This window comes from Phalangium opilio, unplaced genomic scaffold (assembly GCF_054372755.1).
Source record: "Phalangium opilio isolate 3A_F unplaced genomic scaffold, DU_Popi_V2 ptg000054l_1, whole genome shotgun sequence".
Lineage (NCBI taxonomy): Eukaryota > Metazoa > Arthropoda > Arachnida > Opiliones > Phalangiidae > Phalangium > Phalangium opilio.
In genome coordinates this window covers 3377091-3449179 of record NW_028324173.1, presented here as the reverse complement: position 1 = coordinate 3449179, position 72089 = coordinate 3377091, and the positions used below count along the sequence as shown (strand labels likewise).

Below are 72089 nucleotides of genomic sequence, written 5' to 3'. Positions count from 1 at the left end.
AAATCCGTGACAACGATTTCTTATTGGAAATTGAATTTTAACAGTTTTTTGGATGAATATCGTTATATTTGCTTGAATTAAAGCAAAAAGTACAAAAATAATGGTTTCAGTGGTTATATTTTAAAATAGTGAAAAAATTCTCAAAATGTGCTTCTCTGGCCGAGAAACGTCGATTTTGAAAATGTTATTAAAAATAAAGGTACATTTTTATTTATTGATCAATCGATATGAAATCACCTTTAAAGAGTATTTTATAGGTAAATAAGCTGAATTCGGTCAAAAATTTGTCCAGAAAAAAATGCATTCAAAAGTGTACCGAAAAAATCGCTTGTTTTTTTCTTCAAGATACAAAATCCGTGACAACGATTTCTTATTGGAAATTGAATTTTAACAGTTTTTTGGATGAATATCGTTATATTTGCTTGAATTAAAGCAAAAACTACAAAAATAGTGGTTTCAGTGGTTATATTTTAAAATAGTGAAAAAATTCTCAAAATGTGCTTCTCTGGCCGAGAAACGTCGATTTTGAAAATGTTATTAAAAATGAAGGTACATTTTTACTTATTGATCAATCGATATGAAATCACCTTTAATGAGTATTTTATAGGTAAATAAGCTGAATTCGGTCAAAAATTTGTCCAGAAAAAAATTCGTTAAAAAGTGTACCGAAAAAATCGCATGTTTTTTTTCTTCAAGATACAAAATCCGTGACATCGATTTCTTATTGGAAATTGAATTTTAACAGTTTTTTGGATGAATATCGTTATATTTGCTTGAATTAAAGCAAAAAGTACAAAAATAGTGAAAAAATTCTCAAAATGTGCTTCTCTGGCCGAGAAACGTCGATTTTGAAAATGTTATTAAATATAAAGGTACATTTTTATTTATTGATCAATCGATATGAAATCACCTTTAATGAGTATTTTATAGGTATTAAAGCTGAATTCGGTCAAAAATTTGTCCAGAAAAAAATTCATTAAAAAGTGTACCGAAAAAATCGCATGTTTTTTTTCTTCAAGATACAAAATCCGTGACAACGATTTCTTATTGGAAATTGAATTTTAACAGTTTTTTGGATGAATATCGTTATATTTGCTTGAATTAAAGCAAAAAGTACAAAAATAATGGTTTCAGTGGTTATATTTTAAAATAGTGAAAAAATTCTCAAAATGTGCTTCTCTGGCCGAGAAACGTCGATTTTGAAAATGTTATTAAAAATAAAGGTACATTTTTATTTATTGATCAATCGATATGAAATCACCTTTAAAGAGTATTTTATAGGTAAATAAGCTGAATTCGGTCAAAAATTTGTCCAGAAAAAAATGCATTCAAAAGTGTACCGAAAAAATCGCTTGTTTTTTTCTTCAAGATACAAAATCCGTGACAACGATTTCTTATTGGAAATTGAATTTTAACAGTTTTTTGGATGAATATCGTTATATTTGCTTGAATTAAAGCAAAAACTACAAAAATAGTGGTTTCAGTGGTTATATTTTAAAATAGTGAAAAAATTCTCAAAATGTGCTTCTCTGGCCGAGAAACGTCGATTTTGAAAATGTTATTAAAAATAAAGGTACATTTTTACTTATTGATCAATCGATATGAAATCACCTTTAATGAGTATTTTATAGGTAAATAAGCTGAATTCGGTCAAAAATTTGTCCAGAAAAAAATTCGTTAAAAAGTGTACCGAAAAAATCGCATGTTTTTTTTCTTCAAGATACAAAATCCGTGACATCGATTTCTTATTGGAAATTGAATTTTAACAGTTTTTTGGATGAATATCGTTATATTTGCTTGAATTAAAGCAAAAAGTACAAAAATAGTGAAAAAATTCTCAAAATGTGCTTCTCTGGCCGAGAAACGTCGATTTTGAAAATGTTATTAAATATAAAGGTACATTTTTATTTATTGATCAATCGATATGAAATCACCTTTAATGAGTATTTTATAGGTATTAAAGCTGAATTCGGTCAAAAATTTGTCCAGAAAAAAATTCATTAAAAAGTGTACCGAAAAAATCGCATGTTTTTTTTCTTCAAGATACAAAATCCGTGACAACGATTTCTTATTGGAAATTGAATTTTAACAGTTTTTTGGATGAATATCGTTATATTTGCTTGAATTAAAGCAAAAAGTACAAAAATAATGGTTTCAGTGGTTATATTTTAAAATAGTGAAAAAATTCTCAAAATGTGCTTCTCTGGCCGAGAAACGTCGATTTTGAAAATGTTATTAAAAATAAAGGTACATTTTTATTTATTGATCAATCGATATGAAATCACCTTTAAAGAGTATTTTATAGGTAAATAAGCTGAATTCGGTCAAAAATTTGTCCAGAAAAAAATGCATTCAAAAGTGTACCGAAAAAATCGCTTGTTTTTTTCTTCAAGATACAAAATCCGTGACAACGATTTCTTATTGGAAATTGAATTTTAACAGTTTTTTGGATGAATATCGTTATATTTGCTTGAATTAAAGCAAAAACTACAAAAATAGTGGTTTCAGTGGTTATATTTTAAAATAGTGAAAAAATTCTCAAAATGTGCTTCTCTGGCCGAGAAACGTCGATTTTGAAAATGTTATTAAAAATAAAGGTACATTTTTACTTATTGATCAATCGATATGAAATCACCTTTAATGAGTATTTTATAGGTAAATAAGCTGAATTCGGTCAAAAATTTGTCCAGAAAAAAATTCGTTAAAAAGTGTACCGAAAAAATCGCATGTTTTTTTTCTTCAAGATACAAAATCCGTGACATCGATTTCTTATTGGAAATTGAATTTTAACAGTTTTTTGGATGAATATCGTTATATTTGCTTGAATTAAAGCAAAAAGTACAAAAAAAATGGTTTCAGTGGTTATATTTGAAAATAGTGAAAAAATTCTCAAAATGTGCTTCACTGGCCGAGAAACGTCGATTTTGAAAATGTTATTAAAAATCAAGGTTCAATTTTATTTATTGATCAATCGAGATGAAATCACTTTTAATGAGTATTTTATAGGTAATAAAGCTGAATTCGGTCCAAAATTTGTCCAGAAAAAAATGCATTCAAAAGTGTACCGAAAAAATCGCTAGTTTTTTTCTTCAAGATACAAAATCCGTGACAACGATTTCTTATTGGAAATTGAATTTTAACAGTTTTTTGGATGAATATCGTTATATTTGATTGAATTAAAGCAAAAAATACAAAAATAATGGTTTCAATGGTTATATTTTAAAATAGTGAAAAAATTCTCAAAATGTTTTTCTCCGGCCGAGAAACGTCGATTTTGAAAATGTTATTAAAAATCGAGGTTCATTTTTATTTATTGATCAATCGAGATGAAATCACTTTTGATGAGTATTTTATAGATAATTTAGCTGAATTCGGTCAAAAATTTGTCCAGAAAACAATTCCTTAAAAAGTGTACCGAAAAAATCGCTTGTTTTTTTCTTCAAGATACAAAATCCGTGACAACGATTTCTTATTGGAAATTGAATTTTAACAGTTTTTTGGATGAATATCGTTATATTTGCTTGAATTAAAGCAAAAAGTACAAAAAAATGGTTTCAGTGGTTATATTTGAAAATAGTGAAAAAATTCTCAAAATGTGCTTCTCTGGCCGAGAAACGTCGATTTTGAAAATGTTATTAAAAATAAAGGTACATTTTTATTTATTGATCAATCGATATGAAATCACCTTTAATGAGTATTTTATAGGTAAATAAGCTGAATTCGGTCCAAAATTTGTCCAGAAAAAAATTCATTAAAAAGTGTACCGAAAAAATCGCATGTTTTTCTTCTTCAAGATACAAAATCCGTGACAACGATTTCTTATTGGAAATTGAATTTTAACAGTTTTTTGGATGAATATCGTTATATTTGCTTGAATTAAAGCAAAGAGTACAAAAAAATTGGTTTCAGTGGTTATATTTGAAAATAGTGAAAAAATTCTCAAAATGTGCTTCACTGGCCGAGAAACGTCGATTTTGAAAATGTTATTAAAAATCAAGGTTCAATTTTATTTATTGATCAATCGAGATGAAATCACTTTTAATGAGTATTTTATAGGTAATAAAGCTGAATTCGGTCCAAAATTTGTCCAGAAAAAAATGCATTCAAAAGTGTACCGAAAAAATCGCTAGTTTTTTTCTTCAAGATACAAAATCCGTGACAACGATTTCTTATTGGAAATTGAATTTTAACAGCTTTTTGGATGAATATCGTTATATTTGCTTGAATTAAAGCAAAAACTACAAAAATAGTGAAAAAATTCTCAAAATGTGCTTCTCTGGCCGAGAAACGTCGATTTTGAAAATGTTATTAAATATAAAGGTAAATTTTTATTTATTGATCAATCGATATGAAATCACCTTTAATGAGTATTTTATAGGTATTAAAGCTGAATTCGGTCAAAAATTTGTCCAGAAAAAAATTCATTAAAAAGTGTACCGAAAAAATCGCATGTTTTTTTTCTTCAAGATACAAAATCCGTGACAACGATTTCTTATTGGAAATTGAATTTTAACAGTTTTTTGGATGAATATCGTTATATTTGCTTGAATTAAAGCAAAAAGTACAAAAATAATGGTTTCAGTGGTTATATTTTAAAATAGTGAAAAAATTCTCAAAATGTGCTTCTCTGGCCGAGAAACGTCGATTTTGAAAATGTTATTAAAAATAAAGGTACATTTTTATTTATTGATCAATCGATATGAAATCACCTTTAAAGAGTATTTTATAGGTAAATAAGCTGAATTCGGTCAAAAATTTGTCCAGAAAAAAATGCATTCAAAAGTGTACCGAAAAAATCGCTTGTTTTTTTCTTCAAGATACAAAATCCGTGACAACGATTTCTTATTGGAAATTGAATTTTAACAGTTTTTTGGATGAATATCGTTATATTTGCTTGAATTAAAGCAAAAACTACAAAAATAGTGGTTTCAGTGGTTATATTTTAAAATAGTGAAAAAATTCTCAAAATGTGCTTCTCTGGCCGAGAAACGTCGATTTTGAAAATGTTATTAAAAATAAAGGTACATTTTTACTTATTGATCAATCGATATGAAATCACCTTTAATGAGTATTTTATAGGTAAATAAGCTGAATTCGGTCAAAAATTTGTCCAGAAAAAAATTCGTTAAAAAGTGTACCGAAAAAATCGCATGTTTTTTTTCTTCAAGATACAAAATCCGTGACATCGATTTCTTATTGGAAATTGAATTTTAACAGTTTTTTGGATGAATATCGTTATATTTGCTTGAATTAAAGCAAAAAGTACAAAAAAAATGGTTTCAGTGGTTATATTTGAAAATAGTGAAAAAATTCTCAAAATGTGCTTCACTGGCCGAGAAACGTCGATTTTGAAAATGTTATTAAAAATCAAGGTTCAATTTTATTTATTGATCAATCGAGATGAAATCACTTTTAATGAGTATTTTATAGGTAATAAAGCTGAATTCGGTCCAAAATTTGTCCAGAAAAAAATGCATTCAAAAGTGTACCGAAAAAATCGCTAGTTTTTTTCTTCAAGATACAAAATCCGTGACAACGATTTCTTATTGGAAATTGAATTTTAACAGTTTTTTGGATGAATATCGTTATATTTGATTGAATTAAAGCAAAAAATACAAAAATAATGGTTTCAATGGTTATATTTTAAAATAGTGAAAAAATTCTCAAAATGTTTTTCTCCGGCCGAGAAACGTCGATTTTGAAAATGTTATTAAAAATCGAGGTTCATTTTTATTTATTGATCAATCGAGATGAAATCACTTTTGATGAGTATTTTATAGATAATTTAGCTGAATTCGGTCAAAAATTTGTCCAGAAAAAAATTCCTTAAAAAGTGTACCGAAAAAATCGCTTGTTTTTTTCTTCAAGATACAAAATCCGTGACAACGATTTCTTATTGGAAATTGAATTTTAACAGTTTTTTGGATGAATATCGTTATATTTGCTTGAATTAAAGCAAAAAGTACAAAAAAATGGTTTCAGTGGTTATATTTGAAAATAGTGAAAAAATTCTCAAAATGTGCTTCTCTGGCCGAGAAACGTCGATTTTGAAAATGTTATTAAAAATAAAGGTACATTTTTATTTATTGATCAATCGATATGAAATCACCTTTAATGAGTATTTTATAGGTAAATAAGCTGAATTCGGTCCAAAATTTGTCCAGAAAAAAATTCATTAAAAAGTGTACCGAAAAAATTGCATGTTTTTCTTCTTCAAGATACAAAATCCGTGACAACGATTTCTTATTGGAAATTGAATTTTAACAGTTTTTTGGATGAATATCGTTATATTTGCTTGAATTAAAGCAAAAAGTACAAAAAAATTGGTTTCAGTGGTTATATTTGAAAATAGTGAAAAAATTCTCAAAATGTGCTTCACTGGCCGAGAAACGTCGATTTTGAAAATGTTATTAAAAATCAAGGTTCAATTTTATTTATTGATCAATCGAGATGAAATCACTTTTAATGAGTATTTTATAGGTAATAAAGCTGAATTCGGTCCAAAATTTGTCCAGAAAAAAATGCATTCAAAAGTGTACCGAAAAAATCGCTAGTTTTTTTCTTCAAGATACAAAATCCGTGACAACGATTTCTTATTGGAAATTGAATTTTAACAGTTTTTTGGATGAATATCGTTTTATTTGATTGAATTAAAGCAAAAAGTACAAAAATAATGGTTTCAGTGGTTATATTTTAAAATAGTGAAAAAAGTCTCAAAATGTGCTTCTCTTTCCGAGAAACGTCGATTTTGAAAATGTTATTAAAAATAAAGGTACATTTTTATTTATTGATCAATCGATATGAAATCACCTTTAATGAGTATTTTATAGGTAAATAAGCTGAATTCGGTCAAAAATTTGTCCAGAAAAAAATTCATTAAAAAGTGTACCGAAAAAATCGCATGTTTTTTTTCTTCAAGATACAAAATCCGTGACAACGATTTCTTATTGCAAATTGAATTTTAACAGTTTTTTGGATGAATATCGTTATATTTGCTTGAATTAAAGCAAAAAGTACAAAAATAATGGTTTCAGTGGTTATATTTTAAAATAGTGAAAAAATTCTCAAAATGTGCTTCTCTTTCCGAGAAACGTCGATTTTGAAAATGTTATTAAAAATAAAGGTACATTTTTATTTATTGATCAATCGATCGATATGAAATCACCTTTAATGAGTATTTTATAGGTAAATAAGCTGAATTCGGTCAAAAATTTGTCCAGAAAAAAATGCATTCAAAAGTGTACCGAAAAAATCGCTTGTTTTTTTCTTCAAGATACAAAATCCGTGACAACGATTTCTTATTGGAAATTGAATTTTAACAGTTTTTTGGATGAATATCGTTATATTTGCTTGAATTAAAGCAAAAACTACAAAAATAGTGGTTTCAGTGGTTATATTTTAAAATAGTGAAAAAATTCTCAAAATGTGCTTCTCTGGCCGAGAAACGTCGATTTTGAAAATGTTATTAAAAATAAAGGTACATTTTTATTTATTGATCAATCGATATGAAATCACCTTTAATGAGTATTTTATAGGTAAATAAGCTGAATTCGGTCAAAAATTTGTCCAGAAAAAAATGCATTCAAAAGTGTACCGAAAAAATCGCTTGTTTTTTTCTTCAAGATACAAAATCCGTGACAACGATTTCTTATTGGAAATTGAATTTTAACAGTTTTTTGGATGAATGTCGTTATATTTGCTTGAATTAAAGCAAAAACTACAAAATTAGTGGTTTCAGTGGTTATATTTTAAAATAGTGAAAAAATTCTCAAAATGTGCTTCTCTGGCCGAGAAACGTCGATTTTGAAAATGTTATTAAAAATAAAGGTACATTTTTATTTATTGATCAATCGATATGAAATCACCTTTAATGAGTATTTTATAGGTAAATAAGCTGAATTCGGTCAAATATTTGTCCAGAAAAAAATTCCTTAAAAAGTGTACCGAAAAAATCGCATGTTTTTTTTCTTCAAGATACAAAATCTGTGACAACGATTTCTTATTGGAAATTGAATTTCAACAGTTTTTTGGATGAATATCGTTATATTTGCTTGAATTAAAGCAAAAATTCCAAAAAAATGGTTTCAGTGGTTATATTTGAAAATAGTGAAAAAATTCTCAAAATGTGCTTCTCTGGCCGAGAGACGTCAATTTTGAAAATGTTATTAAAAATCGAGGTTCATTTTTATTTATTGATCAATCGAGATGAAATCACTTTTAATGAGTATTTTATAGGTAATTAAGCTGAATTCGGTCAAAAATTTGTCCAGAAAAAAATTCCTAAAAAAGTGTACCGAAAAAATCGCTAGTTTTTTTCTTCAAGATACAAAATCCGTGACAACGATTTCTTATTGGAAATTGAATTTTAACAGTTTTTTGGATGAATATCGTTTTATTTGATTGAATTAAAGCAAAAAGTACAAAAATAATGGTTTCAGTGGTTATATTTTAAAATAGTGAAAAAATTCTCAAAATGTGCTTCTCTGGCCGAGAAACGTCGATTTTGAAAATGTTATTAAATATAAAGGTACATTTTTATTTATTGATCAATCGATATGAAATCACCTTTAATGAGTATTTTATAGGTAATAAAGCTGAATTCGGTCAAAAATTTGTCCAGAAAAAAATTCATTAAAAAGTGTACCGAAAAAATCGCATGTTTTTTTTCTTCAAGATACAAAATCCGTGACAACGATTTCTTATTGGAAATTGAATTTTAACAGTTTTTTGGATGAATATTGTTATATTTGCTTGAATTAAAGCAAAAAGTACAAAAATAATGGTTTCAGTGGTTATATTTTAAAATAGTGAAAAAATTCTCAAAATGTGCTTCTCTGGCCGAGAAACGTCGATTTTGAAAATGTTATTAAAAATAAAGGTACATTTTTATTTATTGATCAATCGATATGAAATCACCTTTAAAGAGTATTTTATAGGTAAATAAGCTGAATTCGGTCAAAAATTTGTCCAGAAAAAAATGCATTCAAAAGTGTACCGAAAAAATCGCTTGTTTTTTTCTTCAAGATACAAAATCCGTGACAACGATTTCTTATTGGAAATTGAATTTTAACAGTTTTTTGGATGAATATCGTTATATTTGCTTGAATTAAAGCAAAAACTACAAAAATAGTGGTTTCAGTGGTTATATTTTAAAATAGTGAAAAAATTCTCAAAATGTGCTTCTCTGGCCGAGAAACGTCGATTTTGAAAATGTTATTAAAAATAAAGGTACATTTTTATTTATTGATCAATCGATATGAAATCACCTTTAATGAGTATTTTATAGGTAAATAAGCTGAATTCGGTCAAAACTTTGTCCAGAAAAAAAATTCATTAAAAAGTGTACCGAAAAAATCGCATGTTTTTTTTCTTCAAGATACAAAATCCGTGACAACGATTTCTTATTGCAAATTGAATTTTAACAGTTTTTTGGATGATTATCGTTATATTTGCTTGAATTAAAGCAAAAAGTACAAAAATAATGGTTTCAGTGGTTATATTTTAAAATAGTGAAAAAATTCTCAAAATGTGCTTCTCTTTCCGAGAAACGTCGATTTTGAAAATGTTATTAAAAATAAAGGTACATTTTTATTTATTGATCAATCGATATGAAATCACCTTTAATGAGTATTTTATAGGTAAATAAGCTGAATTCGGTCAAAAATTTGTCCAGAAAAAAATTCATTACAAAGTGTACCGAAAAAATCGCATGTTTTTTTTCTTCAAGATACAAAATCCGTGACAACGATTTCTTATTGCAAATTGAATTTTAACAGTTTTTTGGATGAATATCGTTATATTTGCTTGAATTAAAGCAAAAAGTACAAAAATAATGGTTTCAGTGGTTATATTTTAAAATAGTGAAAAAATTCTCAAAATGTGCTTCTCTTTCCGAGAAACGTCGATTTTGAAAATGTTATTAAAAATAAAGGTACATTTTTATTTATTGATCAATCGAGATGAAATCACTTTTAATGAGTATTTTATAGGTAATAAAGCTGAATTCGGTCCAAAATTTGTCCAGAAAAAAATGCATTCAAAAGTGTACCGAAAAAATCGCTAGTTTTTTTCTTCAAGATACAAAATCCGTGACAACGATTTCTTATTGGAAATTGAATTTTAACAGTTTTTTGGATGAATATCGTTTTATTTGATTGAATTAAAGCAAAAAGTACAAAAATAATGGTTTCAGTGGTTATATTTTAAAATAGTGAAAAAATTCTCAAAATGTGCTTCTCTGGCCGAGAAACGTCGATTTTGAAAATGTTATTAAATATAAAGGTACATTTTTATTTATTGATCAATCGATATGAAATCACCTTTAATGAGTATTTTATAGGTAATAAAGCTGAATTCGGTCAAAAATTTGTCCAGAAAAAAATTCATTAAAAAGTGTACCGAAAAAATCGCATGTTTTTTTTCTTCAAGATACAAAATCCGTGACAACGATTTCTTATTGGAAATTGAATTTTAACAGTTTTTTGGATGAATATCGTTATATTTGCTTGAATTAAAGCAAAAAGTACAAAAATAATGGTTTCAGTGGTTATATTTTAAAATAGTGAAAAAATTCTCAAAATGTGCTTCTCTGGCCGAGAAACGTCGATTTTGAAAATGTTATTAAAAATAAAGGTACATTTTTATTTATTGATCAATCGATATGAAATCACCTTTAAAGAGTATTTTATAGGTAAATAAGCTGAATTCGGTCAAAAATTTGTCCAGAAAAAAATGCATTCAAAAGTGTACCGAAAAAATCGCTTGTTTTTTTCTTCAAGATACAAAATCCGTGACAACGATTTCTTATTGGAAATTGAATTTTAACAGTTTTTTGGATGAATATCGTTATATTTGCTTGAATTAAAGCAAAAACTACAAAAATAGTGGTTTCAGTGGTTATATTTTAAAATAGTGAAAAAATTCTCAAAATGTGCTTCTCTGGCCGAGAAACGTCGATTTTGAAAATGTTATTAAAAATAAAGGTACATTTTTATTTATTGATCAATCGATATGAAATCACCTTTAATGAGTATTTTATAGGTAAATAAGCTGAATTCGGTCAAAACTTTGTCCAGAAAAAAAATGCATTCAAAAGTGTACCGAAAAAATCGCTTGTTTTTTTCTTCAAGATACAAAATCCGTGACAACGATTTCTTATTGGAAATTGAATTTTAACAGTTTTTTGGATGAATATCGTTATATTTGCTTGAATTAAAGCAAAAAGTACAAAAATAATGGTTTCAGTGGTTATATTTTAAAATAGTGAAAAAATTCTCAAAATGTGCTTCTCTTTCCGAGAAACGTCGATTTTGAAAATGTTATTAAAAATAAAGGTACATTTTTATTTATTGATCAATCGATATGAAATCACCTTTAATGAGTATTTTATAGGTAAATAAGCTGAATTCGGTCAAAAATTTGTCCAGAAAAAAATTCATTACAAAGTGTACCGAAAAAATCGCATGTTTTTTTTCTTCAAGATACAAAATCCGTGACAACGATTTCTTATTGCAAATTGAATTTTAACAGTTTTTTGGATGAATATCGTTATATTTGCTTGAATTAAAGCAAAAAGTACAAAAATAATGGTTTCAGTGGTTATATTTTAAAATAGTGAAAAAATTCTCAAAATGTGCTTCTCTTTCCGAGAAACGTCGATTTTGAAAATGTTATTAAAAATAAAGGTACATTTTTATTTATTGATCAATCGATATGAAATCACCTTTAATGAGTATTTTATAGGTAAATAAGCTGAATTCGGTCAAATATTTGTCCAGAAAAAAATTCCTTAAAAAGTGTACCGAAAAAATCGCATGTTTTTTTTCTTCAAGATACAAAATCCGTGACAACGATTTCTTATTGGAAATTGAATTTTAACAGTTTTTTGGATGAATATCGTTATATTTGCTTGAATTAAAGCAAAAAGTACAAAAATAATGGTTTCAGTGGTTATATTTTAAAATAGTGAAAACATTCTCAAAATGTGCTTCTCTGGCCGAGAAACGTCGATTTTGAAAATGTTATTAAAAATAAAGGTACATTTTTATTTATTGATCAAATGATATGAAATCACATTTAATGAGTATTTTATAGGTAAATAAGCTGAATTCGGTCAAAAATTTGTCCAGAAAAAAAATTCATTAAAAAGTGTACCGAAAAAATCGCATGTTTTTTTTCTTCAAGATACAAAATCTGTGACAACGATTTCTTATTGCAAATTGAATTTTAACAGTTTTTTGGATGAATATCGTTATATTTGCTTGAATTAAAGCAAAAAGTACAAAAATAATGGTTTCAGTGGTTATATTTTAAAATAGTGAAAAAATTCTCAAAATGTGCTTCTCTTTCCGAGAAACGTCGATTTTGAAAATGTTATTAAAAATAAAGGTACATTTTTATTTATTGATCAATCGATATGAAATCACCTTTAATGAGTATTTTATAGGTAAATAAGCTGAATTCGGTCAAAATTTGTCCAGAAAAAAATGCATTCAAAAGTGTACCGAAAAAATCGCTTGTTTTTTTCTTCAAGATACAAAATCCGTGACAACGATTTCTTATTGGAAATTGAATTTTAACAGTTTTTTGGATGAATGTCGTTATATTTGCTTGAATTAAAGCAAAAACTACAAAATTAGTGGTTTCAGTGGTTATATTTTAAAATAGTGAAAAAATTCTCAAAATGTGCTTCTCTGGCCGAGAAACGTCGATTTTGAAAATGTTATTAAAAATAAAGGTACATTTTTATTTATTGATCAATCGATATGAAATCACCTTTAATGAGTATTTTATAGGTAAATAAGCTGAATTCGGTCAAAAATTTGTCCAGAAAAAAATTCATTAAAAAGTGTACCGAAAAAATCGCATGTTTTTTTTCTTCAAGATACAAAATCCGTGACAACGATTTCTTATTGCAAATTGAATTTTAACAGTTTTTTGAATGAATATCGTTATATTTGCTTGAATTAAAGCAAAAAGTACAAAAATAATGGTTTCAGTGGTTATATTTTAAAATAGTGAAAAAATTCTCAAAATGTGCTTCTCTGGCCGAGAAACGTCGATTTTGAAAATGTTATTAAAAATAAAGGTACATTTTTATTTATTGATCAATCGATATGAAATCACCTTTAAAGAGTATTTTATAGGTAAATAAGCTGAATTCGGTCAAAAATTTGTCCAGAAAAAAATGCATTCAAAAGTGTACCGAAAAAATCGCTTGTTTTTTTCTTCAAGATACAAAATCCGTGACAACGATTTCTTATTGGAAATTGAATTTTAACAGTTTTTTGGATGAATATCGTTATATTTGCTTGAATTAAAGCAAAAACTACAAAAATAGTGGTTTCAGTGGTTATATTTTAAAATAGTGAAAAAATTCTCAAAATGTGCTTCTCTGGCCGAGAAACGTCGATTTTGAAAATGTTATTAAAAATAAAGGTACATTTTTATTTATTGATCAATCGATATGAAATCACCTTTAATGAGTATTTTATAGGTAAATAAGCTGAATTCGGTCAAAAATTTGTCCAGAAAAAAAATTCATTAAAAAGTGTACCGAAAAAATCGCATGTTTTTTTTCTTCAAGATACAAAATCCGTGACAACGATTTCTTATTGCAAATTGAATTTTAACAGTTTTTTGGATGATTATCGTTATATTTGCTTGAATTAAAGCAAAAAGTACAAAAATAATGGTTTCAGTGGTTATATTTTAAAATAGTGAAAAAATTCTCAAAATGTGCTTCTCTTTCCGAGAAACGTCGATTTTGAAAATGTTATTAAAAATAAAGGTACATTTTTATTTATTGATCAATCGATATGAAATCACCTTTAATGAGTATTTTATAGGTAAATAAGCTGAATTCGGTCAAAAATTTGTCCAGAAAAAAATTCATTAAAAAGTGTACCGAAAAAATCGCATGTTTTTTATCTTCAAGATACAAAATCCGTGACAACGATTTCTTATTGCAAATTGAATTTTAACAGTTTTTTGGATGAATATCGTTATATTTGCTTGAATTAAAGCAAAAAGTACAAAAATAATGGTTTCAGTGGTTATATTTTAAAATAGTGAAAAAATTCTCAAAATGTGCTTCTCTTTCCGAGAAACGTCGATTTTGAAAATGTTATTAAAAATAAAGGTACATTTTTATTTATTGATCAATCGATATGAAATCACCTTTAATGAGTATTTTATAGGTAAATAAGCTGAATTCGGTCAAAAATTTGTCCAGAAAAAAATGCATTCAAAAGTGTACCGAAAAAATCGCTTGTTTTTTTCTTCAAGATACAAAATTCGTGACAACGATTTCTTATTGGAAATTGAATTTTAACAGTTTTTTGGATGAATGTCGTTATATTTGCTTGAATTAAAGCAAAAACTACAAAATTAGTGGTTTCAGTGGTTATATTTTAAAATAGTGAAAAAATTCTCAAAATGTGCTTCTCTGGCCGAGAAACGTCGATTTTGAAAATGTTATTAAAAATAAAGGTACATTTTTATTTATTGATCAATCGATATGAAATCACCTTTAATGAGTATTTTATAGGTAAATAAGCTGAATTCGGTCAAATATTTGTCCAGAAAAAAATTCCTTAAAAAGTGTACCGAAAAAATCGCATGTTTTTTTTTTCAAGATACAAAATCCGTGACAACGATTTCTTATTGGAAATTGAATTTTAACAGTTTTTTGGATGAATATCGTTATATTTGCTTGAATTAAAGCAAAAAGTACAAAAATAATGGTTTCAGTGGTTATATTTTAAAATAGTGAAAAAATTCTCAAAATGTGCTTCTCTGGCCGAGAAACGTCGATTTTGAAAATGTTATTAAAAATAAAGGTACATTTTTATTTATTGATCAAATGATATGAAATCACATTTAATGAGTATTTTATAGGTAAATAAGCTGAATTCGGTCAAATATTTGTCCAGAAAAAAAATTCATTAAAAAGTGTACCGAAAAAATCGCATGTTTTTTTTCTTCAAGATACAAAATCTGTGACAACGATTTCTTATTGCAAATTGAATTTTAACAGTTTTTTGGATGAATATCGTTATATTTGCTTGAATTAAAGCAAAAAGTACAAAAATAATGGTTTCAGTGGTTATATTTTAAAATAGTGAAAAAATTCTCAAAATGTGCTTCTCTTTCCGAGAAACGTCGATTTTGAAAATGTTATTAAAAATAAAGGTACATTTTTATTTATTGATCAATCGATATGAAATCACCTTTAATGAGTATTTTATAGATAAATAAGCTGAATTCGGTCAAAAATTTGTCCAGAAAAAAATGCATTCAAAAGTGTACCGAAAAAATCGCTTGTTTTTTTCTTCAAGATACAAAATCCGTGACAACGATTTCTTATTGGAAATTGAATTTTAACAGTTTTTTGGATGAATATCGTTATATTTGCTTGAATTAAAGCAAAAAGTACAAATAATGGTTTCAGTGGTTATATTTGAAAATAGTGAAAAAATTCTCAAAATGTGCTTCTCTGGCCGAGAAACGTCGATTTTGAAAATGTTATTAAAAATAAAGGTACATTTTTATTTATTGATCAATCGATATGAAATCACCTTTAATGAGTATTTTATAGGTAAATAAGCTGAATTCGGTCAAAAATTTGTCCAGAAAAAAATGCATTCAAAAGTGTACCGAAAAAATCGCTTGTTTTTTTCTTCAAGATACAAAATCCGTGACAACGATTTCTTATTGGAAATTGAATTTTAACAGTTTTTTGGATGAATATCGTTATATTTGCTTGAATTAAAGCAAAAAGTACAAATAATGGTTTCAGTGGTTATATTTGAAAATAGTGAAAAAATTCTCAAAATGTGCTTCTCTGGCCGAGAAACGTCGATTTTGAAAATGTTATTAAAAATCGAGGTTCATTTTTATTTATTGATCAATCGAGATGAAATCACTTTTGATGAGTATTTTATAGATAATTTAGCTGAATTCGGTCAAAAATTTGTCCAGAAAAAAATTCCTTAAAAAGTGTACCGAAAAAATCGCATGTTTTTTTTCTTCAAGATACAAAATCCGTGACAACGATTTCTTATTGGAAATTGAATTTAAACAGTTTTTTGGATGAATATCGTTATATTTGCTTGAATTAAAGCAAAAACTACAAAAATAGTGGTTTCAGTGGTTATATTTTAAAATAGTGAAAAAATTCTCAAAATGTGCTTTTCTGGCCGAGAAACGTCGATTTTGAAAATGTTATTAAAAATAAAGGTACATTTTTATTTATTGATCAATCGATATGAAATCACCTTTAATGAGTATTTTATAGGTAAATAAGCTGAATTCGGTCAAAAATTTGTCCAGAAAAAAATGCATTCAAAAGTGTACCGAAAAAATCGCTTGTTTTTTTCTTCAAGATACAAAATCCGTGACAACGATTTCTTATTGGAAATTGAATTTTAACAGTTTTTTGGATGAATGTCGTTATATTTGCTTGAATTAAAGCAAAAACTACAAAATTAGTGGTTTCAGTGGTTATATTTTAAAATAGTGAAAAAATTCTCAAAATGTGCTTCTCTGGCCGAGAAACGTCGATTTTGAAAATGTTATTAAAAATAAAGTTACATTTTTATTTATTGATCAATCGATATGAAATCACCTTTAATGAGTATTTTATAGGTAAATAAGCTGAATTCGGTCAAAAATCTGTCCAGAAAAAAATGCATTCAAAAGTGTACCGAAAAAATCGCTTGTTTTTTTCTTCAAGATACAAAATCCGTGACAACGATTTCTTATTGGAAATTGAATTTTAACAGTTTTTTGGATGAATATCGTTATATTTGCTTGAATTAAAGCAAAAAGTACAAAAAAATGGTTTCAGTGGTTATATTTGAAAATAGTGAAAAAATTCTCAAAATGTGCTTCTCTGGCCGAGAAACGTCGATTTTGAAAATGTTATTAAAAATAAAGGTACATTTTTATTTATTGATCAATCGATATGAAATCACCTTTAATGAGTATTTTATAGGTAAATAAGCTGAATTCGGTCCAAAATTTGTCCAGAAAAAAATTCATTAAAAAGTGTACCGAAAAAATCGCATGTATTTCTTCTTCAAGATACAAAATCCGTGGAAACGATTTCTTATTGGAAATTGAATTTTAACAGTTTTTTGGATGAATATCGTTATATTTGATTGAATTAAAGCAAAAAATACAAAAATAATGGTTTCAATGGTTATATTTTAAAATAGTGAAAAAATTCTCAAAATGTTTTTCTCCGGCCGAGAAACGTCGATTTTGAAAATGTTATTAAAAATCGAGGTTCATTTTTATTTATTGATCAATCGAGATGAAATCACTTTTAATGAGTATTTTATAGGTAAATAAGCTGAATTCGGTCAAAAATTTGTCCAGAAAAAAATGCATTCAAAAGTGTACCGAAAAAATCGCATGTTTTTTTTTTCAAGATACAAAATCCGTGACAACGATTTCTTATTGGAAATTGAATTTTAACAGTTTTTTGGATGAATATCGTTATATTTGCTTGAATTAAAGCAAAAAGTACAAAAAAAATGGTTTCAGTGGTTATATTTGAAAATAGTGAAAAAATTCTCAAAATGTGCTTCACTGGCCGAGAAACGTCGATTTTGAAAATGTTATTAAAAATCAAGGTTCAATTTTATTTATTGATCAATCGAGATGAAATCACTTTTAATGAGTATTTTATAGGTAAATAAGCTGAATTCGGTCAAAAATTTGTCCAGAAAAAAATGCATTCAAAAGTGTACCGAAAAAATCGCTAGTTTTTTTCTTCAAGATACAAAATCCGTGACAACGATTTCTTATTGGAAATTGAATTTTAACAGTTTTTTGGATGAATATCGTTATATTTGATTGAATTAAAGCAAAAAATACAAAAATAATGGTTTCAATGGTTATATTTTAAAATAGTGAAAAAATTCTCAAAATGTGCTTCTCTGGCCGAGAAACGTCGATTTTGAAAATGTTATTAAAAATAAAGGTACATTTTTATTTATTGATCAATCGATATGAAATCACCTTTAATGAGTATTTTATAGGTAAATAAGCTGAATTCGGTCAAAAATTTGTCCAGAAAAAAATGCATTCAAAAGTGTACCGAAAAAATCGCTTGTTTTTTTCTTCAAGATACAAAATCCGTGACAACGATTTCTTATTGGAAATTGAATTTTAACAGTTTTTTGGATGAATATCGTTATATTTGCTTGAATTAAAGCAAAAAGTACAAATAATGGTTTCAGTGGTTATATTTGAAAATAGTGAAAAAATTCTCAAAATGTGCTTCTCTGGCCGAGAAACGTCGATTTTGAAAATGTTATTAAAAATCGAGGTTCATTTTTATTTATTGATCAATCGAGATGAAATCACTTTTGATGAGTATTTTATAGATAATTTAGCTGAATTCGGTCAAAAATTTGTCCAGAAAAAAATTCCTTAAAAAGTGTACCGAAAAAATCGCATGTTTTTTTTCTTCAAGATACAAAATCCGTGACAACGATTTCTTATTGGAAATTGAATTTAAACAGTTTTTTGGATGAATATCGTTATATTTGCTTGAATTAAAGCAAAAACTACAAAAATAGTGGTTTCAGTGGTTATATTTTAAAATAGTGAAAAAATTCTCAAAATGTGCTTTTCTGGCCGAGAAACGTCGATTTTGAAAATGTTATTAAAAATAAAGGTACATTTTTATTTATTGATCAATCGATATGAAATCACCTTTAATGAGTATTTTATAGGTAAATAAGCTGAATTCGGTCAAAAATTTGTCCAGAAAAAAATGCATTCAAAAGTGTACCGAAAAAATCGCTTGTTTTTTTCTTCAAGATACAAAATCCGTGACAACGATTTCTTATTGGAAATTGAATTTTAACAGTTTTTTGGATGAATGTCGTTATATTTGCTTGAATTAAAGCAAAAACTACAAAATTAGTGGTTTCAGTGGTTATATTTTAAAATAGTGAAAAAATTCTCAAAATGTGCTTCTCTGGCCGAGAAACGTCGATTTTGAAAATGTTATTAAAAATAAAGGTACATTTTTATTTATTGATCAATCGATATGAAATCACCTTTAATGAGTATTTTATAGGTAAATAAGCTGAATTCGGTCAAAAATTTGTCCAGAAAAAAATTCATTAAAAAGTGTACCGAAAAAATCGCATGTTTTTTTTCTTCAAGATACAAAATCCGTGACAACGATTTCTTATTGCAAATTGAATTTTAACAGTTTTTTGGATGAATATCGTTATATTTGCTTGAATTAAAGCAAAAAGTACAAAAATAATGGTTTCAGTGGTTATATTTTAAAATAGTGAAAAAATTCTCAAAATGTGCTTCTCTGGCCGAGAAACGTCGATTTTGAAAATGTTATTAAAAATAAAGTTACATTTTTATTTATTGATCAATCGATATGAAATCACCTTTAATGAGTATTTTATAGGTAAATAAGCTGAATTCGGTCAAAAATCTGTCCAGAAAAAAATGCATTCAAAAGTGTACCGAAAAAATCGCTTGTTTTTTTCTTCAAGATACAAAATCCGTGACAACGATTTCTTATTGGAAATTGAATTTTAACAGTTTTTTGGATGAATATCGTTATATTTGCTTGAATTAAAGCAAAAAGTACAAAAAAATGGTTTCAGTGGTTATTTTTGAAAATAGTGAAAAAATTCTCAAAATGTGCTTCTCTGGCCGAGAAACGTCGATTTTGAAAATGTTATTAAAAATAAAGGTACATTTTTATTTATTGATCAATCGATATGAAATCACCTTTAATGAGTATTTTATAGGTAAATAAGCTGAATTCGGTCCAAAATTTGTCCAGAAAAAAATTCATTAAAAAGTGTACCGAAAAAATCGCATGTATTTCTTCTTCAAGATACAAAATCCGTGGAAACGATTTCTTATTGGAAATTGAATTTTAACAGTTTTTTGGATGAATATCGTTATATTTGATTGAATTAAAGCAAAAAATACAAAAATAATGGTTTCAATGGTTATATTTTAAAATAGTGAAAAAATTCTCAAAATGTTTTTCTCCGGCCGAGAAACGTCGATTTTGAAAATGTTATTAAAAATCGAGGTTCATTTTTATTTATTGATCAATCGAGATGAAATCACTTTTAATGAGTATTTTATAGGTAAATAAGCTGAATTCGGTCAAAAATTTGTCCAGAAAAAAATGCATTCAAAAGTGTACCGAAAAAATCGCATGTTTTTTTTTTCAAGATACAAAATCCGTGACAACGATTTCTTATCGGAAATTGAATTTTAACAGTTTTTTGGATGAATATCGTTATATTTGCTTGAATTAAAGCAAAAAGTACAAAAAAAATGGTTTCAGTGGTTATATTTGAAAATAGTGAAAAAATTCTCAAAATGTGCTTCACTGGCCGAGAAACGTCGATTTTGAAAATGTTATTAAAAATCAAGGTTCAATTTTATTTATTGATCAATCGAGATGAAATCACTTTTAATGAGTATTTTATAGGTAAATAAGCTGAATTCGGTCAAAAATTTGTCCAGAAAAAAATGCATTCAAAAGTGTACCGAAAAAATCGCTAGTTTTTTTCTTCAAGATACAAAATCCGTGACAACGATTTCTTATTGGAAATTGAATTTTAACAGTTTTTTGGATGAATATCATTATATTTGATTGAATTAAAGCAAAAAATACAAAAATAATGGTTTCAATGGTTATATTTTAAAATAGTGAAAAAATTCTCAAAATGTGCTTCTCTGGCCGAGAAACGTCGATTTTGAAAATGTTATTAAAAATAAAGGTACATTTTTATTTATTGATCAATCGATATGAAATCACCTTTAATGAGTATTTTATAGGTAAATAAGCTGAATTCGGTCCAAAATTTGTCCAGAAAAAAATTCATTAAAAAGTGTACCGAAAAAATCGCATGTATTTCTTCTTCAAGATACAAAATCCGTGGAAACGATTTCTTATTGGAAATTGAATTTTAACAGTTTTTTGGATGAATATCGTTATATTTGCTTGAATTAAAGCAAAAAGTACAAAAAAAATGGTTTCAGTGGTTATATTTGAAAATAGTGAAAAAATTCTCAAAATGTGCTTCACTGGCCGAGAAACGTCGATTTTGAAAATGTTATTAAAAATCAAGGTTCAATTTTATTTATTGATCAATCGAGATGAAATCACTTTTAATGAGTATTTTATAGGTAATAAAGCTGAATTCGGTCCAAAATTTGTCCAGAAAAAAATGCATTCAAAAGTGTACCGAAAAAATCGCTAGTTTTTTTCTTCAAGATACAAAATCCGTGACAACGATTTCTTATTGGAAATTGAATTTTAACAGTTTTTTGGATGAATATCGTTATATTTGATTGAATTAAAGCAAAAAATACAAAAATAATGGTTTCAATGGTTATATTTTAAAATAGTGAAAAAATTCTCAAAATGTTTTTCTCCGGCCGAGAAACGTCGATTTTGAAAATGTTATTAAAAATCGAGGTTCATTTTTATTTATTGATCAATCGAGATGAAATCACTTTTAATGAGTATTTTATAGGTAAATAAGCTGAATTCGGTCAAAAATTTGTCCAGAAAAAAATTCATTAAAAAGTGTACCGAAAAAATCGCATGTTTTTTTTCTTCAAGATACAAAATCCGTGACAACGATTTCTTATTGCAAATTGAATTTTAACAGTTTTTTGGATGAATATCGTTATATTTGCTTGAATTAAAGCAAAAAGTACAAAAATAATGGTTTCAGTGGTTATATTTTAAATTAGTGAAAAAATTCTCAAAATGTGCTTCTCTGGCCGAGAAACGTCGATTTTGAAAATGTTATTAAAAATAAAGTTACATTTTTATTTATTGATCAATCGATATGAAATCACCTTTAATGAGTATTTTATAGGTAAATAAGCTGAATTCGGTCAAAAATTTGTCCAGAAAAAAATGCATTCAAAAGTGTACCGAAAAAATCGCTTGTTTTTTTCTTCAAGATACAAAATCCGTGACAACGATTTCTTATTGGAAATTGAATTTTAACAGTTTTTTGGATGAATATCGTTATATTTGCTTGAATTAAAGCAAAAAGTACAAATAATGGTTTCAGTGGTTATATTTGAAAATAGTGAAAAAATTCTCAAAATGTGCTTCTCTGGCCGAGAAACGTCGATTTTGAAAATGTTATTAAAAATCGAGGTTCATTTTTATTTATTGATCAATCGAGATGAAATCACTTTTGATGAGTATTTTATAGATAATTTAGCTGAATTCGGTCAAAAATTTGTCCAGAAAAAAATTCCTTAAAAAGTGTACCGAAAAAATCGCATGTTTTTTTTCTTCAAGATACAAAATCCGTGACAACGATTTCTTATTGGAAATTGAATTTAAACAGTTTTTTGGATGAATATCGTTATATTTGCTTGAATTAAAGCAAAAACTACAAAAATAGTGGTTTCAGTGTTTATATTTTAAAATAGTGAAAAAATTCTCAAAATGTGCTTTTCTGGCCGAGAAACGTCGATTTTGAAAATGTTATTAAAAATAAAGGTACATTTTTATTTATTGATCAATCGATATGAAATCACCTTTAATGAGTATTTTATAGGTAAATAAGCTGAATTCGGTCAAAAATTTGTCCAGAAAAAAATGCATTCAAAAGTGTACCGAAAAAATCGCTTGTTTTTTTCTTCAAGATACAAAATCCGTGACAACGATTTCTTATTGGAAATTGAATTTTAACAGTTTTTTGGATGAATATCGTTATATTTGCTGCGTGCCGTTGGCTTTTTCACTTTTTTTCCTCTTTTAAATTTTAATAGATATGAAAAAAGCAAACATGTTTTCATTTTGTTATTGTTTTAAAATGATGAAGGTTAATTTGTCTCACTTAATTTAAATTCGAATTATTAACTAGCACTCTCGGCAACGACCATATCACGCTGAATACACCGGTTCTCGTCCGTTCAGCGAAGTTAAGCAGCGTCGAGCGCAGTCAGTACTTGGGAGGGAGACCACTTAGGAACACTGCGTGCCGTTGGCTTTTTCACTTTTTTTTCCTCTTTTAAATTTTAATAGATATGAAAAAAGCAAACATGTTTTTTTTGATATTGTTTTAAAAAGATGAAGGTTAATTTGTCTCACTTAATTTAAATTCGAATTATTAACTAGCACTCTCGGCAACGGCCATATCACGCTGAAAACACCGGTTCAAGTCCGATCAACGAAGTTAAGCAGCGTCGAGCGCATACAGTACTTGGGTATACTGCGTGCCGATGGCTTTTTCACTTTTGTTTCCTCTTTCAAATTCCACCAGATATGAAAAAAGCAAACATATCTTCTTTTTGTTATTGTTTTATAAAGATGAAAGTTAATTAAATTCAAATTATTAACTAGCACTCTCGGCAACGGCCATATCACGCTGAATACACCGATTCTCGTCCGATCGCCGACGTTAGCAGCGTCGAGCGCAGTCAGTACTTGGGAATACTGCGTGCCGTTTGCTTTTTCACTTTTGTTTCCTCTTTCAAATTCCACCAGATATGAAAAAAGCAAACATATCTTTTTTGTTATTGTTTTATAATGATGAAAGTTAATTAAATTCAAATTATTAACTAGCATTTTCGGCAACGGCCATATCACGCTGAATACACCGGTTCTCGTCCGATAACCGTAGTTAAGCAGCGTCGAGCGCAGTCATTACTTGGGAGGGAGACCACTTAGGAACACTGCGTGCCGTTGGCTTTTTCACTTTTTTTTCCTCTTTTAAATTTTAATAGATATGTAAAAAGCAAACAGGTTTTCTTTTTGTTATTGTTCAAAAATGATGAAGGTTAATTTGTCTCACTTAATTTAAATTCGAATTATTAACTAGCACTCTCGGCAACGGCCATATCACGCTGAAAACACCGGTTCACGTCCGATCACCGAAGTTAAGCAGCGTCGGGCGCATACAGTACTTGGGAATACTGCGTTCCGTTTGTTTTTTCACTTTTGTTTCCTCTTTTAAATTCCACCAGATATGAAAAAAGCAAACATATCTTCTTTTTGTTATTGTTTTTTAAAAATGAAGGTTAATTAAATTCAAATTATTAACTAGCACTCTCGGCAACGGCCATATCACGCTGAATACACCGGTTCTCGTCCGATAACCGAAGTTAAGCCGCGTCGAGCGCAGTCAGTACTTGGGAGGGCGACCACTTAGGAACACTGCGTGCCGTTAGCTTTTTCACTTTTTTTCCTCTTTTAAATTCCAAAAGATATGAAAAAAGCAAACATATTTTCTTTTTGTTATTGTTTTAAAATGATGAAGGTTAATTTGTCTCACTTAATTTATATTCGAATTATTAACTAGCACTCTCGGCAACGGCCATATCACGCTGAAAACACCGGTTCACGTCCGATCACCGAAGTTAAGCAGCGTCGAGCGCATACAGTACTTGGGTATACTGCGTGCCGTTGGCTTTTTCACTTTTGTTTCCTCCTTTATATTCCACCAGATATGAAAAAAGCAAACATATCTTCTTTTTGTTATTGTTTTATAAAGATGAAGGTTAATTAAATTCAAATTATTAACTAGCACTCTCGGCAACGGCCATATCACGCTGAATACACCGGTTCTCGTCCGATAACCGAAGTTAAGCAGCGTCGAGCGCAGTCAGTACTTGGGAGGGCGACCACTTAGGAACACTGCGTGCCGTTGGCTTTTTCACTTTTTTTTCCTCTTTTAAATTTTAATAGATATGAAAAAAGCAAACATGTTTTCTTTTTGTTATTGTTTTAAAATGATGAAGGTTAATTTGTCTCACTTAATTTAAATTCGAATTATTAACTAGCACTCTCGGCAACGGCCATATCACGCTGAAAACACCGGTTCACTTCCGATCACCGAAGTTAAGCAGCGTCGAGCGCATACAGTACTTGGGAATACTGCGTGCCGTTTGCTTTTTCACTTTTGTTTCCTCTTTCAAATTCCACCAGATATGAAAAAAGCAAGCATATCTTCTTTTTGTTATTGTTTTATAAAGATGAAAGTTAATTAAATTCAAATTATTAACTAGCACTCTCGGCAACGGCCATATCACGCTGAAAACACCGATACTCGTCCGATAACCGAAGTTAAGCAGCGTCGAGCGCAGTCATTACTTGGGAGGGAGACCACTTAGGAACACTGCGTGCCGTTGGCTTTTTCACTTTTTTTCCTCTTTTAAATTTTAATAGATATGTAAAAAGCAAACAGGTTTTCTTTTTGTTATTGTTTTAAAATGATGAAGGTTAATTTGTCTCACTTAATTTAAATTCGAATTATTAACTAGCACTCTCGGCAACGGCCATATAACGCTGAAAACACTGGTTTACGTCCGATCACCGAAGTTAAGCAGCGTCGAGCGCATACAGTATTTGGGAATACTGCGTGCCGTTTGTTTTTTCACTTTTGTTTCCTCTTTCAAATTCCACCAGATATGAAAAAAGCAAACATATCTTTTTGTTATTGTTTTATAAAGATGAAAGTTAATTAAATTCAAATTATTAACTAGCACTCTCGGCAACGGCCATATCACGCTGAATACACCGGTTCTCGTCCGATAACCGAAGTTAATCGGCGTCGAGCGCAGTCACTACTTGGGAGAGAGACCACTTAGGAACACTGCGTGCCGTTGGCTTTTTCACTTTTTTTTCCTCTTTTAAATTTTAATAGATATGAAAAAAGCAAACATGTTTTCTTTTTGTTATTGTTTTAAAATGATGAAGGTTAATTTGTCTCACTTAATTTAAATTCGAATTATTAACTAGCACTCTCGGCAACGGCCATATCACGCTGAAAACACCGGTTCACGTCCGATCACCGAAGTTAAGCAGCGTCGAGCGCATACAGTACCTGGGAATACTGCGTGCCGTTTGTTTTTTCACTTTTGTTTCCTCTTTCAAATTCCACCAGATATGAAAAAAGCAAACATATCTTTTTGTTATTGTTTTATAAAGATGAAAGTTAATTAAATTCAAATTATTAACTAGCACTCTCGGCAACGGCCATATCACGCTGAAAACACCGGTTCACGTCCGATCACCGAAGTTAAGCAGCGTCGAGCGCATACAGTACTTGGGTATACTGCGTGCCGTTGGCTTTTTCACTTTTGTTTCCTCCTTTAAATTCCACCAGATATGAAAAAAGCAAACATATCTTCTTTTTGTTATTGTTTTATAAAGATGAAGGTTAATTAAATTCAAATTATTAACTAGCACTCTCGGCAACGGCCATATCACGCTGAATACACCGGTTCTCGTCCGATAACCGAAGTTAAGCAGCGTCGAGCGCAGTCAGTACTTGGGAGGGCGACCACTTAGGAACACTGCGTGCCGTTGGCTTTTTCACTTTTTTTTCCTCTTTTAAATTTTAATAGATATGAAAAAAGCAAACATGTTTTCTTTTTGTTATTGTTTTAAAATGATGAAGGTTAATTTGTCTCACTTAATTTAAATTCGAATTATTAACTAGCACTCTCGGCAACGGCCATATCACGCTGAAAACACCGGTTCACGTCCGATCACCGAAGTTAAGCAGCGTCGAGCGCATACAGTACTTGGGAATACTGCGTGCCGTTTGCTTTTTCACTTTTGTTTCCTCTTTCAAATTCCACCAGATATGAAAAAAGCAAGCATATCTTCTTTTTGTTATTGTTTTATAAAGATGAAAGTTAATTAAATTCAAATTATTAACTAGCACTCTCGGCAACGGCCATATCACGCTGAAAACACCGATACTCGTCCGATAACCGAAGTTAAGCAGCGTCGAGCGCAGTCATTACTTGGGAGGGAGACCACTTAGGAACACTGCGTGCCGTTGGCTTTTTCACTTTTTTTCCTCTTTTAAATTTTAATAGATATGTAAAAAGCAAACAGGTTTTCTTTTTGTTATTGTTTTAAAATGATGAAGGTTAATTTGTCTCACTTAATTTAAATTCGAATTATTAACTAGCACTCTCGGCAACGGCCATATAACGCTGAAAACACTGGTTTACGTCCGATCACCGAAGTTAAGCAGCGTCGAGCGCATACAGTATTTGGGAATACTGCGTGCCGTTTGTTTTTTCACTTTTGTTTCCTCTTTCAAATTCCACCAGATATGAAAAAAGCAAACATATCTTTTTGTTATTGTTTTATAAAGATGAAAGTTAATTAAATTCAAATTATTAACTAGCACTCTCGGCAACGGCCATATCACGCTGAATACACCGGTTCTCGTCCGATAACCGAAGTTAATCGGCGTCGAGCGCAGTCACTACTTGGGAGAGAGACCACTTAGGAACACTGCGTGCCGTTGGCTTTTTCACTTTTTTTTCCTCTTTTAAATTTTAATAGATATGAAAAAAGCAAACATGTTTTCTTTTTGTTATTGTTTTAAAATGATGAAGGTTAATTTGTCTCACTTAATTTAAATTCGAATTATTAACTAGCACTCTCGGCAACGGCCATATCACGCTGAAAACACCGGTTCACGTCCGATCACCGAAGTTAAGCAGCGTCGAGCGCATACAGTACTTGGGAATACTGCGTGCCGTTTGTTTTTTCACTTTTGTTTCCTCTTTCAAATTCCACCAGATATGAAAAAAGCAAACATATCTTTTTGTTATTGTTTTATAAAGATGAAAGTTAATTAAATTCAAATTATTAACTAGCACTCTCGGCAACGGCCATATCACGCTGAATACACCGGTTCTCGTCCGATAACCGAAGTTAAGCGGCGTCGAGCGCAGTCACTACTTGGGAGCGAGACCACTTAGGAACACTGCGTGCCGTTGGCTTTTTCACTTTTTTTTCCTCTTTTAAATTTTAATAGATATGAAAAAAGCAAACATGTTTTCTTTTTGTTATTGTTTTAAAATGATGAAGGTTAATTTGTCTCACTTAATTTAAATTCGAATTATAAACTAGCACTCTCGGCAACGGCCATATCACGCTGAAAACACCGGTTCACGTCCGATCACCGAAGTTAAGCAGCGTCGAGCGCATACATTACTTGGGAATACTGCGTGCCGTTGGCTTTTTCACTTTTGTTTCCTCCTTTAAATTCCACCAGATATGGAAAAAGCAAACATATCTTCTTTTTGTTATTGTTTTATTAAGCAATACGTGAACAAACAAACCCCTCCATAGAAAATGCATTAGACTTTATGTATGTTATAGTCCAATTTGTCCCCCATCTAATCATACTAAAAACATTGAGGTACGACAAACAGGGGCCGAGTAATTAAGCTAAACGTAAACAAACAACCCGTCCATAGCAAATGCATTACACTATACTTTGCAGGCCCATAACTCTGTGTCTACTAGAGATCCGGGGATGTTCTTAAGATATGTAATAGTCCAAATTGTCCCCCATCTAACCATACTAAAAACATTGAGCTAGGACAAACAGGGTCCGAGATATTAAGCAAAATGTTCGTCAACTTTGGTATCGTCTCACTTATTTTTATTATGTTACTTAGGATTTTTGCACTAAACTTTGGAGGCTCATAACTCTTGTTCTACAAGAGATACTGGGATCTCCTTTGGATATGTTATAGTACTCTTTGCTCCCCATACAAGGATACTTTAAACTTGAGGCTACCTCAATATCGTCGTCAACTTATTTTTGTCTCACTTATTGTTAGAAGGTTACTTTTGATTTTTGAAAATAAACTTTGGAGGCTTGTAACTCTGTTTCTACTGGAGATACGGGGATGTCCTTTGAGTATGTTATAGACCAATTTGTCCCTCATCTAGCCATACTAAGAATTAGGGCTACGACAAACAGTAGTCGAGTAATTAAGCTAATCGTAAACGAACAAACCCCTCCATAGGAAATACATTAGACTAAATTCTGGAGGCTCGTAACTCTGGTTCTACCAGAGATACGGGGATGTAAATAATGTGACCTTGACACAAATGTTCGGATAATTATAAAGGTCTTTGCATGTTCCAAGCAAAAAAAAAACTTCGCGGTTTCGAACCTGTGGCCTTCCGGGAGTGAGGCGGATGCGATAACAGCTACACTAAAGATATGTTATTATTTTTAATCGAAAGAACAGGGTCAAGTAATTAAGCAATACGTGAACAAACAAACCCCTCCATAGAAAATGCATTAGACTATACTTTGCAGGCTCGTAACTCTGTTTCTACTGGAGATTTGGGGATGTCCTTTGAGTATGTTATAGTCCAATTTGTCCCCCATCAAACCATACTAAAAACATTGAGGTACGACAAACAGGGGCCGAGTAATTAAGCTAAACGTAAACAAACAACCCGTCCATAGGAAATGCATTAGACTATATTTTGCAGGCCCATAACTCTGTGTCTACTAGAGATACGGGGATGTCCTTAGGAAATGTTATAGTCCAAATTGTCCCCCATCTAACCATACTAAAAACATTGAGCTACGACAAACAGGGGCCGAGATATTAAGCAAAATGTTCGTCAACTTTGGTATCGTCTCACTTATTTTTATTATGTTACTTATGATTTTTGCACTAAACTTAGGAGGCTCATAACTCTTGTTCTACAAGAGATACTGGGATCTCCTTTGGATATGTTATAGTAATCTTTGCTCCCCATACAAGGATACTTTAAACTTGAGGCCACCGCAATATCGTCGTCAACTTTCTTTTTGTCTCACTTATTGTTAGAAGGTTACTTTTGATTTTTGAAAATAAACTTTGCAGGCTCGTAACTCTGTTTCTACTGGAGATACGGGGATGTCCTTTGAGTATGTTATAGACCAATTTGTCCCCCATCTAGCCATACTAAGAATTAGGGCTACTACAAACAGTAGTCGAGTAATTAAGCTAATCGTAAACAAACAAACCCCTCCATAGGAAATACATTAGACTAAATTCTGGAGGCTCGTAACTCTGGTTCTACCAGAGATACGGGGATGTAAATAATGTGACCTTGACACAAATGTTCGGATAATTATAAAGGTCTTTGCATGTTCCAAGCAAAAAAAAAACTTCGCGGTTTCGAACTTGTGGCCTTCCGGGAGTGAGGCGGATGCGATAACCGCTACACTAAAGATATGTTATTATTTTAAATCGAAAGAACAGGGTCAAGTAATTAAGCAATACGTGAACCAACAAACCCCTCCATAGAAAATGCATTAGACTATACTTTGCAGGCTCGCAACTCTGTTTCTACTGGAGATTCGGGGATGTCCTTTGAGTATGTTATAGTCCAAATTGTCCCCCATCTAACCATACTAAAAACATTGAGCTACGACAAACAGGGGCCGAGATATTTAGCAAAATGTTCGTCAACTTTGGTATCGTCTCACTTATTTTTATTATGTTACTTATGATTTTTGCACTAAACTTTGGAGGCTCATAACTCTTGTTCTACAAGAGATACTGGGATCTCCTTTGGATATGTTATAGTACTCTTTGCTCCCCATACAAGGATACTTTAAACTTGAGGCTACCTCAAATTCGTCGTCAACTTATTTTTTGTCTCACTTATTGTTAGAAGGGTACTTTTGATTTTTGAAAATAAACTTTGCAGGCTCGTAACTCTGACACATATGTTCGGATAATTATAAAAAAAACTTCGCGGTTTCGAACCTGTGGCCTTCCGGGAGTGAGGCGGATGCGATAACCGCTACACTAAAGATATGTTATTATTTTTAATCGAAAGAACAGGGTCAAGTAATTAAGCAATACGTGAACAAACAAACCCCTCCATAGGAAATGCATTAGACTATATTTTGCAGGCCCATAACTCTGTGTCTACTAGAGATACGGGGATGTACTTAGGAAATGTTATAGTCCAAATTGTTCCCCATCTAACCATACTAAAAACATTGAGCTACGACAAACAGGGGCCGAGATATTAAGCAAAATGTTCGTCAACTTTGGTATCGTCTCACTTATTTTTATTATGTTACTTATGATTTTTGCACTAAACTTTGGAGGCTCATAACTCTTGTTCTACAAGAGATACTGGGATCTCCTTTGGATATGTTATAGTACTCTTTGCTCCCCATACAAGGATACTTTAAACTTGAGGCTACCGCAATATCGTCGTCAACTTACTTTTTGTCTCACTTATTGTTAGAAGGTTACTTTTGATTTTAGAAAATAAACTTTGCAGGCTCGTAACTCTGTTTCTACTGGAGATACGGGGATGTTTTTTGAGTATGTTATAGACCAATTTGTCCCCCATCTAGCCATACTAAGAATTAGGGCTACGACAAACAGTAGTCGAGTAATTAAGCTAATCGTAAACAAACAAACCCCTCCATAGGAAATATATTAGACTAAATTCTGGAGGCTCGTAACTCTGGTTCTACCAGAGATACGGGGATGTAAATAATATGACCTTGACACATATGTTCGGATAATTATAAAAAAAACTTCGCGGTTTCGAACCTGTGGCCTTCCGGGAGTGAGGCGGATGCGATAACAGCTACACTAAAGATATGTTATTATTTTTAATCGAAAGAACAGGGTCAAGTAATTAAGCAATACGTGAACAAACAAACCCCTCCATAGAAAATGCATTAGACTATACTTTGCAGGCTCGTAACTCTGTTTCTACTGGAGATTTGGGGATGTCCTTTGAGTATGTTATAGTCCAATTTGTCCCCCATCTAACCATACTAAAAACATTGAGGTACGACAAACAGGGGCCGAGTAATTAAGCTAAACGTAAACAAACAACCCGTCCATAGGAAATGCATTAGACTATATTTTGCAGGCCCATAACTCTGTGTCTACTAGAGATACGGGGATGTCCTTAGGAAATGTTATAGTCCAAATTGTCCCCCATCTAACCATACTAAAAACATTGAGCTACGACAAACAGGGGCCGAGATATTAAGCAAAATGTTCGTCAACTTTGGTATCGTCTCACTTATTTTTATTATGTTACTTATGATTTTTGCACTAAACTTAGGAGGCTCATAACTCTTGTTCTACAAGAGATACTGGGATCTCCTTTGGATATGTTATAGTAATCTTTGCTCCCCATACAAGGATACTTTAAACTTGAGGCCACCGCAATATCGTCGTCAACTTTCTTTTTGTCTCACTTATTGTTAGAAGGTTACTTTTGATTTTTGAAAATAAACTTTGCAGGCTCGTAACTCTGTTTCTACTGGAGATACGGGGATGTCCTTTGAGTATGTTATAGACCAATTTGTCCCCCATCTAGCCATACTAAGAATTAGGGCTACTACAAACAGTAGTCGAGTAATTAAGCTAATCGTAAACAAACAAACCCCTCCATAGGAAATACATTAGACTAAATTCTGGAGGCTCGTAACTCTGGTTCTACCAGAGATACGGGGATGTAAATAATGTGACCTTGACACAAATGTTCGGATAATTATAAAGGTCTTTGCATGTTCCAAGCAAAAAAAAAACTTCGCGGTTTCGAACTTGTGGCCTTCCGGGAGTGAGGCGGATGCGATAACCGCTACACTAAAGATATGTTATTATTTTAAATCGAAAGAACAGGGTCAAGTAATTAAGCAATACGTGAACAAACAAACCCCTCCATAGAAAATGCATTAGACTATACTTTGCAGGCTCGCAACTCTGTTTCTACTGGAGATTCGGGGATGTCCTTTGAGTATGTTATAGTCCAAATTGTCCCCCATCTAACCATACTAAAAACATTGAGCTACGACAAACAGGGGCCGAGATATTAAGCAAAATGTTCGTCAACTTTGGTATCGTCTCACTTATTTTTATTGTTACTTATGATTTTTGCACTAAACTTTGGAGGCTCATAACTCTTGTTCTACAAGAGATACTGGGATTTCCTTTGGATATGTTATAGTACTCTTTGCTCCCCATACAAGGATGATTTAAACTTGAGGCTACCTCAAATTCGTCGTCAACTTATTTTTTGTCTCACTTATTGTTAGAAGGTTACTTTTGATTTTTGAAAATAAACTTTGCAGGCTCGTAACTCTGACACATATGTTCGGATAATTATAAAAAAAACTTCGCGGCTTCGAACCTGTGGCCTTCCGGGAGTGAGGCGGATGCGATAACCGCTACACTAAAGATATGTTATTATTTTTAATCGAAAGAACAGGGTCAAGTAATTAAGCAATACGTGAACAAACAAACCCCTCCATAGGAAATGCATTAGACTATACTTTGCAGGCCCATTACTCTGTGTCTACTAGAGATACGGGGATGTCCTTAGGATATGTTATAGTCCAAATTGTCCCCCATCTAACCATACTAAAAACATTGAGCTACGACAAACAGGGGCCGAGATATTAAGCAAAATGTTCGTCAACTTTGGTATCGTCTCACTTATTTTTATTATGTTACTTATGATTTTTGCACTAAACTTTGGAGGCTCATAACTCTTGTTCTACAAGAGATACTGGGATCTCCTTTGGATATGTTATAGTACTCTTTGCTCCCCATACAAGGATACTTTAAACTTGAGGCTACCTCAAATTCGTCGTCAACTTATTTTTTGTCTCACTTATTGTTAGAAGGGTACTTTTGATTTTTGAAAATAAACTTTGCAGGCTCGTAACTCTGACACATATGTTCGGATAATTATAAAAAAACTTCGCGGTTTCGAACCTGTGGCCTTCCGGGAGTGAGGCGGATGCGATAACCGCTACACTAAAGATATGTTATTATTTTTAATCGAAAGAACAGGGTCAAGTAATTAAGCAATACGTGAACAAACAAACCCCTCCATAGGAAATGCATTAGACTATATTTTGCAGGCCCATAACTCTGTGTCTACTAGAGATACGGGGATGTACTTAGGAAATGTTATAGTCCAAATTGTTCCCCATCTAACCATACTAAAAACATTGAGCTACGACAAACAGGGGCCGAGATATTAAGCAAAATGTTCGTCAACTTTGGTATCGTCTCACTTATTTTTATTATGTTACTTATGATTTTTGCACTAAACTTTGGAGGCTCATAACTCTTGTTCTACAAGAGATACTGGGATCTCCTTTGGATATGTTATAGTACTCTTTGCTCCCCATACAAGGATACTTTAAACTTGAGGCTACCGCAATATCGTCGTCAACTTACTTTTTGTCTCACTTATTGTTAGAAGGTTACCTTTGATTTTAGAAAATAAACTTTGCAGGCTCGTAACTCTGTTTCTACTGGAGATACGGGGATGTTTTTTGAGTATGTTATAGACCAATTTGTCCCCCATCTAGCCATACTAAGAATTAGGGCTACGACAAACAGTAGTCGAGTAATTAAGCTAATCGTAAACAAACAAACCCCTCCATAGGAAATATATTAGACTAAATTCTGGAGGCTCGTAACTCTGGTTCTACCAGAGATACGGGGATGTAAATAATGTGACCTTGACACATATGTTCGGATAATTATAAAAAAAACTTCGCGGTTTCGAACCTGTGGCCTTCCGGGAGTGAGGCGGATGCGATAACCGCTACACTAAAGATATGTTATTATTTTAAATCGAAAGAACAGGGTCAAGTAATTAAGCAACACGTGAACAAACAAACCCCTCCATAGAAAATGCATTAGACTATACTTTGCAGGCTCGCAACTCTGTTTCTACTGGAGATTCGGGGATGTCCTTTGAGTATGTTATAGTCCAAATTGTCCCCCATCTAACCATACTAAAAACATTGAGCTACGACAAACAGGGGCCGAGATATTAAGCAAAATGTTCGTCAACTTTGGTATCGTCTCACTTATTTTTATTGTTACTTATGATTTTTGCACTAAACTTTGGAGGCTCATAACTCTTGTTCTACAAGAGATACTGGGATCTCCTTTGGATATGTTATAGTACTCTTTGCTCCCCATACAAGGATGATTTAAACTTGAGGCTACCTCAAATTCGTCGTCAACTTATTTTTTGTCTCACTTATTGTTAGAAGGTTACTTTTGATTTTTGAAAATAAACTTTGCAGGCTCGTAACTCTGACACATATGTTCGGATAATTATAAAAAAAACTTCGCGGTTTCGAACCTGTGGCCTTCCGGGAGTGAGGCGGATGCGATAACCGCTACACTAAAGATATGTTATTATTTTTAATCGAAAGAACAGGGTCAAGTAATTAAGCAATACGTGAACAAACAAACCCCTCCATAGGAAATGCATTAGACTATACTTTGCAGGCCCATAACTCTGTGTCTACTAGAGATACGGGGATGTCCTTAGGATATGTTATAGTCCAAATTGTCCCCCATCTAACCATACTAAAAACATTGAGCTACGACAAACAGGGGCCGAGATATTAAGCAAAACGTTCGTCAACTTTGGTATCGTCTCACTTATTTTTATTATGTTACTTATGATTTTTGCACTAAACTTTGGAGGCTCATAACTCTTGTTCTACAAGAGATACTGGGATCTCCTTTGGATATGTTATAGTACTCTTTGCTCCCCATACAAGGATACTTTAAACTTGAGGCTACCTCAAATTCGTCGTCAACTTATTTTTTGTCTCACTTATTGTTAGAAGGTTACTTTTGATTTTTGAAAATAAACTTTGCAGGCTCGTAACTCTGACACATATGTTCGGATAATTATAAAAAAAACTTCGCGGTTTCGAACCTGTGGCCTTCCGGGAGTGAGGCGTATGCGATAACCGCTACACTAAAGATATGTTATTATTTTTAATCGAAAGAACAGGGTCAAGTAATTAAGCAATACGTGAACAAACAAACCCCTCCATAGGAAACGCATTAGACTATACTTTGCAGGCCCATAACTCTGTGTCTACTAGAGATACGGGGATGTCCTTAGGATATGTTATAGTGCAAATTGTCCGCCATCTAACCATACTAAAAACATTGAGCTACGACAAACAGGGGCCGAGATATTAAGCAAAATGTTCGTCAACTTTGGTATCGTCTCACTTATTTTTATTATGTTACTTATGATTTTTGCACTAAACTTTGGAGGCTCATAACTCTTGTTCTACAAGAGATACTGGGATCTCCTTTGGATATGTTGCTCCCCATACAAGGATACTTTAAACTTGAGGCTACCGCAATATCGTCGTCAACTTACTTTTTGTCTCACTTATTGTTAGAAGATTACTTTTGATTTTTGAAAATAAACTTTGCAGGCTCGTAACTCTGTTTCTACTGGAGATACGGGGATGTTTTTTGAGTATGTTATAGACCAATTTGTCCCCCATCTAGCCATACTAAGAATTAGGGCTACGACAAACAGTAGTCGAGTAATTAAGCTAATCGTAAACAAACAAACCCCTCCATAGGAAATATATTAGACTAAATTCTGGAGGCTCGTAACTCTGGTTCTACCAGAGATACGGGGATGTAAATAATGTGACCTTGACACATATGTTCGGATAATTATAAAAAAAACTTCGCGGTTTCGAACCTGTGGCCTTCCGGGAGTGAGGCGGATGCGATAACCGCTACACTAAAGATATGTTATTATTTTAAATCGAAAGAACAGGGTCAAGTAATTAAGCAACACGTGAACAAACAAACCCCTCCATAGAAAATGCATTAGACTATACTTTGCAGGCTCGCAACTCTGTTTCTACTGGAGATACGGGGATGTCCTTTGAGTATGTTTTAGTCCAATTTGTCCCCCATCTAATCATACTTTAGTATGGTTAGATGGGGGACATTGAGCTACGACAAACAGGGGCCGAGTAATTAAGCTAAACGTAAACAAACAACCCGTCCATAGGAAATACATTAGACTATATTTTGCAGGCCCATAACTCTGTGTCTACTAGAGATACGGGGATGTACTTAGGAAATGTTATAGTCCAAATTGTCCCCCATCTAACCATACTAAAAACATTGAGCTACGACAAACAGGGGCCGAGATATTAAGCAAAATGTTCGTCAACTTTGGTATCGTCTCACTTATTTTTATTATGTTACTTATGATTTTTGCACTAAACTTTGGAGGCTCATAACTCTTGTTCTACAAGAGATACTGGGATCTCCTTTGGATATGTTATAGTACTCTTTGCTCCCCATACAAGGATACTTTAAACTTGAGGCTACCGCAATATCGTCGTTAACTTACTTTTTGTCTTACTTATTGTTAGAAGGTTACTTTTGATTTTTGAAAATAAACTTTGCAGGCTCGTAACTCTGTTTCTACTGGAGATACGGGGATGTCCTTTGAGTATGTTATAGTCCAATTTGTGCCCCATCTAACCATACTAAATCATTGAGCGACGACAAACAGTAGTCGAGTAATTAAGCTAATCGTAAACAAACAAACCCCTCCATAGGAAATACATTAGACTAAATTCTGGAGGCTCGTAACTCTGGTTCTACCAGAGATACGGGGATGTAAATAATGTGACCTTGACACAAATGTTCGGATAATTATAAAAAAAAACTTCGCGGTTTCGAACCTGTGGCCTTCAGGGAGTGAGGCGGATGCGATAACCGCTACACTAAAGATATGTTATTATTTTTAATCGAAAGAACAGGGTCAAGTAATTAAGCAATACGTGAACAAACAAACCCCTCCATAGAAAATGCATTAGACTATACTTTGCAGGCTCGTAACTCTGTTTCTACTGGAGATTTGGGGATGTCCTTTGAGTATGTTATAGTCCAATTTGTCCCCCATCTAACCATACTTTAGTATGGTTAGATGGGGGACATTGAGCTACGACAAACAGGGGCCGAGTAATTAAGCTAAACGTAAACAAACAACCCGTCCATAGGAAATACATTAGACTATATTTTGCAGGCCCATAACTCTGTGTCTACTAGAGATACGGGGATGTACTTAGGAAATGTTATAGTCCAAATTGTCCCCCATCTAACCATACTAAAAACATTGAGCTACGACAAACAGGGGCCGAGATATTAAGCAAAATGTTCGTCAACTTTGGTATCGTCTCACTTATTTTTATTATGTTACTTATGATTTTTGCACTAAACTTTGGAGGCTCATAACTCTTGTTCTACAAGAGATACTGGGATCTCCTTTGGATATGTTATAGTACTCTTTGCTCCCCATACAAGGATACTTTAAACTTGAGGCTACCGCAATATCGTCGTTAACTTACTTTTTGTCTTACTTATTGTTAGAAGGTTACTTTTGATTTTTGAAAATAAACTTTGCAGGCTCGTAACTCTGTTTCTACTGGAGATACGGGGATGTCCTTTGAGTATGTTATAGTCCAATTTGTGCCCCATCTAACCATACTAAATCATTGAGCGACGACAAACAGTAGTCGAGTAATTAAGCTAATCGTAAACAAACAAACCCCTCCATAGGAAATACATTAGACTAAATTCTGGAGGCTCGTAACTCTGGTTCTACCAGAGATACGGGGATGTAAATAATGTGACCTTGACACAAATGTTCGGATAATTATAAAAAAAAACTTCGCGGTTTCGAACCTGTGGCCTTCAGGGAGTGAGGCGGATGCGATAACCGCTACACTAAAGATATGTTATTATTTTTAATCGAAAGAACAGGGTCAAGTAATTAAGCAATACGTGAACAAACAAACCCCTCCATAGAAAATGCATTAGACTATACTTTGCAGGCTCGTAACTCTGTTTCTACTGGAGATTTGGGGATGTCCTTTGAGTATGTTATAGTCCAATTTGTCCCCCATCTAACCATACTTTAGTATGGTTAGATGGGGGACATTGAGCTACGACAAACAGGGGCCGAGTAATTAAGCTAAACGTAAACAAACAACCCGTCCATAGGAAATACATTAGACTATATTTTGCAGGCCCATAACTCTGTGTCTACTAGAGATACGGGGATGTACTTAGGAAATGTTATAGTCCAAATTGTCCCCCATCTAACCATACTAAAAACATTGAGCTACGACAAACAGGGGCCGAGATATTAAGCAAAATGTTCGTCAACTTTGGTATCGTCTCACTTATTTTTATTATGTTACTTATGATTTTTGCACTAAACTTTGGAGGCTCATAACTCTTGTTCTACAAGAGATACTGGGATCTCCTTTGGATATGTTATAGTACTCTTTGCTCCCCATACAAGGATACTTTAAACTTGAGGCTACCGCAATATCGTCGTCAACTTACTTTTTGTCTCACTTATTGTTAGAAGGTTACTTTTGATTTTTGAAAATAAACTTTGCAGGCTCGTAACTCTGTTTCTACTGGAGATACGGGGATGTCCTTTGAGTATGTTATACACCAATTTGCCCCCATCTAGCCATACTAAGAATTAGGGCTACGACAAACAGTAGTCGAGTAATTAAGCTAATCGTAAACAAACAAACCCCTCCATAGGAAATACATTAGACTAAATTCTGGAGGCTCGTAACTCTGGTTCTACCAGAGATACGGGGATGAAAATAATGTGACCTTGACACAAATGTTCGGATAATTATAAAGGTCTTTGCATGTTCCAAGCAAAAAAAAAAAACTTCGCGGTTTCGAACCTGTGGCCTTCCGGGAGTGAGGCGGATGCGATAACCGCTACACTAAAGATATGTTATTATTTTAAATCGAAAGAACAGGGTCAAGAAATTAAGCAATACGTGAACAAACAAACCCCTCCATAGAAAATGCATTAGACTATACTTTGCAGGCTCGCAACTCTGTTTCTACAGGAGATACGGGGATGTCCTTTGAGTATGTTATAGTCCAATTTGTCCCCCATCTAAATATACTAGAAACTTTGGGCTACGACAAACAGGGGCCGAGTACTTAAGCAAAACGTAACGAAACAAAGCCCCTCCATAGGAAAAGCACTAGACTATACTTTGCAGGCTCGTAACTCTGTTTCTACTGGAGATACGGGGATGTCCTTTGAGTATGTTTTAGTACAATTTGTCCCCCATCTAACCATACTAAAAGCATTGAGCTACGACAAACAGGGGCCGAGATATTAAGCAAAATGTTCGTCAACTTTGGTATCGTCTCACTTATTTTTATTATGTTACTTATGATTTTTGCACTAAACTTTGGAGGCTCATAACTCTTGTTCTACAAGAGATACTGGGATCTCCTTTGGATATGTTATAGTACTCTTTGCTCCCCATACAAGGATACTTTAAACTTGAGGCTACCGCAATATCGTCGTTAACTTACTTTTTGTCTTACTTATTGTTAGAAGGTTACTTTTGATTTTTGAAAATAAACTTTGCAGGCTCGTAACTCTGTTTCTACTGGAGATTTGGGGATGTCCTTTGAGTATGTTATATTCCAATTTGTCCCCCATCTAACCATACTAAAAACATTGAGCGACGACAAACAGTAGTCGAGTAATTAAGCTAATCGTAAACAAACAAACCCCTCCATAGGAAATACATTAGACTAAATTCTGGAGGCTCGTAACTCTGGTTCTACCAGAGATACGGGGATGTAAATAATGTGACCTTGACACAAATGTTCGGATAATTATAAAAAAAAACTTCGCGGTTTCGAACCTGTGGCCTTCAGGGAGTGAGGCGGATGCGATAACCGCTACACTAAAGATATGTTATTATTTTTAATCGAAAGAACAGGGTCAAGTAATTAAGCAATACGTGAACAAACAAACCCCTCCATAGGAAATGCATTAGACTATACTTTGCAGGCCCATAACTCTGTGTCTACTAGAGATACGGGGATGTCCTTAGGATATGTTATAGTCCAAATTGTCCCCCATCTAACCATACGAAAAACATTGAGCTACGACAAACAGGGGCCGAGATATTAAGCAAAATGTTCGTCAACTTTGGTATCGTCTCACTTATTTTTATTATGTTACTTATGATTTTTGCACTAAACTTTGGAGGCTCATAACTCTTGTTCTACAAGAGATACTGGGATCTCCTTTGGATATGTTATAGTACTCTTTGCTCCCCATACAAGGATACTTTTAACATGAGGCTACCGCAATATCGTCGTCAACTTACTTTTTGTCTCACTTATTGTTAGAAGGTTACTTTTGATTTTTGAAAATAAACTTTGCAGGCTCGTAACTCTGTTTCTACATGAGATACGGGGATGTTCTTTGAGTATGTTATAGACCAATTTGTCCCCCATCTAGCCATACTAAGAATTAGGGCTACGACAAACAGTAGTCGAGTAATTAAGCTAATCATAAACAAACAAACCCCTCCATAGGAAATATATTAGACTAAATTCTGGAGGCTCGTAACTCTGGTTCTACCAGAGATACGGGGATGTAAATAATGTGACCTTGACACATATGTTCGGATAATTATAAAAAAAAACTTCGCGGTTTCGAACCTGTGGCCTTCCGGGAGTGAGGCGGATGCGATAACCGCTACACTAAAGATATGTTATTATTTTTAATCGAAAGAACAGGGTCAAGTTATTAAGCAATACGTGAACAAACAAACCCCTCCTTAGAAAATGCATTAGACTATACTTTGCAGGCTCGTAACTCTGTTTCTACTGGAGATTTGGGGATGTCCTTTGAGTATGTTATAGTCCAATTTGTCCCCCATCTAACCATACTTTAGTATGGTTAGATGGGGGACATTGAGCTACGACAAACAGGGGCCGAGTAATTAAGCTAAAAATAAACAAACAACCCGTCCATAAGAAATACATTAGACTATATTTTGCAGGCCCATAACTCTGTGTCTACTAGAGATACGGGGATGTACTTAGGAAATGTTATAGTCCAAATTGTCCCCCATCTAACCATACTAAAAACATTGAGCTACGACAAACAGGGGCCGAGATATTAAGCAAAATGTTCGTCAACTTTGGTATCGTCTCACTTATTTTTATTATGTTACTTATGATTTTTGCACTAAACTTTGGAGGCTCATAACTCTTGTTCTACAAGAGATACTGGGATCTCCTTTGGATATGTTATAGTACTCTTTGCTCCCCATACAAGGATACTTTAAACTTGAGGCTACCGCAATATCGTCGTCAACTTACTTTTTGTCTCACTTATTGTTAGAAGGTTACTTTTGATTTTTGAAAATAAACTTTGCAGGCTCGTAACTCTGTTTCTACTGGAGATACGGGGATGTCCTTTGAGTGTGTTATAGACCAATTTGCCCCCATCTAGCCATACTAAGAATTAGGGCTACGACAAACAGTAGTCAAGTAATTAAGCTAATCGTAAACAAACAAACCCCTCCATAGGAAATACATTAGACTAAATTCTGGAGGCTCGTAACTCCGGTTCTACCAGAGATACGGGGATGAAAATAATGTGACCTTGACACAAATGTTCGGATAATTATAAAGGTCTTTGCATGTTCCAAGCAAAAAAAAAAACTTCGCGGTTTCGAACCTGTGGCCTTCCGGGAGTGAGGCGGATGCGATAACCGCTACACTAAAGATATGTTATTATTTTAAATCGAAAGAACAGGGTCAAGTAATTAAGCAATACGTGAACAAACAAACCCCTCCATAGAAAATGCATTAGACTATACTTTGCAGGCTCGCAACTCTGTTTCTACAGGAGATACGGGGATGTCCTTTGAGTATGTTATAGTCCAATTTGTCCCCCATCTAACCATACTAGAAACTTTGGGCTACGACAAACAGGGGCCGAGTACTTAAGCAAAACGTAACGAAACAAAGCCCCTCCATAGGAAATGCACTAGACTATACTTTGCAGGCTCGTAACTCTGTTTCTACTGGAGATACGGGGATGTCCTTTGAGTATGTTTTAGTCCAATTTGTCCCCCATCTAACCATACTAAAAGCATTGAGCTACGACAAACAGGGGCCGAGTAATTAAGCTAAACGTAAACAAACAACCCGTCCATAGGAAATGCATTAGACTATACTTTGCAGGCCCATAACTCTGTGTCTACTAGAGATACGGGGATGTCCTTAGGATATGTTATAGTCCAAATTGTCCCCCATCTAACCATACTATGAAACTTTGGGCTACGACAAACAGGGGCCGAGATATTAAGCAAAATGTTCGTCAACTTTGGTATCGTCTCACTTATTTTTATTATGTTACTTATGATTTTTGCACTAAACTTTGGAGGCTCATAACTCTTGTTCTACAAGAGATACTGGGATCTCCTTTGGATATGTTATAGTACTCTTTGCTCCCCATACAAGGATACTTTAAACTTGAGGCTACCGCAATATCGCCGTCAACTTACTTTTTGTCTCACTTATTGTTAGAAGGTTACTTTTGATTTTTGAAAATAAACTTTGCAGGCTCGTAACTCTGTTTCTACTGGAGATACGGGGATGTCCTTTGAGTATGTTTTAGTCCAATTTGTCCCCCATCTAATCATACTAAAAACATTGAGCTACGACAAACAGGGGCCGAGTAATTAAGCTAATCGTAAACAAACAAACCCCTCCATAGGAAATACATTAGACTAAATTCTGGAGGCTCGTAACTCTGGTTCTACCAGAGATACGGGGATGTAAATAATGTGACCTTGACACAAATGTTCGTATAATTATAAAAAAACTTCGCGGTTTCGAACCTGTGGCCTTCAGGGAGTGAGGCGGATGCGATAACCGCTACACTAAAGATATGTTATTATTTTTAATCGAAAGAACAGGGTCAAGTAATTAAGCAATACGTGAACAAACAAACCCCTCCATAGGAAATGCATTAGACTATACTTTGCAGGCCCATAACTCTGTGTCTACTAGAGATACGGGGATGTCCTTAGGATATGTTATAGTCCAAATTGTCCCCCATCTAACCATACGAAAAACATTGAGCTACGACAAACAGGGGCCGAGATATTAAGCAAAATGTTCGTCAACTTTGGTATCGTCTCACTTATTTTTATTATGTTACTTATGATTTTTGCACTAAACTTTGGAGGCTCATAACTCTTGTTCTACAAGAGATACTTTGATCTCCTTTGGATATGTTATAGTACTCTTTGCTCCCCATACAAGGATACTTTTAACATGAGGCTACCGCAATATCGTCGTCAACTTACTTTTTGTCTCACTTATTGTTAGAAGGTTACTTTTGATTTTTGAAAATAAACTTTGCAGGCTCGTAACTCTGTTTCTACATGAGATACGGGGATGTTCTTTGAGTATGTTATAGACCAATTTGTCCCCCATCTAGCCATACTAAGAATTAGGGCTACGACAAACAGTAGTCGAGTAATTAAGCTAATCGTAATCAAACAAACCCCTCCATAGGAAATATATTAGACTAAATTCTGGAGGCTCGTAACTCTGGTTCTACCAGAGATACGGGGATGTAAATAATGTGACCTTGACACATATGTTCGGATAATTATAAAAAAACTTCGCGGTTTCGAACCCGTGGCCTTCCGGGAGTGAGGCGGATGCGATAACCGCTACACTAAAGATATGTTATTATTTTTAATCGAAAGAACAGGGTCAAGTAATTTAGCAATACGTGAACAAACAAACCCCTCCATAGAAAATGCATTAGACTATACTTTGCAGGCTCGTAACTCTGTTTCTACTGGAGATTTGGGGATGTCCTTTGAGTGTGTTATAGTCCAATTTGTCCCCCATCTAACCATACTTTAGTTTTAGCTAGCCATACTAAGAATTAGGGCTACGACAAACAGTAGTCGAGTAATTAAGCTAATCGTAAACAAACAAACCCCTCCATATAGACCAAGAGCCAGTGGCCTGTATCTTACCTCATAAAGTACAAAAGGTCTGACCATTGGAATGAGTTCAGTTTTGATGCTCATTAATAGATTTGGCCGTCTTACGCGTCACAGCTGGGGCATTTGAGGGGGGCGGGGTCATGTTTGACCCTAATGAGGTAGGATTTCTTACCTCATGAGGTACATGAATAAAGAAGGTGACAAATGATAGAACTGGAAATGGCGATTCCAAATATATGAAATCTGACGTCATCAAAGGGGGCCATCAATAAATCAGACGGGGGTTAAAATGGTCGAATGAGGTATGAATTCTTACCTCATGAGGTACATGTATGAATCCGGTGTTGTTTGATAGATCTGGTCGTGCTAAATAACAGAATATAAAATCTGACTGGAAAATACGCGGCTTAGGTTTAATCTGACGGCCTGATTCTCGCATCAGACTATGACAACTTCGTGCCTCATAAAGCTTAATTTCCACTCGACCGAAAAAAACAGGCGCAAATCACGCAGCATTATCCAGCATACGGTTGAAATATTACCTTACGCCGTCGTCCGGCTGTAGTCTGTTCACACTAAGACTGAATTTTGAGTTTGGCGGTAGATAGTTTTGGGTCACGTGACAGATTAGAGTGGTTTCCATAACATTTATTTCGCACTCTGAATTGGTATCGCTTAGATCGTAGAAGGAAGTATATTTTCTAACCTCCTCAATAAAGACTTCCTTATTAACATCTTACCTCAATATACTTCCATTAGATACATTTTTCTTTCTTCGTGGCATGTTTGCGACCAAAAAAAAAATACACGGCGGCTATCAATCTATCTAGCGTATGCGTGCACTCTTGAAAATTATGACGTAGTCAGTGGGATAATTTCATTGGCTGAGACACCGGCGTTACGCCGAACACGACCGAAAAATAGAACACAACTTGCGCCCGGCTGAGCGGAAATTCCGTCGGGCTCGGCGTAAAGATTTTTCGGTCGAGCCCTTTTCTGCCGGGTCTCCGTCGTGATTTCCGTCGAGTGCGAGTTTAATTAAATTTAGCAGGTGATATATTGTAGATGGGGGACAATTTGGACTATAACATATCCTAAAGACATCCCCGTATCTCTAGTAGACACAGAGTTATGGGCCTGCAAAGTATAGTCTAATGCATTTCCTATGGACGGGTTGTTTGTTTACGTTTAGCTTAATTACTCGGCCCCTGTTTGTCGTAGCTCAATGTTTTTAGTATGGTTAGATGGGGGAGAAATTGGACTATAACATACTCAAAGGACATCCCCAAATCTCCAGTAGAAACAGAGTTACGAGCCTGCAAAGTATAGTCTAATGCATTTTCTATGGAGGGGTTTGTTTGTTCACGTATTGCTTAATTACTTGACCCTGTTCTTTCGATTAAAAATAATAACATATCTTTAGTGTAGCGGTTATCGCATCCGCCTCACTCCCGGAAGGCCACAGGTTCGAAACCGCGAAGTTTTTTTATAATTATCCGAACATATGTGTCAAGGTCACATTATTTATATCCCCGTATCTCTGGTAGAACCAGAGTTACGAGCCTCCAGAATTTAGTCTAATATATTTCCTATGGAGGGGTTTGTTTGTTTACGATTAGCTTAATTACTCGACTACTGTTTGTCGTAGCCCTAATTCTTAGTATGGCTAGATGGGGGACAAATTGGTCTATAACATACTCAAAAAACATCCCCGTATCTCCAGTAGAAACAGAGTTACGAGCCTTCAAAGTTTATTTTCAAAAATCAAAAGTAACCTTCTAACAATAAGTGAGACAAAAAGTAAGTTGACGACGATATTGCGGTAGCCTCAAGTTTAAAGTATCCTTGTATGGGGAGCAAAGAGTATGCGACACTATTTCTATGCATGGTGATAAGTTTAATAATAAGAATACTTTGGTCGTTTGTCTAGGGGAATTAATATTTAATAGTTAACAGTGTCAGCATTGATAAAATTAAAAAGTTACAGTTTAACATAGTACTACTAAAATATTCACTATAAACGTTTGGTTTGGTTCTGGTCAATAATCGCGAAGAGCTCTTAGGTTAAGTAATTTGAAAGTACGATACCATGGTTTTCTTGAAGAGGCGTTGCCCGTCGTTCCGACATAGTTGTCCCGCGCGTTAAATTTCCAGGCCTACCGGACCCTTTGTTCGACACGATATTTAAAGTATTTTGCGCGCACTAGCAGCGTTGAAGTCTTGGCGCCAACATGATCCTTTCTTGGGCGGCTGGATCGTCTCGGGTCATCCCGGGGCCTTGCGGCTAACGTCCTTAGAGTTCGGGTCCTGGAACGATGGTCATCGGCCGGCGTGGCGGCAGCGAGCAGAGCGAGAGAGCAAGAGAGAGAGAGCCATTGTGTGCCCCTCCTTTTATAGTTTTTTCGTTCCCGCGTTTTGACGTCGTGAGTGTGATTTCGCGAGACCAGGTAAAAAACCAAACGCGACCAGAACCAGTAAAAAAAGGGGCCCTTCATAAAGGGTTAGTTTGTTTTGCTAACATATTAAAAAAACATCTAAAGCGATATTTACATTGATTTTTAGGGAGGTCAAATAAATTATTGTTACATTCCCCTCCACTAGGCTTCGAACGACCTCGTTCGATAAGAAAACATATTTCCAAAAAAAAAAACTCTTATACAGTTCGAGAGAGAAAAAAAAATTGCACGAAGTGATGCCAAAAAAATATATCAAAAACAAATTAACATCTAAAATAAATGAACAGCAAAAACTAAGAATAAGTTAAACAAATCATGATATTATATACAAGGATCCTATTAAAAATTATACAATACTGCAGTAAAAAAAATCATACTAAATTACACCTAGAGATAACCACTCTATATCACTAAATTATCCGATTATACCAAGAGAAAACCACTCTAAATCATACTGAAACAAAATTTCTTAAATCCGACATGAATTATATTTAATTATTCCGAGTATTAATTACTCTATTAGTTATCCTATTCCTAGGCCTAAGCCTCCTGCGATACGATAGTTGGTCACTTATCATGGAATCGGGGGAACTAGACCTGGGGGACTGAATAGTGCGAACAAGATCGCCGGCTTCACCGCCGTTAACTTCAGGGGCATGAACTGGTTCCATCTCGCTATCGCGAGAATTATGGAGCTTCAATTGCGTAATATGGTACGTGCCCTTTAAAACTTTACCATTGCGTATGGTAGCTAATCTATAGGTGAGAGGACTTAATTTCCTATGAATTTTGAAAGGCCCATCCCAATTAGCTAATAATTTGGCAGCTATTCTCTCACCTGCGCAAGACTGATTATGCTTCTTACGCCAGACCAATTGACCTTCAGAGAATTCAACATCTCTTATTTTCTCATTAAAATAGGCAGACTGCCTTGACTGCTCTGCTAGAATGTTATCCTTTGCCTGCTCAAGTGCGGACGTTACACGTTCTATACTTTGCAGGCCCATAACTCTGTGTCTACTAGAGATACGGGGATGTCCTTAGGATATGTTATAGTCCAAATTGTCCCCCATCTAACCATACTATGAAACTTTGGGCTACGACAAACAGGGGCCGAGATATTAAGCAAAATGTTCGTCAACTTTGGTATCGTCTCACTTATTTTTATTATGTTACTTATGATTTTTGCACTAAACTTTGGAGGCTCATAACTCTTGTTCTACAAGAGATACTGGGATCTCCTTTGGATATGTTATAGTACTCTTTGCTCCCCATACAAGGATACTTTAAACTTGAGGCTACCGCAATATCGTCGTCAACTTACTTTTTGTCTCACTTATTGTTAGAAGGTTACTTTTTATTTTTGAAAATAAACTTTGCAGGCTCGTAACTCTGTTTCTACTGGAGATACGGGGATGTTTTTTGAGTATGTTATAGACCAATTTGTCCCCCATCTAGCCATACTAAGAATTAGGGCTACGACAAACAGTAGTCGAGTAATTAAGCTAATCGTAAACAAACAAACCCCTCCATAGGAAATATATTAGACTAAATTCTGGAGGCTCGTAACTCTGGTTCTACCAGAGATACGGGGATGTAAATAATGTGACCTTGACACATATGTTCGGATAATTATAAAAAAAACGTCGCGGTTTCGAACCTGTGGCCTTCCGGGAGTGAGGCGGATGCGATAACCGCTACACTAAAGATATGTTATTATTTTTAATCGAAAACACAGGGTCAAGTAATTAAGCAATACGTGAACAAACAAACCCCTCCATAGAAAATGCATTAGACCCCCTTGGTCCTCCCCTTGTATTTTGGTTTCCAAGAAAGATGGATCTTTTCGCCTGTGCATAGATTACCGCCCACTGAATAACGTAACAATAAAAGATAGTTACCCCTTGCCACGAATAGACGACATTCTCGATCGCCTAAAAACCCCTAAATACATAACAACATTAGATATGAAGGCAGGGTACTGGCAAATTTCCTTAGATGAAGGTAGTAGAGACAGAGCAGCCTTTGTTACCCATAGAGGCCTCTTTAGGCCAAAAGTCCTTATGTTTGGGTTGACATCCGCTCCAGCAACCTTTCAACGCATGGTTGATAATTTATTAGGACCACTAAGAGATCTTGGTGTTTGGGCATACCTCGATGATATCATTGTAATATCACCCACTTTTGAGGAACACCTGTCAACCCTACAAAAGGTATTTTCCACCCTTCAACAAGCTGGTCTCACTATAAAGGCTAGCAAAACAAAGTTCTGTCAGAAAGAGGCAAAAATTTTAGGGCACGTAGTTTCGGAAGAAGGAGTGAAAGTAGACCCCGAGAAAACCTCCGCCATTAGCGATCTCCCCGCACCCAATACAGTAAAGCGGTTACGTAGTTTTCTCGGTATGGCATCATACTACCGACGTTACATTGAAGGCTTCTCCACCATAGCTGAACCTCTGAATACCCTCTTACGCAAAGACACCCCCTGGAATTGGACTTCGGTCCAACAGGAAGCCTTTGACCGTTTAAAAACCCTACTAACGTCCGCCCCTATACTATGTCCCCCTGATTACACACAATCGTTTCAGGTCCACACAGACGCTAGTAACACCGGTCTAGGTGCAGTTCTTAGTCAAACAATCAATGGTAAACCAGTTGTCATTCAGTATATAAGTAGTACCTTAAACAATGCAGAACGCAATTATTCGGTAACCGAGCGTGAATGCTTGGCAGTGCATTGGGCAATTAACAAATTCCGACCGTATATTGAAGGTAGTAAAGTAGAGGTCTTTACTGACCATTCAGCTTTGCAGTGGTTACGAACAGCTAGGGATCCCACGGGCAAATTAGCTCGCTGGCGCTTAAGCATAGAACCTTATATTTCGGCCATACGTCATGTGCCCGGTAAGCTTAATGAGGTAGCGGACGCGTTATCTCGTTCTTCGGAGGAGGAGACTGACTCGCTGGTCGAGAAAGAATCCAACCCCGATGACGCACCTATCCTGGCATCTGTCGCGTGCAGCGAAACCGCCATTGACTTTGAGGAGGACGTCATCATCAAAGCTCAATCGGCTGATATTAAAATTAATGCTATTAAACTTTATTTAACTAATCAAACCGAACCCACGGACAATAAGTTGAAGGAATATGTTAAGACCCACGCACCCAAATGTACGATTATATAGGAAATTGTTTATCGTGATATTTTAAGGAAAGGTACCTCGGACAGCTCGTATAAAATTTGGATCCCAAAGGAATTAGTCCCACTGGTGTTACAGTTGAACCATGATTTAAAGATTTCAGGGCATTTAGGAATATTTAAAACGTTGAAAAGAATTCAGTCCCGTTATTATTTTGAGAATATGACTCATTTCGTTACCCATTATGTAAGATCTTGTAAACCATGTCAGGCGAATAAAAACTCCCAACGCGCTCCAGCAGGTCTTATGAAATCAGCCGAACCGTCCGACCCATGGCAGGTAGTGTCAATCGATTTGAAAGGACCGTTTCCTGCTAGTAAAAGAGGAGCTACCCAATTGTTAGTAGTTTCTGACCTTATGACCAAATGGGTTGAGTTATTTCCCTTAAGGCGAGCTACCACGAAAACTATAGTTTCAAAATTAGTCGATGAAGTTTTTACACGGTTTGGAATACCCTCTACAGTTATTAGCGACAATGGTAGCCAATTCGCTAGCAAAATTATGACTTCCGTTTGTAAAGAACTGGGTATTAACCACCGGTTTACGTCATTTTACAGTCCACGCGGAAACCCAGTAGAAAGGTTTAATGAAACGTTAGGTACTATGTTGGCAACATATGTTGAAAACCATAGGGAATGGGATGTCGGCATTTCGCAGCTCGCGATGGCTTTACGTACCGCACCCCAGGAAACAACCAAGTTCACGCCTGCATTTTTAAATTTTGGGCGCGAACTCCGCACCCCTTTTGATATAACCCCAGCAGTCGACCCTCACTTAAATACCTCTGAATCTAATATTGTTGAGCAAGCCGCAAGTATTCAGGAACGTGTAACGTCCGCACTTGAGCAGGCAAAGGATAACATTCTAGCAGAGCAGTCAAGGCAGTCTGCCTATTTTAATGAGAAAATAAGAGATGTTGAATTCTCTGAAGGTCAATTGGTCTGGCGTAAGAAGCATAATCAGTCTTGCGCAGGTGAGAGAATAGCTGCCAAATTATTAGCTAATTGGGATGGGCCTTTCAAAATTCATAGGAAATTAAGTCCTCTCACCTATAGATTAGCTACCATACGCAATGGTAAAGTTTTAAAGGGCACGTACCATATTACGCAATTGAAGCTCCATAATTCTCGCAATAGCGAGATGGAACCAGTTCATGCCCCTGAAGTTAACGGCGGTGAAGCCGGCGATCTTGTTCGCACTATTCAGTCCCCCAGGTCTAGTTCCCCCGATTCCATGATAAGTGACCAACTATCGTATCGCAGGAGGCTTAGGCCTAGGAATAGGATAACTAATAGAGTAATTAATACTCGGAATAATTAAATATAATTCATGTCGGATTTAAGAAATTTTGTTTCAGTATGATTTAGAGTGGTTTTCTCTTGGTATAATCGGATAATTTAGTGATATAGAGTGGTTATCTCTAGGTGTAATTTAGTATGATTTTTTTTTACTGCAGTATTGTATAATTTTTAATAGGATCCTTGTATATAATATCATGATTTGTTTAACTTATTCTTAGTTTTTGCTGTTCATTTATTTTAGATGTTAATTTGTTTTTGATATATTTTTTTGGCATCACTTCGTGCAATTTTTTTTTCTCTCTCGAACTGCATAAGAGTTTTTTTTTGTAAATATGTTTTCTTATCGAACGAGGTCGTTCGAAGCCTAGTGGAGGGGAATGTAACAATAATTTATTTGACCTCCCTAAAAATCAATGTAAATATCGCTTTAGATGTTTTTTTAATATGTTAGCAAAACAAACTAACCCTTTATGAAGGGCCCCTTTTTTTACTGGTTCTGGTCGCGTTTGGTTTTTTACCTGGTCTCGCGAAATCACACTCACGACGTCAAAACGCGGGAACGAAAAAACTATAAAAGGAGGGGCACACAATGGCTCTCTCTCTCTTGCTCTCTCGCTCTGCTCGCTGCCGCCACGCCGGCCGATGACCATCGTTCCAGGACCCGAACTCTAAGGACGTTAGCCGCAAGGCCCCGGGATGACCCGAGACGATCCAGCCGCCCAAGGAAGGATCATGTTGGTGCCAAGACTTCAACGCTGCTAGTGCGCGCAAAATACTTTAAATATCGTGTCGAACAAAGGGTCCGGTAGGCCTGGAAATTTAACGCGCGGGACAACTATGTCGGAACGACGGGCAACGCCTCTTCAAGAAAACCATGGTATCGTACTTTCAAATTACTTAACCTAAGAGCTCTTCGCGATTATTGACCAGAACCAAACCAAACGTTTATAGTGAATATTTTAGTAGTACTATGTTAAACTGTAACTTCTTAATTTTATCAATGCTGACACTGTTAACTATTAAATATTAATTCCCCTAGACAAACGACCAAAGTATTCTTATTATTAAACTTATCACCATGCATAGAAATAGTGTCGCATACTCTTTGCTCCCCATACAAGGATACTTTAAACTTGAGGCTACCGCAATATCGTCGTCAACTTACTTTTTGTCTCACTTATTGTTAGAAGGTTACTTTTGATTTTTGAAAATAAACTTTGAAGGCTCGTAACTCTGTTTCTACTGGAGATACGGGGATGTTTTTTGAGTATGTTATAGACCAATTTGTCCCCCATCTAGCCATACTAAGAATTAGGGCTACGACAAACATTAGTCGAGTAATTAAGCTAATCGTAAACAAACAAACCCCTCCATAGGAAATATATTAGACTAAATTCTGGAGGCTCGTAACTCTGGTTCTACCAGAGATACGGGGATATAAATAATGTGACCTTGACACATATGTTCGGATAATTATAAAAAAACTTCGCGGTTTCGAACCTGTGGCCTTCCGGGAGTGAGGCGGATGCGATAACCGCTACACTAAAGATATGTTATTATTTTTAATCGAAAGAACAGGTCAAGTAATTAAGCAATACGTGAACAAACAAACCCCTCCATAGAAAATGCATTAGACTATACTTTGCAGGCTCGTAACTCTGTTTCTACTGGAGATTTGGGGATGTCCTTTGAGTATGTTATAGTCCAATTTGTCCCCCATCTAACCATACTAAAAACATTGAGCTACGACAAACAGGGGCCGAGTAATTAAGCTAAACGTAAACAAACAACCCGTCCATAGGAAATGCATTAGACTATACTTTGCAGGCCCATAACTCTGTGTCTACTAGAGATACGGGGATGTCTTTAGGATATGTTATAGTCCAAATTGTCCCCCATCTAACCATACTAAAAACATTGAGCTACGACAAACAGGGGCCGAGATATTAAGCAAAATGTTCGTCAACTTTGGTATCGTCTCACTTATTTTTATTATGTTACTTATGATTTTTGCACTAAACTTTGGAGGCTCATAACTCTTGTTCTACAAGAGATACTGGGATCTCCTTTGGATATGTTATAGTACTCTTTGCTCCCCATACAAGGATACTTTAAACTTGAGGCTACCGCAATATCGTCGTCAACTTACTTTTTGTCTCACTTATTGTTAGAAGGTTACTTTTGATTTTTGAAAATAAACTTTGCAGGCTCGTAACTCTGTTTCTACTGGAGATACGGGGATGTTTTTTGAGTATGTTATAGACCAATTTGTCCCCCATCTAGCCATACTAAGAATTAGGGCTACGACAAACAGTAGTCGAGTAATTAAGCTAATCGTAAACAAACAAACCCCTCCATATAGACCAAGAGCCAGTGGCCTGTATCTTACCTCATAAAGTACAAAAGGTCTGACCATTGGAATGAGTTCAGTTTTGATGCTCATTAATAGATTTGGCCGTCTTACGCGTCACAGCTGGGGCATTTGAGGGGGGCGGGGTCATGTTTGACCCTAATGAGGTAGGATTTCTTACCTCATGAGGTACATGAATAAAGAAGGTGACAAATGATAGAACTGGAAATGGCGATTCCAAATATATGAAATCTGACGTCATCAAAGGGGGCCATTAATAAATCAGACGGGGGTTAAAATGGTCGAATGAGGTATGAATTCTTACCTCATGAGGTACATGTATGAATCCGGTGTTGTTTGATAGATCTGGTCGTGCTAAATAACAGAATATAAAATCTGACTGGAAAATACGCGGCTTAGGTTTAATCTGACGGCCTGATTCTCGCATCAGACTATGACAACTTCGTGCCTCATAAAGCTTAATTTCCACTCGACCGAAAAAAACAGGCGCCAATCACGCAGCATTATCCAGCATACGGTTGAAATATTACCTTACGCCGTCGTCCGGCTGTAGTCTGTTCACACTAAGACTGAATTTTGAGTTTGGCGGTAGATAGTTTTGGGTCACGTGACAGATTAGAGTGGTTTCCATAACATTTATTTCGCACTCTGAATTGGTATCGCTTAGATCGTACAAGGAAGTATATTTTCTAACCTCCTCAATAAAGACTTCCTTATTAACATCTTACCTCAATATACTTCCATTAGATACATTTTTCTTTCTTCGTGGCATGTTTGCGACCAAAAAAAAAATACACGGCGGCTATCAATCTATCTAGCGTATGCGTGCACTCTTGAAAATTATGACGTAGTCAGTGGGATAATTTCATTGGCTGAGACACCGGCGTTACGCCGAACACGACCGAAAAATAGAACACAACTTGCGCCCGGCTGAGCGGAAATTCCGTCGGGCTCGGCGTAAAGATTTTTCGGTCGAGCCCTTTTCTGCCGGGTCTCCGTCGTGATTTCCGTCGAGTGCGAGTTTAATTAAATTTAGCAGGTGATATATTGTAGATGGGGGACAATTTGGACTATAACATATCCTAAAGACATCCCCGTATCTCTAGTAGACACAGAGTTATGGGCCTGCAAAGTATAGTCTAATGCATTTCCTATGGACGGGTTGTTTGTTTACGTTTAGCTTAATTACTCGGCCCCTGTTTGTCGTAGCTCAATGTTTTTAGTATGGTTAGATGGGGGACAAATTGGACTATAACATACTCAAAGGACATCCCCAAATCTCCAGTAGAAACAGAGTTACGAGCCTGCAAAGTATAGTCTAATGCATTTTCTATGGAGGGGTTTGTTTGTTCACGTATTGCTTAATTACTTGACCCTGTTCTTTCGATTAAAAATAATAACATATCTTTAGTGTAGCGGTTATCGCATCCGCCTCACTCCCGGAAGGCCACAGGTTCGAAACCGCGAAGTTTTTTTATAATTATCCGAACATATGTGTCAAGGTCACATTATTTATATCCCCGTATCTCTGGTAGAACCAGAGTTACGAGCCTCCAGAATTTAGTCTAATATATTTCCTATGGAGGGGTTTGTTTGTTTACGATTAGCTTAATTACTCGACTACTGTTTGTCGTAGCCCTAATTCTTAGTATGGCTAGATGGGGGACAAATTGGTCTATAACATACTCAAAAAACATCCCCGTATCTCCAGTAGAAACAGAGTTACGAGCCTTCAAAGTTTATTTTCAAAAATCAAAAGTAACCTTCTAACAATAAGTGAGACAAAAAGTAAGTTGACGACGATATTGCGGTAGCCTCAAGTTTAAAGTATCCTTGTATGGGGAGCAAAGAGTATGCGACACTATTTCTATGCATGGTGATAAGTTTAATAATAAGAATACTTTGGTCGTTTGTCTAGGGGAATTAATATTTAATAGTTAACAGTGTCAGCATTGATAAAATTAAGAAGTTACAGTTTAACATAGTACTACTAAAATATTCACTATAAACGTTTGGTTTGGTTCTGGTCAATAATCGCGAAGAGCTCTTAGGTTAAGTAATTTGAAAGTACGATACCATGGTTTTCTTGAAGAGGCGTTGCCCGTCGTTCCGACATAGTTGTCCCGCGCGTTAAATTTCCAGGCCTACCGGACCCTTTGTTCGACACGATATTTAAAGTATTTTGCGCGCACTAGCAGCGTTGAAGTCTTGGCGCCAACATGATCCTTCCTTGGGCGGCTGGATCGTCTCGGGTCATCCCGGGGCCTTGCGGCTAACGTCCTTAGAGTTCGGGTCCTGGAACGATGGTCATCGGCCGGCGTGGCGGCAGCGAGCAGAGCGAGAGAGCAAGAGAGAGAGAGCCATTGTGTGCCCCTCCTTTTATAGTTTTTTCGTTCCCGCGTTTTGACGTCGTGAGTGTGATTTCGCGAGACCAGGTAAAAAACCAAACGCGACCAGAACCAGTAAAAAAAGGGGCCCTTCATAAAGGGTTAGTTTGTTTTGCTAACATATTAAAAAAACATCTAAAGCGATATTTACATTGATTTTTAGGGAGGTCAAATAAATTATTGTTACATTCCCCTCCACTAGGCTTCGAACGACCTCGTTCGATAAGAAAACATATTTACAAAAAAAAACTCTTATACAGTTCGAGAGAGAAAAAAAAAATTGCACGAAGTGATGCCAAAAAAATATATCAAAAACAAATTAACATCTAAAATAAATGAACAGCAAAAACTAAGAATAAGTTAAACAAATCATGATATTATATACAAGGATCCTATTAAAAATTATACAATACTGCAGTAAAAAAATCATACTAAATTACACCTAGAGATAACCACTCTATATCACTAAATTATCCGATTATACCAAGAGAAAACCACTCTAAATCATACTGAAACAAAATTTCTTAAATCCGACATGAATTATATTTAATTATTCCGAGTATTAATTACTCTATTAGTTATCCTATTCCTAGGCCTAAGCCTCCTGCGATACGATAGTTGGTCACTTATCATGGAATCGGGGGAACTAGACCTGGGGGACTGAATAGTGCGAACAAGATCGCCGGCTTCACCGCCGTTAACTTCAGGGGCATGAACTGGTTCCATCTCGCTATCGCGAGAATTATGGAGCTTCAATTGCGTAATATGGTACGTGCCCTTTAAAACTTTACCATTGCGTATGGTAGCTAATCTATAGGTGAGAGGACTTAATTTCCTATGAATTTTGAAAGGCCCATCCCAATTAGCTAATAATTTGGCAGCTATTCTCTCACCTGCGCAAGACTGATTATGCTTCTTACGCCAGACCAATTGACCTTCAGAGAATTCAACATCTCTTATTTTCTCATTAAAATAGGCAGACTGCCTTGACTGCTCTGCTAGAATGTTATCCTTTGCCTGCTCAAGTGCGGACGTTACACGTTCCTGAATACTTGCGGCTTGCTCAACAATATTAGATTCAGAGGTATTTAAGTGAGGGTCGACTGCTGGGGTTATATCAAAAGGGGTGCGGAGTTCGCGCCCAAAATTTAAAAATGCAGGCGTGAACTTGGTTGTTTCCTGGGGTGCGGTACGTAAAGCCATCGCGAGCTGCGAAATGCCGACATCCCATTCCCTATGGTTTTCAACATATGTTGCCAACATAGTACCTAACGTTTCATTAAACCTTTCTACTGGGTTTCCGCGTGGACTGTAAAATGACGTAAACCGGTGGTTAATACCCAGTTCTTTACAAACGGAAGTCATAATTTTGCTAGCGAATTGGCTACCATTGTCGCTAATAACTGTAGAGGGTATTCCAAACCGTGTAAAAACTTCATCGACTAATTTTGAAACTATAGTTTTCGTGGTAGCTCGCCTTAAGGGAAATAACTCAACCCATTTGGTCATAAGGTCAGAAACTACTAACAATTGGGTAGCTCCTCTTTTACTAGCAGGAAACGGTCCTTTCAAATCGATTGACACTACCTGCCATGGGTCGGACGGTTCGGCTGATTTCATAAGACCTGCTGGAGCGCGTTGGGAGTTTTTATTCGCCTGACATGGTTTACAAGATCTTACATAATGGGTCATATTCTCAAAATAATAACGGGACTGAATTCTTTTCAACGTTTTAAATATTCCTAAATGCCCTGAAATCTTTAAATCATGGTTCAACTGTAACACCAGTGGGACTAATTCCTTTGGGATCCAAATTTTATACGAGCTGTCCGAGGTACCTTTCCTTAAAATATCACGATAAACAATTTCCTCTATAATCGTACATTTGGGTGCGTGGGTCTTAACATATTCCTTCAACTTATTGTCCGTGGGTTCGGTTTGATTAGTTAAATAAAGTTTAATAGCATTAATTTTAATATCAGCCGATTGAGCTTTGATGATGACGTCCTCCTCAAAGTCAATGGCGGTTTCGCTGCACGCGACAGATGCCAGGATAGGTGCGTCATCGGGGTTGGATTCTTTCTCGACCAGCGAGTCAGTCTCCTCCTCCGAAGAACGAGATAACGCGTCCGCTACCTCATTAAGCTTACCGGGCACATGGCGTATGGCCGAAATATAAGGTTCTATGCTTAAGCGCCAGCGAGCTAATTTGCCCGTGGGATCCCTAGCTGTTCGTAACCACTGCAAAGCTGAATGGTCAGTAAAGACCTCTACTTTACTACCTTCAATATACGGTCGGAATTTGTTAATTGCCCAATGCACTGCCAAGCATTCACGCTCGGTTACCGAATAATTGCGTTCTGCATTGTTTAAGGTACTACTTATATACTGAATGACAACTGGTTTACCATTGATTGTTTGACTAAGAACTGCACCTAGACCGGTGTTACTAGCGTCTGTGTGGACCTGAAACGATTGTGTGTAATCAGGGGGACATAGTATAGGGGCGGACGTTAGTAGGGTTTTTAAACGGTCAAAGGCTTCCTGTTGGACCGAAGTCCAATTTCCAGGGGGTGTCTTTGCGTAAGAGGGTATTCAGAGGTTCAGCTATGGTGGAGAAGCCTTCAATGTAACGTCGGTAGTATGATGCCATACCGAGAAAACTACGTAACCGCTTTACTGTATTGGGTGCGGGGAGTTCGCTAATGGCGGAGGTTTTCTCGGGGTCTACTTTCACTCCTTCTTCCGAAACTACGTGCCCTAAAATTTTTGCCTCTTTCTGACAGAACTTTGTTTTGCTAGCCTTTATAGTGAGACCAGCTTGTTGAAGGGTGGAAAATACCTTTTGTAGGGTTGACAGGTGTTCTTCAAAAGTGGGTGATATTACAATGATATCATCGAGGTATGCCCAAACACCAAGATCTCTTAGTGGTCCTAATAAATTATCAACCATGCGTTGAAAGGTTGCTGGAGCGGATGTCAACCCAAACATAAGGACTTTTGGCCTAAAGAGGCCTCTATGGGTAACAAAGGCTGCTCTGTCTCTACTACCTTCATCTAAGGGAATTTGCCAGTACCCTGCCTTCATATCTAATGTTGTTATGTATTTAGGGGTTTTTAGGCGATCGAGAATGTCGTCTATTCGTGGCAAGGGGTAACTATCTTTTATTGTTACGTTATTCAGTGGGCGGTAATCTATGCACAGGCGAAAAGATCCATCTTTCTTGGAAACCAAAATACAAGGGGAGGACCAAGGGGAGTAGCAAGGTTCTATTAAATCATCGGCTAGCATTTCGTTTATGATGTTATCTATTTGCGTTCGTCTAAGGGGAGAGTACCGATAGGGGGCGCATGAAATGGGGGATGCATCACCTGTATTGATATAGTGGGTTGCGATATTAGTTATACCAGGTTTCTTAGCGAATAAACATTTAAAATCATTTACTAAATTTTCAAGTTCTGACCCCTGTGTGGGCGTAACCTCTGCCAATGACAAGGCTTTTTCTAGCTCGGTTTCGTCTATTTCTATCGCTTGAGCCCTAAGAGAGACTACTTTAGATTCTAAGTAACTATTGGGAACGTGTTTGGGGTAATCGCGCAAAAACTGAAACTTCTCTCCAGGGGAATTTTTCCAACTAAACGTCATCTCACCACAATCTAAAATCATACCATCCGTATGTAATACATTCATACCCAGAATGCATGGAAAAATTAAATTCTTAACAAAATAAACAGTACATGACGCAGTTTTCCCTGGGAGTTGAAGTTGCGCAATGCCACTACCTGTGGAAGTCACTCTAGTCTTATTCGCAAGTTTTATACCCAACTTGATTCTACTGGTTTTATTAACTATGTTTGTTGTTTTATCACGAAACTGGTCATCTATAAGGGTAAAAGTTGATCCGGGGTCCACAAGTGCTACACAATTTAAACCATTAACTTTAATTGTAATTTTTGCTAAACAAGGGTTTTTCTGATAATCTGAACTAGAATTTAGTGTTGTAGATTTACTATTAATTTTATTAGCTTGCAATTTAAATTTTGAATTGGGATTTGTTGTTGATTTCTTAGAATTTGTTTTCGTGTTTTTCTTTGTGGATCCCGTATAACAAGATAAAGGGTTTATTGTCGAGGCTGGGAAGGAACCGGGTTTGGAGTCCTTCCCTGCTGGGAGTTTCCCTGTACAGGTGGTTGGGGGGTGTTTCGATTGGTATTGTTCGATTCCCTTAGTTTTGGACAACTCGTCCTGGTATGACCTGGTTCATTGCACTCATAACACACTACACCATTTCTATGGTTGTTAAAGCGGGGGATGAAATTTTGACTAGGGTAGAACGTTTGCCTGTTATAATCCTGCCTATGGTTGTTTTGATAGAAATTTGGAGCCCAAGAATTTCTATTGAATCTCTTACATTTATCCTGAAAGTGAGGACCTCCACATTTAAAGCATTCGAGGGTACCTGCAGCGCGTTGACCATTGTTAGAGGGGGCGTTGTTTGCGGCCGATTCATTTTTGGGTTTTTCTGTTCTACGCGAGTTCTTGGCTTGCTCTATTAATACTGCATCAGCTAGAAGTTCCCTAACTGAAGTAAATTTCTTTGTTGCTAAATTAACCCTAAGATCTTCGTTTAAATTTTTCCTAATAGCGCGAATTTGGGCAGCAACCGAGAGAGGCTCAGTTAGTTTTCTCATTATACCTTGCAATGCTTCTATATAATTAGCGACTGGTTCGCCAGGTTTTTGGATACGATAATCTAACCTTTCTAAAATTACGTCATCATTCGCATATGCGTTAAATTCGGCAGTAAGCTCGGTGGAAAAAGAGTTAAAATCGGCAAAGGGGGGTTTTGTATGAAACCATTCGAGAGCTGCACCTGTGAGCATTGTTGGGATCCAGTGTTTAACAAACAAGTTTTCTGGACAATCGCGGGACGCCAATACCTGCCTAACCTTAAGCAAAAACTCTTTGGTATTTTCGTTGAAACTACCAGAGAAAGAGGGGGTAGAAATTGGGGGTGCCCATGAAGAAGGCAACACGTTGACCACGTTTCCCGCGTTAGCACTACCTGCACCTGCTTGGTTATTTGGCGCGCTATTCGCGCTGTTTTGATTGGCTAAAAGGGCAGTTAACTGATTTATCTGATCTTGTAGATCTCTGATAATGGCTGCGTTAGGGTCACTATTGGGGTTTCCCGTTGCTCCCGCCGCATTGTTGGCTCCGGCGGCCATTTTGCTTTGATCTAAATTGCGTTTAAGGGATCGAGACTCTCGGGCACTAATTTGCTGAGCTATATGCACCTGATAACATTCGTCGCAAGCATAAAATTTACCTAAAACTGGTTTACAGAGGGCGTGATCTGACATGAATCATAATAAGACTGCGAATAAAATTTTGCGAACTACTAAATTTAGACAAAAAAAAACTTAGCAATTTTGACCCACTAAAAACTCGGATAAGCGAAATAAAACCATATGACCATGGATACCTATAAAATACGGGGCTGTTTCAATGCTAGAAAAATAGTGACCAACTATTAACGCCTATATAGTAATAATACTTAAAGTTATGCTACCCTACCACAAGATTTATAAAAAAAAACTACACAAAAACCTACGTTAACCACGTATAACAATTTAACAATAACAATGTAAAAAAAAGACCTACGTTAACCACGTATAAAATAAATCCTACGTTAACCACGTAATTTAACTAACAACAAAAAAAAAAATTATGAATAGGGGCATCACTTCAAATTACTATTTTAAAACATGCTTTCTAGCCTTCCTTCCACAAAACATTACTCTTAGCGTTACGTTTAAAATTAAAATGGGTTTCAATTATTGATCCCAGAGGACTGACCCCCATAATGCGACACTATTTCTATGCATGGTGATAAGTTTAATAATAAGAATACTTTGGTCGTTTGTCTAGGGGAATTAATATTTAATAGTTAACAGTGTCAGCATTGATAAAATTAAGAAGTTACAGTTTAACATAGTACTACTAAAATATTCACTATAAACGTTTGGTTTGGTTCTGGTCAATAATCGCGAAGAGCTCTTAGGTTAAGTAATTTGAAAGTACGATACCATGGTTTACTTGAAGAGGCGTTGCCCGTCGTTCCGACATAGTTGTCCCGCGCGTTAAATTTCCAGGCCTACCGGACCCTTTGTTCGACACGATATTTAAAGTATTTTGCGCGCACTAGCAGCGTTGAAGTCTTGGCGCCAACATGATCCTTCCTTGGGCGGCTGGATCGTCTCGGGTCATCCCGGGGCCTTGCGGCTAACGTCCTTAGAGTTCGGGTCCTGGAACGATGGTCATCGGCCGGCGTGGCGGCAGCGAAGAGAGCGAGAGAGCAAGAGAGAGAGAGCCATTGTGTGCCCCTCCTTTTATAGTTTTTTCGTTCCCGCGTTTTGACGTCACCAATGTGATTTCGCGAGGTTTATAGTTTTTTTTGTGCCCGCGTTTTAACGTCGTGAGTGTGATTTCGCGAGACCAGGTAAAAACCAAACGCGACCAGAACCAGTAAAAAAAGGGGCCCTTCATAACGGGTTAGTTTGTTTTGCTAACATATTAAAAAAACATCTAAAGCGATATTTACATTGATTTTTAGGGAGGTCAAATAAATTATTGTTACAAGTACTATAACATATCCAAAGGAGATCCCAGTATCTCTTGTAGAACAAGAGTTATGAGCCTCCAAAGTTTAGTGCAAAAATCATAAGTAACATAATAAAAATAAGTGAGACGATACCAAAGTTGACGAACATTTTGCTTAATATCTCGGCCCCTGTTTGTCGTAGCTCAATGTTTTTAGTAAGGTTAGATGGGGGACAATTTGGACTATAACATTTCCTGAGGACATCCCCGTATCTCTAGTAGACACAGAGTTATGGGCCTGCAAAATATAGTCTAATGTATTTCCTACGGACGGGTTGTTTGTTTACGTTTAGCTTAACTACTCGGCCCGTGTTTGTCGTAGCTCAATGTCCCCCATCTAACCATACTAAAGTATGGTTAGATGGGGGACAAATTGGACTATAACACACTCAAAGGACATCCCCAAATCTCCAGTAGAAACAGAGTTACGAGCCTGCAAAGTATAGTCTAATGCATTTTCTATGAAGGGGTTTGTTTGTTCACGTATTGCTAAATTACTTGACCCTGTTCTTTCGATTAAAAATAATAACATATCTTTAGTGTAGCGGTTATCGCATCCGCCTCACTCCCGGAGGGCCACAGGTTCGAAACCACGAAGTTTTTTTTATAATTATCCGAACATATGTGTCAAGGTCACATTATTTACATCCCCGTATCTCTGGTAGAACCAGAGTTACGAGCCTCCAGAATTTAGTCTAATATATTTCCTATGGAGGGGTTTGTTGGTTAACGATTAGCTTAATTACTCGACTACTGTTTGTCGTAGCCCTAATTCTTAGTATGGCTAGATGGGGGACAAATTGGTCTATAACATACTCAAAGGACATCCCCGTATCTCCAGTAGAAACAGAGTTACGAGCCTGCAAAGTTTATTTTCAAAAATCAAAAGTAACCTTCTAACAATAAGTGAGACAAAAAGTAAGTTGACGACGATATTGCGGTAGCCTCAAGTTTAAAGTATCCTTGTATGGGGAGCAAAGAGTACTATAACATATCCAAAGGAGATCCCAGTATCTCTTGTAGAACAAGAGTTATGAGCCTCCAAAGTTTAGCGCAAAAATCATAAGTAACATAATAAAAATAAGTGAGACGATACCAAAGTTGACGAACATTTTGCTTAATATCTCGGCCCCTGTTTGTCGTAGCTCAATGTGTTTAGTATAGTTAGATGGAGGACAAATTGGACTATAACATACTCAAAGGACATCCCCGTATCTACAGTAGAAACAGAGTTACGAGCCTGCAAAGTATAGTCTAATGCATTTCCTATGGACGGGTTGTTTGTTTACGTTTAGCTTAATTACTCGGCCCCTGTTTGTCGTAGCTCAATGTTTTTAGTATGATTAGATGGGGGACAAATTGGACTAAAACATACTCAAAGGACATCCCCGTATCTCCAGTAGAAACAGAGTTACGAGCCTGCAAAGTATAGTCTAATGCATTTCCTATGGAGGGGCTTTGTTTCGTTACGTTTTGCTTAAGTACTCGGCCCCTGTTTGTCGTAGCCCGAAGTTTCTAGTATGGTTAGATGGGGGACAATTTGGACTATAACATATCCTAAGGACATCACCGTATCTCTAGTAGACACAGAGTTATGGGCCTGCAAAGTATGGTCTAATGCATTTCCTATCGAGGGGTTGTTTGTTTACGTTTAGCTTAATTACTCGGCCCCTGTTTGTCGTAGCTCAATGTTTTAGTATGATTAGATGGGGGACAAATTGGACTAAAACATACTCAAAGGACATCCCCGTATCTCCAGTAGAAACAGAGTTACGAGCCTGCAAAATATCGCCTAACTCATTTCCAATGGAGGGGGTTTGTTTCTTTACGTTTTGCTTAAGTACTCGGCCCCTGTTTGTCGTAGCCCAAAGTTTTTAGTATGGTTAGATGAAGGACAAATTGGACTATAACATATCCTAAGGACATCCTGGTATCTCTAGTAGACACGGAGTTATGGGCCTGCAAAGTATAGTCTAATGCATTTTCTATGGAGGTGTTTGTTTGTTCACGTATTGCTTAATTACTTGACCCTGTTCTTTCGATTAAAAATAAAAACATAGCTTTAGTATAGCGGTTATCGCATCCGCCTCACTCCCGGAAGGCCACAGGTTGGAAACCGCGAAGTTTTTTTTATAATTATCCGAACATATGTGTCAAGGTCACATTATTTACATCCCCGTATCTCTGGTAGAACCAGAGTTACGAGCCTCCAGAATTTAGTCTAATATATTTCCTATGGAGGGGTTTGTTTGATTACGATTAGCTTAATTACTCGACTACTGTTTGTCGTAGCCCTAATTCTTAGTATGGCTAGATGGGGGACAAATTGGTCTATAACATACTCAAAGGACATCCCCGTATCTCCAGTAGAAACAGAGTTACGAGCCTGCAAAGTTTATTTTCAAAAATCAAAAGTAACCTTCTAACAATAAGTGAGACAAAAAGTAAGTTGACGACGATATTGCGGTAGCCTCAAGTTTAAAGTATCCTTGTATGGGGAGCAAAGAGTACTATAACATATCCAAAGGAGATCCCAGTATCTCATGTAGAACAAGAGTTATGAGCCTCCAAAGTTTAGTGCAAAAATCATAAGTAACATAATAAAAATAAGTGAGACGATACCAAAGTTGACGAACATTTTGCTTAATATCTCGTCCCCTGTTTGTCGTAGCTCAATGTTTTTAGTATGGTTAGATGGGGGACAATTTGGACTATAACATATCCTAAGGACATCCCCGTATCTCTAGTAGACACAGAGTTATGGGCCTGCAAAGTATAGTCTTATGCATTTCCTATGGACGGGTTGTTTGTTTACATTTAGCTCAATTACTCGGCCCCTGTTTGTCGTAGCTCAATGTTTTTAGTATGATTAGATGGGGGACAAATTGGACTAAAACATACTCAAAGGACATCCCCGTATCTCCAGTAGAAACAGAGTTACGAGCCTGCAAAGTATAGTCTAATGCATTTCCTATGGAGGGGCTTTGTTTCGTTACGTTTTGCTTAAGTACTCGGCCCCAGTTTGTCGTAGCCCTAAGTTTCTAGTATGGTTAGATGGGGGACAATTTGGACTATAACATATCCTAAGGACATCCCCGTCTCTCTAGTAGACACAGAGTTATGGGCCTGCAAAGTATAGTCTAATGCATTTCCTATGGACGGGTTGTTTGTTTACATTTAGCTCAATTACTCGGCCCCTGTTTGTCGTAGCTCAATGTTTTTAGTATGATTAGATGGGGGACAAATTGGACTAAAACATACTCAAAGGACATCCCCGTATCTCCAGTAGAAACAGAGTTACGAGCCTGCAAAGTATAGTCTAATGCATTTCCTATGGAGGGGCTTTGTTTCGTTACGTTTTGCTTAAGTACTCGGCCCCTGTTTGTCGTAGCCCAAAGTTTCTAGTATGGTTAGATGGGGGACAATTTGGACTATAACATATCCTAAGGACATCCCCGTATCTTTAGTAGACACAGAGTTATGGGCCTGCAAAGTATAGTCTAATGCATTTCCTATGGACGGGTTGTTTGTTTACGTTTAGCTTAATTACTCGGCCCCTGTTTGTCGTAGCTCAATGTTTTTAGTATGGTTAGATGGGGGACCAATTGGACTATAACATACTCAAAGGACATCCCCAAATCTCCAGTAGAAACAGAGTTACGAGCCTGCAAAGTATAGTCTAATGCATTTTCTATGGAGGGGTTTGTTTGTTCACGTATTGCTTAATTACTTGACCCTGTTCTCTCGATTAAAAATAATAACATATCTTTAGTGTAGCGGTTATCGCATCCGCCTCACTCCCGGAAGGCCACAGGTTCGAAACCGCGAAGTTTTTTTTATAATTATCCGAACATATGTGTCAAGGTCACATTATTTACATCCCCGTATCTCTGGTAGAACCAGAGTTACGAGCCTCCAGAATTTAGTCTAATATATTTCCTATGGAGGGGTTTGTTTGTTTACGATTAGCTTAATTACTCGACTACTGTTTGTCGTAGCCCTAATTCTTAGTATGGCAAGATGGGGGACAAATTGGTCTATAACATACTCAAAGGACATCCCCGTATCTCCAGTAGAAACAGAGTTACGAGCCTGCAAAGTTTATTTTCAAAAATCAAAAGTAACCTTCTAACAATAAGTGAGACAAAAAGTAAGTTAACGACGATATTGCGGTAGCCTCAAGTTTAAAGTATCCTTGTATGGGGAGCAAAGAGTACTATAACATATCCAAAGGAGATCCCAGTATCTCTGGTAGAACAAGAGTTATGAGCCTCCAAAGTTTAGTGCAAAAATCATAAGTAACATAATACAAAATAAGTGAGACGATACCAAAGTTGACGAACATTTTGCTTAATATCTCGGCCCCTGTTTGTCGTAGCTCAATGTTTTTAGTATGGTTAGATGGGGGACAATTTGGACTATAACATACTCAAAGGACATCCCCGTATCTCCAGTAGAAACAGAGTTGCGAGCCTGCAAAGTATAGTCTAATGCATTTTCTATGGAGGGGTTTGTTTGTTCACGTATTGCTTAATTACTTGACCCTGTTCTTTCGATTTAAAATAATAACATATCTTTAGTGTAGCGGTTATCGCATCCGCCTCACTCCCGGAAGGCCACAAGTTCGAAACCGCGAAGTTTTTTTTTTGCTTGGAACATGCAAAGACCTTTATAATTATCCGAACATTTGTGTCAAGGTCACATTGTTTACATCCCCGTATCTCGGCAACGGCCATATCACGCTGAAAACACCGGTTCACGTCCGATCACCGAAGTAAAGCAGCGTCGAGCGCATACAGTACTTGGGAATACTGCGTGCCGTTTGCTTTCTCACTTTTGTTTCCTCTTTTAAATTCCACCAGATATGAAAAAAGCAAAAATATCTTCTTTTTGTTATTGTTTTATAAAGAAGAAAGTTAATTAAATTCAAATTATTAACTAGCATTCTCGGCAACGGCCATATCACGCTGAATACACCGGTTCTCGTCCGATAACCGAAGTTAAGCAGCGTCGAGCGCAGTCATTACTTGGGAGGGAGACCACTTGGGAACACTGCGTGCCGTTGGCTTTTTCACTTTTTTTTCCTCTTTTAAATTTTAATAGATATGAAAAAAGCAAACAGGTTTTCTTTTTGTTATTGTTTTAAAAAGATGAAGGTTAATTTGGCTCACTTAATTTAAATTCGAATTATTATCTAGCACTCTCGGCAACGGCCATATCACGCTGAGAACACCGGTTCTCGTCCGATCGCCGACGTTAGCAGCGTCGAGCGCAGTCATTACTTGGGAGGGAGACCACTTAGGAACACTGCGTGCCGTTGGCTTTTTCACTTTTTTTTCCTCTTTTAAATTTTAATAGATATGAAAAAAGCAAACAGGTTTTCTTTTTGTTATTGTTTTAAAAAGATGAAGGTTAATTTGGCTCACTTAATTTAAATTCGAATTATTATCTAGCACTCTCGGCAACGGCCATATCACGCTGAGAACACCGGTTCTCGTCCAATCGCCGACGTTAGCAGCGTCGAGCGCAGTCAGTACTTGGGAATACTGCGTGCCGTTTGCTTTTTCACTTTTGTTTCCTCTTTCAAATTCCACCAGATATGAAAAAAGCAAACATATCTTCTTTTTGTTATTGTTTTATAAAGATGAAAGTTAATTAAATTCAAATTATTAACTAGCACTCTCGGCAACGGCCATATCACGCTGAATACACCGATTCTCGTCCGATCGCCGACGTTAGCAGCGTCGAGCGCAGTCAGTACTTGGGAATACTGCGTGCCGTTTGCTTTTTCACTTTTGTTTCCTCTTTCAAATTCCACCAGATATGAAAAAAGCAAACATATCTTTTTTGTTATTGTTTTATAATGATGAAAGTTAATTAAATTCAAATTATTAACTAGCATTTTCGGCAACGGCCATATCACGCTGAATACACCGGTTCTCGTCCGATAACCGTAGTTAAGCAGCGTCGAGCGCAGTCATTACTTGGGAGGGAGACTACTTAGGAACACTGCGTGCCGTTGGCTTTTTCACTTTTTTTTCCTCTTTTAAATTTTAATAGATATGTAAAAAGCAAACAGGTTTTCTTTTTGTTATTGTTTAAAAATGATGAAGGTTAATTTGTCTCACTTAATTTAAATTCGAATTATTAACTAGCACTCTCGGCAACGGCCATATCACGCTGAAAACACCGGTTCACGTCCGATCACCGAAGTTAAGCAGCGTCGGGCGCATACAGTACTTGGGAATACTGCGTGCCGTTTGTTTTTGCACTTTTGTTTCCTCCTTTAAATTCCACCAGATATGAAAAAAGCAAACATATCTTCTTTTTGTTATTGTTTTATAAAGATGAAGGTTAATTAAATTCAAATTATTAACTAGCACTCTCGGCAACGGCCATATCACGCTGAATACACCGGTTCTCGTCCGATAACCGAAGTTAAGCAGCGTCGAGCGCATACAGTACTTGGGTATACTGCGTGCCGTTGGCTTTTTCACTTTTGTTTCCTCCTTTAAATTCCACCAGATATGAAAAAAGCAAACATATCATCTTTTTGTTATTGTTTTATAAAGATGAAGGTTAATTAAATTCAAATTATTAACTAGCACTCTCGGCAACGGCCATATCACGCTGAATACACCGGTTCTCGTCCGATAACCGAAGTTAAGCAGCGTCGAGCGCAGTCAGTACTTGGGAGGGCGACCACTTAGGAACACTGCGTGCCGTTGGCTTTTTCACTTTTTTTTCCTCTTTTAAATTTTAATAGATATGAAAAAAGCAAACATGTTTTCTTTTTGTTATTGTTTTAAAATGATGAAGGTTAATTTGTCTCACTTAATTTAAATTCGAATTATTAACTAGCACTCTCGGCAACGGCCATATCACGCTGAAAACACCGGTTCACGTCCGATCACCGAAGTTAAGTAGCGTCGAGCGCATACAGTACTTGGGAATACTGCGTGCCGTTTGCTTTTTCACTTTTGTTTCCTCTTTCAAATTCCACCAGATATGAAAAAAGCAAGCATATCTTCTTTTTGTTATTGTTTTATAAAGATGAAAGTTAATTAAATTCAAATTATTAACTAGCACTCTCGGCAACGGCCATATCACGCTGAAAACACCGATACTCGTCCGATAACCGAAGTTAAGCAGCGTCGAGCGCAGTCATTACTTGGGAGGGAGACCACTTAGGAACACTGCGTGCCGTTGGCTTTTTCACTTTTTTTCCTCTTTTAAATTTTAATAGATATGAAAAAAGCAAACATGTTTTCTTTTTGTTATTGTTTTAAAATGATGAAGGTTAATTTGTCTCACTTAATTTAAATTCGAATTATTAACTAGCACTCTCGGCAACGGCCATATCACGCTGAAAACACCGGTTCACGTCCGATCACCGAAGTTAAGCAGCGTCGAGCGCATACAGTACTTGGGAATACTGCGTGCCGTTTGTTTTTTCACTTTTGTTTCCTCTTTCAAATTCCACCAGATATGAAAAAAGCAAACATATCTTTTTGTTATTGTTTTATAAAGATGAAAGTTAATTAAATTCAAATTATTAACTAGCACTCTCGGCAACGGCCATATCACGCTGAATACACCGGTTCTCGTCCGATAACCGTAGTTAAGCGGCGTCGAGCGCAGTCACTACTTGGGAGCGAGACCACTTAGGAACACTGCGTGCCGTTGGCTTTTTCACTTTTTTTTCCTCTTTTAAATTTTAATAGATATGAAAAAAGCAAACATGTTTTCTTTTTGTTATTGTTTTAAAATGATGAAGGTTAATTTGTCTCACTTAATTTAAATTCGAATTATTAACTAGCACTCTCGGCAACGGCCATATCACGCTGGAAACACCGGTTCACGTCCGATCACCGAAGTTAAGCAGCGTCGAGCGCATACAGTACTTGGGAATACTGCGTGCCGGTGGCTTTTTCACTTTTGTTTCCTCCTTTAAATTCCACCAGATATGGAAAAAGCAAACATATCTTCTTTTTGTTATTGTTTTATTAAGCAATACGTGAACAAACAAACCCCTCCATAGAAAATGCATTAGACTTTATGTATGTTATAGTCCAATTTGTCCCCCATCTAATCATACTAAAAACATTGAGGTACGACAAACAGGGTCCGAGTAATTAAGCTAAACGTAAACAAACAACCCGTCTATAGCAAATGCATTACACTATACTTTGCAGGCCCATAACTCTGTGTCTACTAGAGATACGGGGATGTTCTTAAGATATGTAATAGTCCAAATTGTCCCCCATCTAACCATACTAAAAACATTGAGCTAGGACAAACAGGTTCCGAGATATTAAGCAAAATGTTCGTCAACTTTGGTATCGTCTCACTTATTTTTATTATGTTACTTATGATTTTTGCACTAAACTTTGGAGGCTCATAACTCTTGTTCTACAAGAGATACTGGGATCTCCTTTGGATATGTTATAGTACTCTTTGCTCCCCATACAAGGATACTTTAAACTTGAGGCTACCTCAATATCGTCGTCAACTTATTTTTTGTCTCACTTATTGTTAGAAGGTTACTTTTGATTTTTGAAAATAAACTTTGCAGGCTCGTAACTCTGTTTCTACTGGAGATACGGGGATGTCCTTTGAGTATGTTATAGACCAATTTGTCCCTCATCTAGCCATACTAAGAATTAGGGCTACGACAAACAGTAGTCGAGTAATTAAGCTAATCGTAAACAAACAAACCCCTCCATAGGAAATACATTAGACTAAATTCTGGAGGCTCGTAACTCTGGTTCTACCAGAGATACGGGTATGTAAATAATGTGACCTTGACACAAATGTTCGGATAATTATAAAGGTCTTTGCATGTTCCAAGCAAAAAAAAACTTCGCGGTTTCGAACCTGTGGCCTTCCGGGAGTGAGGCGGATGCGATAACCGCTACACTAAAGATATGTTATTATTTTTAATCGAAAGAACAGGGTCAAGTAATTAAGCAATACGTGAACAAACAAACCCCTCCATAGAAAATGCATTAGACTATACTTTGCAGGCTCGTAACTCTGTTTCTACTGGAGAATTGGGGATGTCCTTTGAGTATGTTATAGTCCAATTTGTCCCCCATCTAACCATACTAAAAACATTGAGCTACGACAAACAGGGGCCGAGTAATTAAGCTAAACGTAAACAAACAACCCGTCCATAGGAAATGCATTAGACTATACTTTGCAGGCCC

The 72089-nt window shown here is 35.4% G+C and overlaps 22 pseudogenes; all 22 read left to right on the top strand.

Moving 5' to 3' along the window:
* Nucleotides 1-22914: 22914 nt before the first annotated feature.
* On the top strand, nucleotides 22915-23033 carry LOC149670753 (5S ribosomal RNA; annotated as a pseudogene).
* A 582-nt stretch (nucleotides 23034-23615) lies between these two features.
* Nucleotides 23616-23734, top strand: LOC149670752 (5S ribosomal RNA; annotated as a pseudogene).
* A 362-nt stretch (nucleotides 23735-24096) lies between these two features.
* Nucleotides 24097-24215, top strand: LOC149670751 (5S ribosomal RNA; annotated as a pseudogene).
* A 136-nt stretch (nucleotides 24216-24351) lies between these two features.
* LOC149670750 (5S ribosomal RNA) lies at nucleotides 24352-24454 on the top strand (annotated as a pseudogene).
* Nucleotides 24455-24576: 122 nt separating this feature from the next.
* LOC149670749 (5S ribosomal RNA) lies at nucleotides 24577-24695 on the top strand (annotated as a pseudogene).
* Nucleotides 24696-24832: 137 nt separating this feature from the next.
* On the top strand, nucleotides 24833-24935 carry LOC149670748 (5S ribosomal RNA; annotated as a pseudogene).
* A 122-nt stretch (nucleotides 24936-25057) lies between these two features.
* LOC149670747 (5S ribosomal RNA) lies at nucleotides 25058-25176 on the top strand (annotated as a pseudogene).
* A 358-nt stretch (nucleotides 25177-25534) lies between these two features.
* Nucleotides 25535-25653, top strand: LOC149670746 (5S ribosomal RNA; annotated as a pseudogene).
* Nucleotides 25654-26012: 359 nt separating this feature from the next.
* Nucleotides 26013-26115, top strand: LOC149670745 (5S ribosomal RNA; annotated as a pseudogene).
* A 122-nt stretch (nucleotides 26116-26237) lies between these two features.
* LOC149670744 (5S ribosomal RNA) lies at nucleotides 26238-26356 on the top strand (annotated as a pseudogene).
* A 137-nt stretch (nucleotides 26357-26493) lies between these two features.
* LOC149670743 (5S ribosomal RNA) lies at nucleotides 26494-26596 on the top strand (annotated as a pseudogene).
* Nucleotides 26597-26718: 122 nt separating this feature from the next.
* Nucleotides 26719-26837, top strand: LOC149670742 (5S ribosomal RNA; annotated as a pseudogene).
* A 358-nt stretch (nucleotides 26838-27195) lies between these two features.
* On the top strand, nucleotides 27196-27314 carry LOC149670741 (5S ribosomal RNA; annotated as a pseudogene).
* A 359-nt stretch (nucleotides 27315-27673) lies between these two features.
* Nucleotides 27674-27792, top strand: LOC149670740 (5S ribosomal RNA; annotated as a pseudogene).
* Nucleotides 27793-27929: 137 nt separating this feature from the next.
* LOC149670739 (5S ribosomal RNA) lies at nucleotides 27930-28032 on the top strand (annotated as a pseudogene).
* A 39797-nt stretch (nucleotides 28033-67829) lies between these two features.
* Nucleotides 67830-67948, top strand: LOC149670738 (5S ribosomal RNA; annotated as a pseudogene).
* Nucleotides 67949-68085: 137 nt separating this feature from the next.
* On the top strand, nucleotides 68086-68203 carry LOC149670737 (5S ribosomal RNA; annotated as a pseudogene).
* A 583-nt stretch (nucleotides 68204-68786) lies between these two features.
* Nucleotides 68787-68905, top strand: LOC149670736 (5S ribosomal RNA; annotated as a pseudogene).
* A 587-nt stretch (nucleotides 68906-69492) lies between these two features.
* On the top strand, nucleotides 69493-69611 carry LOC149670735 (5S ribosomal RNA; annotated as a pseudogene).
* Nucleotides 69612-69973: 362 nt separating this feature from the next.
* On the top strand, nucleotides 69974-70092 carry LOC149670734 (5S ribosomal RNA; annotated as a pseudogene).
* Nucleotides 70093-70450: 358 nt separating this feature from the next.
* LOC149670733 (5S ribosomal RNA) lies at nucleotides 70451-70569 on the top strand (annotated as a pseudogene).
* Nucleotides 70570-70706: 137 nt separating this feature from the next.
* Nucleotides 70707-70809, top strand: LOC149670732 (5S ribosomal RNA; annotated as a pseudogene).
* The last annotated feature ends 1280 nt before the right edge of the window (nucleotides 70810-72089 follow it).